At 39.0% G+C, this 72,089-nt stretch overlaps 1 protein-coding gene, 1 long non-coding RNA gene, 1 other non-coding gene and 1 pseudogene across 3 annotated transcripts; 2 read left to right on the forward strand and 2 right to left on the reverse strand.

The window, feature by feature from the left end:
* Window positions 1-24,499: 24,499 nt before the first annotated feature.
* On the reverse strand, window positions 24,500-60,404 carry LOC133789511 (uncharacterized). Its single transcript, XR_009873589.1, has 3 exons — window positions 60,095-60,404; window positions 56,490-56,561; window positions 24,500-25,408 (listed from the first exon to the last, which is right to left on the reverse strand). It is a non-coding gene; the product is annotated as an uncharacterized LOC133789511 (long non-coding RNA).
* LOC133790999 (putative F-box/LRR-repeat/kelch-repeat protein At1g11620) lies at window positions 48,077-50,370 on the forward strand. The gene is made up of 2 exons (XM_062228876.1): window positions 48,077-48,184; window positions 48,523-50,370. Exon 2 carries the CDS (start codon window positions 48,524-48,526, stop codon window positions 49,670-49,672), a length of 1,149 nt encoding a protein of 382 aa, XP_062084860.1. The 5' UTR covers window positions 48,077-48,184; window position 48,523; the 3' UTR covers window positions 49,673-50,370.
* LOC133793167 (small nucleolar RNA R71) lies at window positions 50,908-51,014 on the reverse strand. Its single transcript, XR_009874625.1, has one exon. It is a non-coding gene; the product is annotated as a small nucleolar RNA R71 (small nucleolar RNA).
* A 1,039-nt stretch (window positions 60,405-61,443) lies between the features above and the next one.
* LOC133791520 (F-box/kelch-repeat protein At3g06240-like) lies at window positions 61,444-62,691 on the forward strand (annotated as a pseudogene).
* The last annotated feature ends 9,398 nt before the right edge of the window (window positions 62,692-72,089 follow it).

Raw genomic sequence — 72,089 nt, forward strand, 5'->3', positions numbered from 1 at the left:
TTAGGTACTTGAGTACCTGGGAAACACGCCCACGATCGTCCGTCTGAAAACTCTTCGGCGCCTTCTTCTGGACAGATGGTCTGTCCCTGTCTCGACATTATTCGTTCAGGCGGATTCGTAAGTATTCTCGTTACTTTTATTCCTGAGCTCGAGACTTTAGTTCTTAAATCCACATTTAGTTGAAATGTGTTTCATTTTTCAGCTAACTTTCAGCGTCCCACCCCTAATGAAGCGATGAAGAGGCACAGAGAGGCCTTACTCCAACTTCCTTATGGCAGGAGGTCTCTCTCGTACCTATTACATGAGGGCAAGCTCCGAGCTTGTGGGCTGTTGGGAGAGGGCCAGTCAACCTCTGACTGGTCCAGTAAAAAATATGAACACTGGGAGGAGGTGTCACTGCCCACAGGCGCCCTTCCTCCGAGGAGAGAAAGGAGGCCATCACTCCCAGTTCGTCTGAGGAGTCCGCGGTCTGGGAATGAGGCCAATGATGAAGCCTCGAGCTCGGATTCAGATGAAGGTAAAGTCCTCCCTACTTCGAAGATGTGGTCCCCCACATTACTAAAACACAGGCCCAATAGGTTAGTCTCGTGCCCACAGGATAGATACCACTTCTACATATGGAGTTGGGTAGATGACTGTGTCCATAGGTTCGATAGTGGGCTCGGGAAATACGATACCATGTACACCACGGACGAGGTGTGGAATGGGATAGCTGTGCAGTATGGGACCAATGATTATAGGGAACTTTCGAGGTTATCACCTACTTATAAGGCAGGCACTCCCCCCGCCTCCTTTGAAGACGGGGGAATTTCATGGTCCCCAAGCTCAAGCTCGGGGGAGAGTTCCAGTTAGGTTTCTTCTATCATCACTCTGTGTCTGTGATACTGAAATAACTTGTATGCTTCTCTTTTATTTATTTGCGCTGTGTTGTGACTTGTGCGGGCAAGATGGATTCCGACCTTGACAGCATCATTGAAGGCGTCGGCGCCAAGAGGAGCAAACGCCCCAGGGCGGGGGCACAGAAGGCTGACCAACTGGGCAAAGGCCCCAAGAGGTCCAAGAAAACACCTCCCCTTGTTCTGCCGGTTTCGAGCTCCGTTGCTGCGTCGACTGCTCAAGCCAGCGCTTCCACGATGGCACCGTCTTCACAGGTCGTCGCCTCGGCAGTGGCGTCGACCTCACTGGTCGACCCCTCCGTTATGGCTGAGGCCCAACCTCTTGTGGTGGGTCAACCATCTTCTGCTCCGCTTTCCAAAAGGCCTTCTGCTTCCCGAGTCCAGAAGCTGTTAATCTCCACCCATATGGACGCATATGCGGTGGACAATGCTGCTGGATCCCACGGATCCACGTTGATCTCGGATGTCATGTCCCGGATCGGCCAGAGCTATGGGAGTTTCGAAGCTCCCCAGTGGCAGTTCTTAACTGGTACCCGAGATTGCACTGCTCTTTATGAGAAGAGTATCGAGCACACCGCCGTGGTAAGTATTCTTCTATACTCCTTCCTTTTCCACTTGTAATCATACTGACTTGGAGCTAATGGTAGTTTATTTCTTTTTCAGGCTCTTGCCTTCACTGCTCAGCTCAATTACCAGTTAAACCACGAGATCCATTCGAGCAAGATTCATGCTCAAGAGGCGAAGGATTTTCACCTCAAGGTGAGCGATGATCTGAAGGCGGCGAACGTGAAGCTCGGGGCGGGAGTTAAAGAGCGTGAGGGGATGGCCACTGAGCTCGGAAAACTAAGAGCTGAGCTCGAGGAGCAAAAGAAAGAGAATACCCAGCTTCGGGAGACCAATAAGAAGCTTGAAGAGGACAAGGCCTCCACTTTCGAGATCATGGAGGATGAAAAAACTCGCCTCCTTGCTGAATACAAAGAGAAGAAAGAACAAGCAGTTGATTCTGCTATGTACCGGATGTGGGCCTACAATGAGGATCTGGACACCAGCTTCTTAGGTCCTCACGAGGCACCGCTTCTCGAACGGTGGAATGCTCGGCTCGAGAAGGAAGAGGCTGAACAGCTGGAGAAGGAGAAGGCTGCTCCGGACACCGTTTCGGAGGGAGCTCAGGAGGATAGTCATGCTATTTGTCCTGAGGGGTCCGGAGCTACTGATGCTGAGAAGACCAAGGAGACTCCTCTTCCTTGAATCTGATCTCGGGGAGATCATTTATTGGGGCTGCGTCCCCCTATTTTGTAATTATTTTAACTTATGCCCACGGGGCTGATACAATTTCTCTAACTATTCTTTTACATGCTTTACATTTCTTGGCTCGAAATATTTTGCACATTTTATGTTGATGAATCAGTTATGTTTATTTATTCGTACATAGTTTGGATTTTAAGCTCGAAACTCGATGCATTCATGCATAGTTTGTTTAATTTATCCGCTTTCGATCTCGTTATTTATCAAGGTCGGATGTTACTTTAACCATGAACCTGGAAGTACTTATGGTATGTAACGTAAATGATTTGGTTATATCTTTTTTGTTTAGTCACTTTTACTCATCCTCAGCTTTTGCTTCGAGGTTAAGAGTTTGAAACTATTTTTCTCTAAGATATTCCAGCCTCGATCTCGACTTGTCTCGAAATAGGTTTAGGTTCCTACTCATCATCGATTAGTTTTTTAGCTGGTTTGTTGCAAACCTGTTAAGTTTGCACATCTGGTTAACTCCAAACTTTTTAGGTTTTTCGGTTTTGTCCGAACTATCTAAGCTCGCACATTTGGTTATATCCAAATACTTTATATGTTTTTGATAACTCGGTTATGTCTGAACTATCTAAGCTCGCGTACTTGGTTATATCCAAATACTTTATATGTTTTTGATAACTCGGTTATGTCCGAACTATCTAAGCTCGCGTACTTGGTTATATCCAAATACTTTATATGTTTTTGATAACTCGGTTATGTCCGAACTATCTAAGCTCGCGTACTTGGTTATATCCAAATATTTTATATATATATATTTTATTTTTTAATTTTCAAGCTAATGGTATATATACCAATGATGCCCCCTTAATATCCTATGAGTTTGACCATAGGTTATTAAATTAAGAGAGATTGCAAAAATAAAAAACAAAAAGAGATTACATATTGAACAAAATAGATCTTTTATTTGATGGAATCCAAAAACAGACAAGCTAATACAGATAGAAAATCATGGTTACAGGCAACACACTTTCCACACTACTGATAGTAAGGTCTAAGGTGTTCGCCATTCCATGCTCGGGGTACTAGGCTTCCGTCCAATCTCGCAAGTTTGTATAGGCCAGGTCGGATGACTGACTCTATCTGGTATGGTCCTTCCCAGTTCGACCCGAGCACTCCAGCTGCTGGATCTCGGGTTGCCAAGAATACACATCTCAAGACCAGATCTCCCATTCCAAACTTTCGATCTCGAACCCTCTTATTGAAATATCTTGTAGTTCGTTGCTGGTAAGCAGCATTCCTCAGCTGAGCCTCTTCTCTTTTTTCTTCAATCAAGTCTAGGGTTTCTTCGAGATGAGTGTGATTGGAACTTTGGTCGTAAATTTGAGTTTGAATCGTTGGGATTTCGACCTCGATGGGCAACATTGCCTCGCAGCCGTATGCTAGAGAGAACGGGGTATGCCCTGTTGAGGTCCGAACTGTGGTCCTATACCCCCAAAGGACTTGAGGTAATTCCTCAAGCCATCGTCCCTTTGCTTCTTCCAACTTTTTCTTCAGAGAACTCTTGAGAGTTTTGTTAACGGCCTCGACCTAACCATTCACTTGAGGGTGAGCCACAGATGAAAAACTCTTTATTATGCCGTTCTTTTCGCAAAAGCTGGTGAACAAGTCGCAATCGAACTGGGTTCCGTTATCGGATACGATTTTTCTCGGCACTCCGTATCGACATACGGTGTTCTTTACCACGAAATCAAGGATCTTTTTCGAAGTTATGGTCGCCAATGGTTCAGCCTCCGTCCATTTCGTGAAGTAATCAACAGCGACTACAGCATATTTTACTCCGCCTTTGCCAGTCGGGAGAGAGCCTATGAGGTCGATGCCCCCATACTGCGAAAGGCCATGGGGATGTCAACATGGTCAGTTCGAATGGTGGAGCTCGGGGTATCGTGGCGAATCTCTGGCATTTGTCGCACTTCTTCACATACTCGAAAGAATCTGTTTTAATGGTTGGCCAGAAATATCCTTGTCATATGATCTTCTTGGACAGGCTATGCCCCCCGGTGTGATCTCCGCAGAACCCTTCATGAATTTCTTCAATGATCTTCTTTGCTTCGGGAGGGGTTACACACCTGAGCAGCGGCATGGAATATCCTCTTCTGTATAGCTTTTCGTCCAAAATGGTGTAACGAGGAAGTTGATACATCAACTTTCGAGCATGATTTCGATCTTTTGGAAGAATTCCATTTTCGAGATAGTCAACTATCGGACTCTACTAGGTCGGCTCCGTCTCGATCATACACACATCTTCCTCGTCTAGCTCAGTAATGCTGGGTGTTGACAGGTGTTCTATGGGTACAACATTCAGCTCTTCATTTTCGACGGAGGTGGCGAGTCGAGCTAAGGCATCTGCATTTGAGTTTCGTTCTCGGGGAACCTGTTCGATTGCATAAAATTCGAAATACTCCAATGCAGATTTTGCCTTCTCCAGATAAGCTGCCATTCTTGTGCCACGAGCCTGGTATTCTCCCAAGATTTGATTAACCACGAGCTGGGAGTCACTGTAGCAATGAATGGCTTTATCCTTGAGCTCCTTTGCTATTCGTAATCCCGCGAGTAGAGCCTCGTACTCGGCCTCATTATTCGATGCTTTAAAGCCGAATCTCAAAGCGGAGTGAAATTTGCTCCCTGCGGGGGTGATCAGAATAACCCCTGCCCCCGCTCCATTTTCATTTGACGAGCCATCGACGTAAAGTTTCCACAGCTCGTGGGCCGTGGTTATTACTTCGTCGTCGGCTATACCAGTACATTCCACTATAAAGTCCGCCAATGCTTGTGCCTTAATGGTTGTTCTTGGATGGTAGGTGATCTCTAACTTTCCGAGCTCAACAGCCCATTTAAGAAGTCGTCCTGAAGCCTCTGGTTTAGACAGGATCTGCCTAAGTGGTTGATCTGTCAGTACATGGATGGGATGTGCCTGAAAATAGGGGCGGAGCTTACGAGATGAATGAATTAGACTGAGGGCGAGTTTCTCCATCAATGGATACCTTGACTCTGCCCCCAGTAATCTTTTACTGATGTAGTAGACGGGTTTTTGCACTTTTTCTTCTTCTCGAACGAGCACCGCGCTTATCGCGTGTTCGGTGGTTGAGAGGTATAGGTAGAATACTTCTCCCGTCTCAGGTTTTGATAGGATGGGTGGTTCAGCTAGGTGCTTTTTGAGCTCCTGAAAGGCCAGCTCGCACTCCTCTGTCCATTCAAACTTCTTACTTCCTCTCAATAAATTGAAGAATGGATGGCCACGATCCGTTGACTTCGAGATGAATCTGCTTAGGGCTGCCATCCTGCCGGTTAAGCTTTGAACATCTTTGTGCTTCTGAGGTGAAGGCATGTCAATCAGGGCCTTGATCTTGTCGGGGTTAGCCTCGATTCCACGAGAGTTTACAATAAAACCCAGAAATTTTCCCGAAGATACCCCAAAAGTGCACTTCTGAGGATTTAGCTTCATGTTGTATTTCCTGAGCACGCCAAAGCACTCTTCGAGGTCATCAACATGGTTCTTGTTAAGTTGAGATTTAACAAGCATGTCATCAACATAAACATCCATGTTGTTCCCTATCTGCTATGAAAACATCATGTTTACGAGCCGCTGGTACGTGGCTCCAGCATTCTTAAGTCCGAATGGCATGACATTATAGCAGTAGAGCCCTTTATCTATGATGAAGCTCGTATGTTCTTGGTTGGGGGCATGCATGGGAATCTGGTTATATCCAGAATAGGTATCCATGAATGACATCAGGCCATGCCCCGTTGTGGCGTCCACGAGCTGGTCAATCCTTGGCAGCGGAAAACAATCTTTTGGGCAAGCTTTGTTGAGATCTGAGTAGTCAATACAGGTTCTCCACGTCCCATTAAGCTTTGGGACCAACACTGGATTGGCTACCCAGTCAGGGTAAAAGGCATCCCTAATGAAATGGTTTGCTTTTAACCTGTCAACTTCCTCCTTTAATGCTTTCTTTCTATCTTCGTCCAGCTGTCTTCGCTTTTGTCGCTTCGGGGGAAAGCTTTTGTCTATGTTCAATGCGTGGCTCGCTACATTCGGGCTTATCCCCACCATGTCTGAGTGTGACCATGCGAAGACATCCTGGTTTTTCTTCAGAAAGCAAATTAATTGCTATTTTGCCTCGTCTTGGAGGTGTTTTCCGACCTTCACCTTCTTCGATGGATTAGCTTCCTCGAGCTGAATTTCTTCGAGCTCCTCTAAAGGTTCGAGGTCAACTTTCTCCTCAATCCTCAGATCGATCTCCTCGTCAATTTCTAAGACTGTTCCGTCTTTATTTTGTATGATAACGAGTGTTTGAGTGCTCGTTTGTTTCTTTCCCCTCAAAGAAATGATATAGCACTCCCTTCCTGCCAATTGATCTCCTTTTAATGTCTCGACCCCGCTTGAGGTTGGGAACTTAAGGGCCAGATGCCTCACAGATGAAACTGCCCCCAGCCCAACCAGGGCGGGTCTCCCGAGCAGTACATTGTATGCAGATGGTAAATCTACTACCACGAACTCCATTATCTTGGTCACCGAGACTGGATAATCTCCCAAGGTCATAGGGAGTTCAATGGATCCCATACAGGCAGTTCCTTCTCCTGAAAAGCCATACAAAGTAGTTGCACATGCCTTCAGGTCACGAAGGGAGAGTCCCATTTTCTCGAGGGTCGCTTTATAAAGAATGTTGACTGAGCTCCCATTATCTATGAGAACTCGGCGCACTCTTTTGTTGGCAAGCTGAAGAGTAATAACCAACGGATCATGATGAGGGAACTGAACATGGGAGGCGTCCTCCTCAGTGAATGTTATTGGTTGTGCTTCAATCCTCTGGCTTTTCGGTGCCCTAGGTTCGGGTTCATAAGGGGACCCGTCCTCTGTCTTCAGCTCGTTAACATATCTCTTTTGAGTATTTCTGCCCCCTCCTGCGAGATGAGGCCCTCCCGAGATGGTTATCACGTCCTCTCCATCTATCGGCGGGGGCCTGTCTTCCTCCCGAGATCCGGAGTTATTATTTTGTGTTGTTGAAGGCGCGGCTACTCTCTGGCTCGCAGTAGTTTGTCTAGTACTCTGGTTTTTGACGTACTGCCGGAAGTAACCTCTTGAGATCAACCCTTCGATCTCGTCCTTCAGCTGTCGACATTCATCAGTTGTGTGTCTGGTGTCTCTGTGGAACCAGCAATACTTACTGGAATCCCTCTTGGATTTTAGATTTCTCATTGGGTCCGGACGCCTGAAGCGGACCTGGTTTTCATTAGCCAGGTATATGTTTTCCCGAGACTCGTTGAGCTCGGTGTGTACTTTATACAAGGAGAAATACCTCTCTCCTTTCTTTTTCTTTCCTCCCTCAGCTTCGGGGTTATTTCCCTCGCTCTTTTTCCTCTTGGAGGGATTCTCCGAGGTAGGCTGTGGAGCTACTGGGTCAGCCGAGGTTGAGGCGGAGTTAATGTTTATCGTTGTAGTTTCGGCCTGCGAGGTCGCCTTGAGCGTTGACCTCGCCTCCTCTACATTGACAAACCTCTACGCTCGTCTGTTAAACTCGGTTATTGACCTCACCGGTTTCCCTTGCATGTCATCCCAAAGGGCACTTCCGGGTAAAACACCAGCTCGAATAGCCATAAGGTGCCCACTGTCATCCACATCTCGAGCTCGGGCGACCTCCAGATTAAATCTTGTCAGGTAGCTTTTCAATGTTTCGCCTGGCTGTTGTCAGACGTTAGTCAAAGTGGATGCCTCTGGCCTGACTCCCACCATAGCTCGGAACTGCTTCTTGAAGTCTCTTGACAACTGTTCCCATGAAGTTATTGAGTGTTTCTTGTACTTTTCGAACCAACTTTTGGCAGGTTCTGCCAATGATGTTGGAAACAACATGCATCTGAGCTCGTAACCCACGTTACTAGCTCTCATAATAGTGTTGAATGTACTCAGGTGACTACATGGGTTGGTTTTTCCTTCAAACGCTGGGACGTGAGGAATCTGGAATCCTTGAGGAAATTGAGTGTTGGAAATATGTGGAGCAAACAGCTCGAGCTCCTCATCAGAGTCCTCATATCGACCATTTCCTCGTTCATTCTTTAAAAGACTAAAGGCTTTTTCGAGCTGATCGATCCTTGCTTGGACTGGGTCAGTAGGAGGTGTTGCCTGGAATTGACTGTCATTGATCATGATTCCAGGCTCGCATCTCCGTGAGGGATCTCTTCGCCTATTCAAGCGATCCCTCAGGTCCGGATTAGTCTGATCTTCCTTCCCCCTACTCTGATTTAGATGACTTCGCAGGTCAGGACGATTCTTGCGACTTCCAGTATTTTTACGACCTCGGTCGTGTTTACTGACGGACCTGGTCTCTCCGGACTCGTCACTGGTGAAACTCATTGATCGGTTATTTCGTGATGGATTCTTTCCATGTCGCCTCGTCTCTGCAGTGCGAGACCAAGACGTCTGACTTTTCTCAGATGGTGCGCCTCTCCGCTCCTGGCATGTCTCCCTGTTTCCTTGTCTTTCCCTTGTACGCCCTTGATCCTGATCTCGAATAGGTTGAGCGTTTCTGCGGGGGAGGTGAAGGATATCTTATGGGAGACGGAGGGAACCGTATAGGCGACGGTGGCTGTCGCCCTTGTCGCGGCCTAGAGGGGCCAGAATTTGCCCGAGATGGGTCAGTTGCATTCGGTGCACTCCCAGGTACCTGAGTCCGAGCCTCTGCAGGGGTTCGGTTATTCTTAGTTCCTGTAGGCACTTCCACAGGTGGGTTAGGCGGAACCCGAGCTCGGGTACTCCTCTGGGGCCTAGGAGGAGCAGATGGCTCTGCTGGCACCGAAGGTTGAGTCGGCCTCCTTGTGGCAGCATCCTTTCGTGGACGCCCACGGGGCCTCCGGGGAGGAACATGCACGTCCCTTGGAGGAGGGACTTGGTTTTCGCGCGGAGGCGGGGGTTGAGCCACCTGCACCTCTGCGGCCTCTGCCAACAGCTGTTTCAACTGCCGGTTTTTCAGTTCTACAATAGGAACGTAACGCTCAGGATTGTAGTACATGTCCTCATCCCTTGGTGGAGGCGGTGGTCCCCGGGAATCAGAGGACCCACTTCTCTCCTCAGCATCCGGGTTCTCCATTGGTTGTTCTCCAGGACACCTTGGGTAACTTTTATCAGGCGTGTTCTGATTATTCGTGGCCATGAATCTCTCAGGGATGAATGCTTAAGGCTCTCAATGAAAGCACCAAACTGTTGACGTCGTTTTTCGTCAAACAGTGAAAGAAGAGCACATAAACAAGAATTGATAATGGCCAAATACAATAAAACAAATCAAACACACGATTTTTACGTGGTTCAGCAGTTAAATCTACCTAGTCCACGAGTCTCTGTTATTAATCTCAAGATTATCTCTGAAAATTCTTAAGCATGAATTCTTCAGAGTTTTCTCTCAAGCCTCAGAATTTCGGTCCTTTACAATGGTGCATGGCCTCTCTATTTATAGAGAAGGATGCAGAATACTATCCCACATATTTTGGGTAGTTACTCTTTTTGTGTAAATAAAATAAATGGCTTTAAATGCCTATAATCAGATATAAAAGGAAACGTCCCTGAAGACCAGGAGACGCATAACTGATCAAATAATATCCCACGATTCCAGGGGATTTACATTAATAAATGAGGATTACATCTCATATTTATAATACTTGTAGATATTCAAGATGGTTATCGCGTATCTCTAAGGCTTTAGCTTCCCAGGTTTCCCGTCATCTGTCGAGCTGAAGATATCTCTCGAGTTCACGTGGCTTTCGAGATCGCACGTTCATCGAGCTCGCGACCCCTGATCCGAAGTCGTCCCTGAAGATGAGGGTGTTCTCGGAGCTACCTTTCGATATCGCGATCGTTTCGAGGTCACCATATTCGAGGTCATATATCGTACTTTGCAGGCTCGATATACAATCCTGGAGCGTACTCTAATCCTTACAAGACCATTTGTTGCGAATCCAACTTTCGAGGTCACATTTACCATGGCTCGAAATCTGGGTATAACACATATGTATCATGAAAGATAGTAGGCCAATAAAAACCACATTGTAAAACTTTAGCAGTTGTTTTCTTACCACTAAAACGTCCTCCACATGCATGATCGTGACAAAAAGATATGATTTTAGATTGGTCACAATTTGGAATGCATCTTCTAATTATTTGATCAGGGCAGTATTTAAACAAGTAAGGATCATCCCAAATAAAAATTTTCACCTCAAAATAAAATTTAGATTTATCATGCTTAGACCAATGAGATGGTATTTCTTTAGTGACCAAATAATTAACAATATCAGCATACCAAGGCAATGAAGAAACATGCATCAATTGTTCATCAGGAAAAGTTTCAGTGATAGGAGTGGAATCATGTATAGTTTCAACAACTAGTCTAGATAAATGATCAGCAACAACATTGTCATATCACTTTTTATCACGTATTTCTAAGTCGAATTCTTGTAAAAGCAGGATCCAACAGATCAAACGAGACTTAGCATCTTTTTTTTTATAAGAGATATTTTAATGCAGCATGATCAGAATAAACAATAATTTTAGACCCTAACAAATAAGATCTAAATTTCTCTAATTCAAAAACAACAGCAAGCAATTCTTTTTCGGTTGTGGAATAATTTAATTGAGCATCATTTAAAGTTTTGCTAGCATAGTAAATTACATGAGGTATTTTTTCAAGTCTTTGTCCTAAGACAACACCTATAGCATAATCAGAAGCATCACACATTATTTCAAAAGGTATTTTCCAATCAGGGGGTCGAATAATGGGTGTAGTAGTCAACAAATTTTTCAAATTTTCAAAGGCAACATGGCAATCATTATTAAAGACAAAAGGATTTTCTTTTCCAAGTAAATGGCATAAAGGCTAATAAATTTTGCTAAAGTCTTTTATAAATCTTCTATAGAAACCGGCATGACCTAAGAATGATCTAATTTCTTTCACAGTTTTAGGTGGGGGGAAGTTTTGAAATAAAATCAACTTTAGCTTTATCAACTTCTATTCCCTCAGATGAGATTACATGACCTAAAATAATTCCTTTTTTAACCATAAAATGACATTTTTCTCAGTTAAGCACAATGTTTTTCTCTTTGCAACGAATCAAAACTAGTGAAAGATGGTGCAAACATTCATCAAAGGAGGAACCGAACATAGAAAAATCATCCATAAACACTTCAAGAAATCTTTCAACCATGTCAGAAAAAATTGAAATCACACACCTTTGAAAAGTCGCAGGTGCATTGCATAATCCAAAAGGCATGCGTTGATATTCAAAAGTTCCAAAAGGGCATGTAAATGTAGTCTTTTCTTGATCTTCTGGGCCAATGGGGATTTGGTTATATCCTGAATACCCGTCAAGAAAGCAATAATATGCATGGCCAGCTAAACGTTCAAGCATTTAATCAATAAAGGGTAATGGAAAATGGTCTTTTCTAGTAACATTATTCAGCTTTCTATAGTCTATGCACATTCTCCACCCCGTTTGTACTCTAGTAGGGATTAATTCATTTTTCTCATTTTTAACAACTGTGATTCCAGACTTCTTAGGCACAACTTGAACTGGACTAACCCATTGACTATCAGAAATAGGGTAAATGATACCTACATCTAAAAAATTTATGACCTCTTCTCTAACTACTTCTTTCTTATTTAGAATTAGCCTTCTTTGACATTCCCGATAGGTTTTAGCATTCTCTTCTAGATGGATTCTATGCATACATATGGATGGGCTAATTCCTTTAATGTCTCCAATGGTCCAACCTATGGCTTCTTTATGTTTTCTAAGGACATCTAATGTAACGCCCTGGATAGCCAAGACCGTCATACTGTGTGTTTACAAATGTGCGAGACTTGATAATCAAGTCATTTAGTTGGAAACGTGTTATAATAACTAAAGTTGTACTAGGGTTAAAAGATTTCGGTCTCAAAAGTTTCATTTCTTATAATCAAACATTTTTACATGGGATCCCAAAAGTAGTAAAGTTAAAAGACAGTTTATAAAATTCAGAACAGATGTACAGCTACTAGACACTCTAAGGGCAAAATAGACATTTGGGTTCTCCCCGTCCTGTATCGCTCCTCGGCCGTGGCGGCCGATCAGCTGACTATGTACATTCAGCCTCAAAGCTCTCCAACTCAGGACTGGTCCACTTTGCTCTTGCCTTTACCTGCACCACGTAGCACCCGTGAGCTAAGGCCCAGCAAGAAAACACAATAATAGAGCATAATCATCAAATAAACAACCAGCCAACTCATACAGTATACCCATATACTCAACATTCCAGATATTCACATTAATCAAGTATTCAACATACTAACTACATCATTTCTTATCAATAATCACCAAATAGAATTTGAAAATCAATTATTGGTAATTGGTTAATAGTCTCTGTGGGACGATCTCTGTTTTTACAGAATTTATTACTTGACACGACCACGTATACTTGCGTGCAGATTTAACAGATCGAGAATTGATTTAAAGATGAAGAAGAAATGAATGATGTTTGCTTTATTTTGAATTTTGTGAGTTCGTTTTTTGGGTTTTATAATTTTTAGGAATAATATTGAGTATATGAATCTTATTTTCCTTCTTCCCTCCTGCACTTTGTCCTAATCGTTAACTTTTGAAAAAGAATTATATTTTTGGATTGATATAATAAGAACTATTGTTCTAAAGCTTTTATGGTAAAGCAATATTTTTTAAAATTTATCTCTTACACATATAAGCATTATTAATTATATGGAGAAATGATTTCTATATAATAAAATCAAAAAAAGATAAATTTGTTTATATTAGATGTAGAAGTGTTGATGGCTATAATATAAAAATATATGTATTTTGAGTATAGTTTGTTTTTTGAAATAGACCCACATAACACGGAAAAAAGAATCTTGTATTTATATCTTTATAATCATAGAAAGTAGAAATCTACTTCAAAATATCAAACTGGATATGAGGATTAATATATTTTTCAATTTTCTATATCACATTTTCTTTTATAAGATTTCACTACTCTTTTTATCACATAAAACTAGTACTCAGCGAAAACAAAGAAAAGATTTAGCCAAGAGATACAAGTTTTATTGAAATAATTTAATCATATCATTTTTAAGTATAGCACGATTATGGTTATTTTAATATTAGTTCAATATTGAGTAAATAAACAGTAAGAATTGGCTAAAAGTTTGGACAATGGGGTGTAATTAATACGGTAAATGAAACATACACATATATTATACATGAACAAACTAAAAAGGATTTTATGCCCATAAATGAATAAATAAATTATATAACATATAATTGAAATCCTTGATTTAAGCTTACAAATTGATGACAAACAATTAACTAGGATACCAAAATTATTCAAGTATCAATCTGAAATCTACTTTAGTAATACAAAACTTAATTATAACAACTTGATTAACGTACATTTAGCAATTTTTACAATATTAGATAGAGCTGTGAATAAATTTTAAAATATATAATTTGATTCTCATTTTTTAATTGAGAAGAAATAGTACAAGATAGGTATACTAAATATTATAAAATAAAATATTCATTAGTTATTTATACCGAGAACTAATAATATTTTCAAAAGAAAACATTAGCAATTATAAGATTCTTCCAATCCAAAAATATACAAAAAAATAAGTATCATATGGAAATTTTTTCATTAGATATAAGAACAGCCATTGGATAGGGACAAAGAATAGTGAAAGTAAAATTCAAGTTTAATAAAGATAATTATTTTGTCCAATAAATAAAATCTCACAGAATTTGAAAACCATTAAGTCTAATTCAAGAGTCAATACAAATGATATTAGTATGATATGAAAATAATTATTATAATAAATTGCATGGAAATTGAAGGAAATATTCGTTATTAATTATGATAAGAAAGAGAACACTATTAAAAATAATCTCTCTAGCCTCAACAATTATAAATAAAGTAGTACAAATCACAAGCTTGCTCCAAAGTTTCCATTAGTCTCATATTCTTTTCATCTCCAAATGGCTATTGTTAGTTGGAATGCTAGAGGACTCAATGGAGATGAAGCTATGAGGCAGTTTAGATTCCTCATCAAGAACAATAGACCGGAAGTAATATTTCTAATGGAAACAAAGCTTACTAATGATAAAGTGGCAACAATGTGTAAGCAACTCTCTTATGATAATAGTTTCGAGATTCCAAGGATTGGACTAGGTGGAGAGTTAATGCTGCAATGGAAAGAAAATGTAGTGATTTCAGTACAATCATCATCCTCGAATCACATAAGTTGCTTTATAAGTTTTGATAATCAACATTTGTCCTGACATTTCAGTGGCTTTTATGGTGACCCAGCAGTATCCAATAGACATATGACATGGGGATTGTTACAACATTTGCAAATAGTAGCAGATGGGCAATGGTTAGTGATGGGGGATTATAATGAAATTCTAAGTCAAGCTAATAAAAATGAAGGAAGGCTTCAAAACGAACAACAAATTGAAGTGTTTCGAAATACACTAAAGGTATGTGAATTACAACCCTTGGGTTATAGAGGTAATCAATTTATTTGACATAGATTTTGTGAGGATGACCTTTTACAAGAGAGGCTGGATTGGGCAATGATTAACGAATAGTGGAAAGAGAGGTTTACTTCAGCCTCTTTAATACATCTAGACTTCTACCATTCAGATCATAGAGCTCTTCTCTTAACCCTGCCAAATGAAACTGAGTCTGACTCATTAAAAAACAAAAAAAGATCTTGTTTTAAATTTGAAAATCTTTGGTCAAACGAGTCGGAATGCAAAGAAATTATAAAAAAGTGTTGGAAACCATTTTCTTCTTCCTCCTCCTTTCTCTCAACTATGAGTAATATTCAGGCGTGCACAACTAACCTATCCACATGACACAAGTCTAAATTTGGATCCTTATCCAAAGTCATCAAAGAAACCCATTCACATATTATCCGATTGCAGAATTCACAGAAACATATGGAAGATCCTAGTGAGTTACGACAAACAGAAAGAAAACTGGATGATTTGTTGCGCAAAGAGGAAGTCTTTTGGCATCAATGATCCAAAATATAATGGCTAAAAGCAGAAGACCAAAATACAAAATTCTTTCATCAAAAGGCAAGAAAGCGACAGAAGAACAATTCAATTAAAGGTACTTTTCTTTATTTTACTTTATATTTTTGTTGACCCTTGATTTGGTCAATGACACGGAGTCAAGTAAAACAATGAAAACGAGATGAAATCAAGACGAAAAGATAAATGACACCAAAGATTTATAGTGGTTCGGCCCCAGAAAATGGTAATAATCTACATCCACTTAGTGATCTTATTGATGTAGAATCCCAAACACTGTGATCAATGAACTAGGGTTCATGAGTTTCACAAGCCTCAGGTTGAATACTATTTTGGTGGATAAAAACACTATAATTCTCTCTCTGACTTCCAAGGTTCAAAAAGTCCCCTCTCTTGAGCCCTTTGATTCTTATTTATAGGCTCAAGGAGTTCTACATGGGTCGATGGGCCTTAATTACCTTTAATACAGGCGTATCTAAATAATAATGGAACTCACAATTATTACATAAATGCAAAATTACATATCTGAAATACTGCGACTAGACTGGTCGCCCATGAAATATGCCATTTTTTGAGTGAACTCTCTTCTAGTCGATGGTCGAATAGATCGTACTCACTTAAATGGTAACGTGTATCCTATGTGCTTATTAATTCTACCACATCATCAGGTAAATCTTTTTTGGGTAAACAATTTCCATTTTTAAATATCTTCCCTAATAAGCTTAATTAGTCAGTTGTGAAATATTGGCTAACAAAGTCTATATAACAATTGGGGAACCTCTCAAGGCACAAAAATAGATAGGAACCAAAGAAAGTCAAGGAATAGTTATAATATAAAGATACAAAACCAATAATAAACTAGTATTCCATTATCATATATAATAATCTCTATACCATTAAAAAAGACAAGCTGGGATGGGCAGTGTAGCACCCCAATTTGCTAATAGGGTGTAGGACCTTGATTAGCGTGCCTAGAGGGCAATAAATGAGTTAACATGTTTATATTTATGAATTTAAATGAATATGTGATTAGAATGCATGTTTAGGTGGTATAAATATGCATGTGGGCCCCGTTTGCATGATAGGGGTAAATTTGTAATTTTAACCCGTTGAGGGCATAAATGCGATAGTTGTGTTGTGTGAAATGTACCACGTGAGTGTGGTGATATCAGTGTGATGCACGTGCCGAGACGGTCCTAAGGAGCTAGTTAGTTTAAAAGTCACAACAGGACTAAATACCCGGCTCGGGAGGAGCCTAGGGTTATTTTGGGGATTTTGTAGTTGGGTTCTTGTGAGATAATGGTAACTGGTAATTTGGTAACTTGTGTAACCGTTAGTAACCACTGAGAGTAACAAGTTTGATTAAAAGAAATGGTAGAATTGTAAGGAAACAGGAATGACAAAAAGGGCCTTGAGGTTTAGTTGGAATGGGAAATAGATGGAAGGGTAAAGTGGTCATTAGGCAAGGATTTAGATTATCTCAGATGAAGGAAAAATGGGATACGTATTACATTTGGATATACTTTGGTTTTATGCTGAATTTGGAAGAAAGAACTAGAAAAAAAGGGGAAAGGAAGAAGGAAGCAGAATTTGAGCCCTAGGAGGAGAATTGAGAGGTTTGAAGTAATCAAGATCAAGCTTAGGCCAAAATTGTTATGAGGTAAGAACTTCTCTTGTTTTACTGAGTTTTAAGCTTGAATTTAGAAGGTAAGAATGGAAATTTAAGGATGGTTATGGCTGGTTTTGTGAGAATTCAGCTTGTGGAATTATAAGGCTTGGCTTGGAGCTGGAAGCAAGGGAGCTTAAGGTTGGGTTCTCCATTCAAGGTAAGGATTTTGTGCAACTATAAAGTTTATTTCTGTTATGAGTTAGGGAATTTGAAGTGTGGTTTGGGTTTGGGTTTGGGTTTGGGTTTGAGCTTTTAACTTTCTGGTTTGAATTATTGAGGCATGAAACTCAAGAGTGGATTTTTGGGTGTGATTGAGTGTTTGAGCTAGGTTATGATGTTTATAGGTTGTTGAAGGGTCTATTTGGGGTTTTGAATTGGTTTTGGGGCTTAGGTATGAGTTTGGGATGATTTGGAGTGGTTTTAGCTCGGGGAAAACGCAAGGAAAAACCCAGATTTCTGGGTTTGCGAAGGAGCGTCGCGGCCCTGTTCTTGGGCGCCGCGGCGCAAGGCTATTTATGGGCAGGGGAAGCTCTCTCACTTGCTGGGCGCCGCGGCACTAGGCCATTTTCAGAACATGGGATTTTGTAATTTTGAGCCTTTGCTCCGGGGGTTCGGGGGATGTCTTCGATGTATTGTTTTAGGGATTTGGGGGTTCCAAGAGTGTGGTATTAGCCCCAGAAAGTGGTTTTGGGTTGGTTAGCATTAAAGGGTGTTTTATATGTGTTGTGACTAGGTTTTCGGAGAGGCTCGGAATAGAGGACCGTGCTTGTGATCTTGGTGCATCGGGAGGCTCGGGGTACAGGTTAGAAAACTGTAACACCCGTAGAGCAGGGCGTGGACCCATAGTGTTGTTGCAGGGCATGGTCCTAGATTGTATTATTGCTAGGATATAGCTCTTAATGTACTATTATATGTTTGATTGTTAAATGCGAATGCTATATTTGGTTATAGCTGAATGAACGACGAAGGGCCGAGAACGGTGAAAGGCCGAGAACGGCAAGGGCCGGGAACGGCAGTGGGGCCAGAAATACCACTCAGCACATGGAGTGCCTGTGTTCAGGGTGAGACCCTAGTGGATACATGGGATATCCCTACGGTGAGGACCGAGATCCCGGGCTTTGGTAATGCCTCCGGGACGGCATGGCCGTACTTGTTAAGTCTGAGAGACTATCTGTTTTGTCTATGGATTGTCTAATGTGTTGATTATATAATATGCATATGTTAAGTGCTATATGAGTTTTCTTGCTGGGCTTCGGCTCACGGGTGCTCTGTGTTGCAGGTAAGGGCAAAGAGAAAGTCAACCAGCCATGAGTACGGAGAGCGTGGGAGCGGCGTGTACATGTTTGGCTTGCCCAATTGCTTGGTTGGGGTATTTTGAGAAACGGCTGTAAAAACCCTAATTTTGATAGTTAAACACTTGTAAACTTGTTTTGGAGTTGTAAATACTTTATAAACTGTGTTTTGGGATCCCAAATGTAAGACACTTGAGATTTTCAATGAATTAAGGGATTTTCAAAGATTACAGCCTTAACTTCAGTTTAATCACACTTTTATTCTAAAATCCTCGTTTAGCGAGTTATTAGCACATTTTAAACTCACTTAGTAACGGATCTAAGGTAGTAGGGCGTTACAGGCAGGATATAAAACTTTTATTTATGAAAAATAATCTTCCTAATATTATATGACAGGCCTTTTCAATGATGGAAACAAATGGTGCACAAGTGATAATGAGATCAGCGAGATCACGATGAAGTTCTACAATTCTCTCTTCACGTCTTTGTCTCCTTCAGAAGAAAAAATTAAGGAATTATTACAAGGAGTTCATACTTCTGTATCAGATGAGATAAACATGAGTTTAGAACCCCCATTTTCTCTAGAGGAAATAAAAGATGCAGTCTTCTCTATGCCTACGAATAAAAGCCCGGGTCCAAATGGTATGAGTGCACTGTTTTACCAAGAACATTGGGATATTGTTGGCCTGTTAGTATCAAGAACTATTTTAGAATGGTTAAATGGAAGTGAAGATTTGTCTACAATTAACTCAACATTGGTTACTCTAATTCCAAAGGTGAAAAATCCAGTTGATATTAGTGATTTTCGACCAATCCATCTTTTCAATGTCCTATACAAATGCATTTCCAAGGTATCAATTAATAGATTAAAACCTTCCTAGCTTCACTCATCAACTCTACACATAGTGCTTTTGTCCCAGGAAGACTCATTACAGATAATGCACTTATTGCCTATGAGTGTCTTCGCAATTTAAAATCTAAGAAGTCAGGGAAAAAAATCATTCGCAATAGTGAAATTAGATATGAGTAAGGCGTACAATAGAGTTGAATGGATTTTTGTGGAGAAAATACTACTTAAGATGGGATTTCGGCCTTACTGGGTTAAGAAATTAATGAAATGTTTATCTTCAGTCCGATATTCATTTCACATTAATGGATTAATCTATGGCGAAGTAACTCCATCAAGAGGGTTGAGGCAGGGGGACCCTCTATTACCTTATCTTTTCCTGGTTTTTGCAGAAGGATTTTCAGCTTTAATTCAACAAGAGGAAAGTATAAAGGATATAAAGGGACTAAGAATAACTAATAGAGCTCTTTTCATTACCCATTTATTCTTTGCGGATGATAGCCTCATTATCGTTCAGGCATTTGAGAGATCTCTACAAGCTATACAAAACATATTTTCTCTATACTCAACATGTTCAGGACAAGTAAAGTTTTAAACCACTGCAATCAAATTCTGAAGACATAATTAAGGTATTCGCTAATAACTAGCTCTAATTAGAGATATCAATTCATAAGTTTCCAATTTTTCAAATATATCCAAAATCAATGTATTTCTTTCTATGCAGATGATCAAATTTACAAAGTCTTTATTATACTTTTCTCCAAATACTTCAGAAGAGATTGCCACTTTGTATACATCCTCTCTAAATATGCAAAGGACTGATTCCATAGAAACATATCTGGGTCTACCCATGTTAGGAGGTAGAAATAAGAGAATTTTGTTTAATTCAATAAAAGACAAAGTTTGGGTGAAGTTACACTTATGGAAATCAAAGCTTTTTTCTCAAGCTGATAAAGAAATCTTACTAAAAGTTATTATCCAAGCTATGCCAACTTATCTAATGTCATGCTTCTGTATACTAGAAGGATTGTGCCAAGAAATTGAAAGACTACAAGCCCAGTATTGGTGGGGATCTACTATTGCACAAAAGAAAATTCATTGGCGTGCATGGCATAAAATGTGTACACCAAAGTGTGAGGGAGGATTAGGATTCCGGGGTTTTATTCAGTATAATCAAGCACTACTAGCAAAATAGGCTTGAGGATTATTAATAAATCCTACCTCCCTTCTTGCAAAAGTGTTCAAGGCAAGATACTATCAACATACAAGGATAATGGAGGCTAGAGAAGGTCATTATCCTTCGATAACATGGAGAAGTATCATCTGGGGTAGGGGCCTTTTACGTACAGGATTGCGAAGACGTATAGGCAATGGAAAAAATACATTGGCTTTTAGTGATCCATGAATCCTAAGACTTCCATCTTTTCTCCCGAGTACAATTGATATATCTGATCCCCTTAAAGTACATGATCTCATAGAAACTCCTGGTTCATGAAACATGATACGAGTCCAACAATTTTTTAATGTTGCTGACGCCAAAAACATCTTAACCATACCTTTAACTCCTTTTGATCATCCAGATTTATGGCTTTAGCACTATACAAATCATGGGAACTATTATGCAAAAGTGGGTATAATCTAGCCTCGACTATGGACATTGCACTGCCCTCTTCATCTAGTACAATATTAGCAATGTGGTGGAAGTCCTTTTGAGGAATCAAAATACCACGTAAAATTTTACATTTTGCATGGAGAGGATACCATGAAATTTTTCCCAATCTTAAAGGTTTAAATCGACGCAATATCTCTTCACACAGTGTTTGTCCACTATGTGGTTTTGGAGAGGATTCTAATGCACATGATGTCTTTTGGTGTCCTTTCTCTAAAGAAATATGGGATCGGTGGGATTATCCATTCATGTCACATAGGAAAGAAGATATTTCCTTTAAGGAAATTCTACTTTATGCCTCTAAAATTCTGGAAAAAGAATCCTTTCAAAAAATGCTCATCATAGCTTGGGTAGTTTGGTTTGAAAGGAATAAAAGAACCCCTGAACATCCAGCAAGACAAGGATACCAAGTGTTTGAATGGGTAACCCAATACTAGGAATCAATAAGAGGCACATAGAGAATGACAGAACTCAGCCACTAAAAGATAGAGGTATTCCCATAAGTGAGCAAAAAAGGTAAATGGTTATATCGATTTTAGGAACCTTAACCAAAGGGATTCATCATCCCTTTTGTTAAGGTTATTTGGTTGCTTTAGATGGATGTTTTGTTTTTATTTTTCAATTCCTATGACATACCTTTGTTTTGTTCTTACCTAAACTCCCTTATGGATTGTAATGTAGGAATGTTGTCAGCCTTTCAAGCAGAAGTTATTGCACTGTTGGTCGTACTCATTTGGGCTCAAAGGCTTGGACTTCAGCTAGTTGTTGTTTTTTATGACTCCCTTTCTCTTGTTTTGGCTATGAATAATAACATAGCCTATCAAAATGAACTAGGGATTATTTTTTCAGATATTAAAACCTTATTGTCTACTTTTCTGAGGGCATCTCTACCACATGTTGGTCGTAAGTTTAATAATGCGGCCCATGGTTTGGCGAAGCATGCCCTTAGGCTAGACGATGAGTTTTGCTGGTTGGAGGAAATCCCCCCTCCAATTCGTACTCTTTTTCTGATACAATCTGAATATTATTAAACTCTATTCCCGACTTATGGCTTTGACAAATTCAAATCAAAATGTGTAACATCAAATCTACATATTATTGGGTAATATTTGGGAGTTACAAATATGTAACTACTTTTGTAATCCCAAATATGCTACACATTTGGATATTCACACTATCCAAAAATGTAACTCCTATATATATATTATGTTACAATATGTGAAACACTTTGTCACAATTATTTAATCTAAACACCATATTATAAATAATATAACATCCCCCACTAGATTAAATAGTTCACTATTGTAACACTTATTTAATTGATCAAAATTATAGTTAAAATATAATATTCCCCTACTTGATTAAATAATAACTCTCTCATGTAGGCGTCATTGCATTGGTGCATAAAGTAAATTGTTCTTCAAGTTGAACTTTGCTATAGTGTAATTATCACAAAGTTTGTTGAAAATTTGGTTGCACTAGGAATTGAACCAACCTTCCCTAATAACAAACCGATGATAACATACACACATTTTCCATGTTCACTTGAGACCTCTTTGTCTCGATTTTCACCACTAATGGCCATGTGCACTTGCCATTCATGGACATTCTTGAGAATATTCTCAATTCTCATAGAGGCGACACCACCCCTAGGTCCATATAGGTAGAACTGTTATAGTATTTTGTTACCAAAAATACTTGTCTTCACAAGACTGAATTCTATTAAAAAACCTCTCGGTTTTAACCCTCAATTTGGTAACTCATAAGTACTTAACATCTCAGATGAGAATGTTTTGAGTACAACTAATATTCACTTGATTGACTTGTTATTATCTATTGAACCCAACACTAGTTAAGTAACTAGTGTTAAGATAGGTTACCACCAATCGTGAATCTCTTTAGGGAGTTTAAGTCTCATCCCTCGAGATGATGTAGCCACTAAATCTCTCGTTAATGGCTTAGTGAAATGATCTGCCAAGTTTTCACTTGTTCTCACATAGGATATTGAGATGACTTCTCTTTGAATTAATTCTCTTACATATCCATGTCTTAGAATAATGTGTCTAGACTTCCCATTACACATTCTGTTGTATGCTCTAGCCAATGTTGCTTGGCTATCACAATGTATCGATATAGTGGATACATTCTCTTTGATTAGGGGTATCTCCATCAAAAGATCCCTTAACCATTCAACCTCTTTGTTGGTAGCAACTAGAGATATGAACTCTGCTTCCATAGTAGAATGAGCTATACATGTTTGTTTCTTGGAACTCCAAGAAATTGCACCCCCACCAAGTGTAAAATACCCAACCAGTGGTGGACAAGTTGTCCCCTAGGTTGGATATCCAACTTGCATCTGTATACCTTTCTAATATTGAAGGAAATTTGGAGTAGTGAAGGCTTAGTCCTTTGGTTTTCTTAAGATAACCTATGACTCTTCCAATAGCCTTCTAGTGATCCACACTTGACTTACTTGTAAACCTACTAAGTTTACTCACCGCAAATGTTATATTAGGTCTAGTACACTGAGCGGCATACATAAGACTCCCTATGATGGGCCCAAAATGAGTACATTTTAAATATTTATAACTTACAAGCGCACGAATCGTATATGGAGTATAATGTTCGTATAAGCACGAGTCGAACCCAAAGGAATTGACTAAAATAAAAAAGAAACTATTTTAAACCAAAATTAAATAAATTATAACTTAGCTCCAAAGATTGTTAAGATTTAATGTCAAGAAAATAAAGTAAAATATTGAAAATAAAGATATTTAAGAGGAGAAAAATAAACAAGATAGAATTGTAAACAAGTTGTAAAAAAAATATTATTAAGATATTAGAATCCACAAAGTGTAAGTTTAATAATATTTATTAGTATATTGATTCACAAGTTTTTAGTGATAGTTAAAATAAATCAAACTATCATTTTCCAAAAAGATTTATAATTTTAAGCACAATTTTTTTCTAAAATGACAGGATTTTTCTTCACTTTTTAAAAAAATATAATTCAAAAGTATTTAATGTGAATTAACCTAATGAAACAACAAAAAATCAAATATCATTATTTATAAGGCAAAACATAATATATTTGTTCTAAGCATTGGATGTGTATAATTTAATGACACATTTCAATAAAAGAATATTATGTTTTGCAAAATGAAGAACAAAGTGTAATATTATCTAACAATAAAAAATACAAGATATTAAAGATGAAAGACATATATGAAGAAGAAAAATTCATAAACTTGTTGCATTACAAGGGAAATCAACATGCAACAATAAATAATATCTAGTTACAAGTTGTTTCATCATGATCTATTAAATCTTATAAAAAAGATTAGAAGTACATAACTAGAATCCAAAATATATTACAAAAGAAATACATACTTGGCACAAAATGGTCTTCCAAAAAGAAGAGAGAAAGTGTAGAAAATATGATAGTAACAAAAAATTAAGCACCCCCCAAAAATGGTATTGAAATTACACATTTATAGTCAAAATGAGAGTATTAAAATAATCAACTTAAATTTATTAAATTGATTAAATTAATTAAATAAAGTAAATATGACATGTAGAGGTAAATTCTAAGGTGTAATCATAATTTGTGGTGAAATATGTAGGAAAGTGTTATAAATAATGTAGTGGAGAAGAACAAAATATATATTAATATATTTAATTGAAGAACAGAAATGAAAATCAATACAATAGAAAGAATAAACCAAAGCCGAGACACGCGAAACACGCTTTCCTTAAAGCAGATTTGCTCCCTCTACCTGAACGGTGCTAGAGAATTCGTGAGCAACCACTTCCCAGGATACAACAGCTATCAAGCAGGACGAATGCACCACTGCGTTTGCTTAGGCGAACTCAAAACAAACATTCCCTCTATCACTAAAAAATACTACAGAGACTGAAGAGAGAAAAATACTAAGTGTGTGATATTCTGTATCAGTGTGCCTAGAATGAAAGGAGAAGCCTTTTTTTATAGGCTTTATGGAGAGTTGAAAAATGTGTGAATCAAATGCATTAATGCCCAAAAATCCAACAAATCTGGTATCTTAATATCTGAAAATCAATCAGAATTAAATACCATTATATTGGTAATATCAGCAATTACCCAAAGTGGTTTTCTTATACTCAATCAGAATTAATCACACAATATTCTGATATCTTAATTTTGACCAAAGTGATTTGCCAAAATCAATCAGAATAAATCACATAATATTCATATAATATCATCTTTAATCAAGGTGATTTGCCGAATCATTTCCATTTTAGGCATCAATTTCTCATTAACTCAATTTTTTCCAACAGAAAGTTGGGTAAAAAATGTGGCATTTTTGGACATTGGGACAATGGGACAATTGTGGGCTCAAGAAAAAAAAAGGAGGCAGCTGGGTGGCTGGGTTGTGGCAGGCAACTGGGCCATGGGGGCTGGGCCGAAGGGGAGCGCGGGCTTGGGCGGGTGCGGGTTAGACGCTTGGGGCCGGCTGAGGCAGGCGGGCTGGCGGCTTGGGCTGGCTGAGGCAGATGGGGCATGGACCTGAAAGCTAGCTAGGTCGTGGGCCTTTGAATATCATCTTATCTTTTTCTTTCTTCAACAATGCCAATGTCAACTTTATTTTTTTCCTTTCTTTTCAAAAATGCAACATATCCCTACAAATAAACATAAATTAAATTAAAACTAAATATTTTCAATAATAAATATACAACATAAGTTCCATGAAAATACTAATTAAAACTTAATTTACTTTAACATTTAAACTCAATAAAAGTGCAATATTTTTACTTCTAACTTAACAATATTAATTTCAAACAATTAAACTACAACATATTACAATAAAATATCTATAAAAACGTATAAAAATCTAAAAAATTATAATAAGACTAATAAATTCAAAATTACTTAAAAATTTAATAAATTACTTAACAATCTTAAGAACTAAGCAACAATTAGCATAAAAAATATGGTAAAATAACTCTATTTTGTAGAGTTATCACACCCCCAAACTTAAAGTTTTGCTAGTCCTCAAGCTAAAGTTTTGCTAGTCCTCAAGCAAAAGAAAATTAACATACACACACACATATATATATATATATTTTATTGGTGATATCTTGAGTATTTTCTTAAAAATTGCACAATGATAATAGCTCTAAAAAACTTATGAATATAGATTAAGCTTATGTATTTAATAAAATAGTCAATCTTACTTTCTAAATTATATTTTTAAGAATAATTATTTTTCATTTAAACTTATAAAAATTAGAAGTGTTATATTACGAAAAATATATATATATAATTTAAGCAAAATTGACCCAATAATTAGTGTCGACGCGGTTTTTCGCTAATAGATAATTATACGAATAAATATGATGGATTAGTACTGATTGATAAACCGTAATATGAAAATGATAGTAATCTAGAATGTGGAAATTAATGCAAGGAAAAGATGGTCACTCCTCTTTTAGGTGGTTCGGAGGTTAAAATCTCCCTAGTCCACCAGTCGATATTATTGATATCTCTTTACTATTTCTTAAAAAATATTTGCTTTACAAGAAGAAGCCAACCCCTTGCACTACCCAGGGTTTCGGTATTTATAGGAGATTGATCTCTGGGTAAGTATTGGGGTCATCCCGTGATCTCTTCATCCATCATGTCATTTATGTGACACCGATGATTAATTCCTAAACCTTACAATGAAGTGTGGTCTAATCAATAGGTAAATGTGGGTAATGGGCCGCATGGCCCAAATCAGTTGTGGGATGTCTGAACATACACGTTTATATTGCGTATCCGAGAATTCAGGAATAGAACAGACATGTGATGTCTGGTATATGCACGTTTATATTGCATGATTGATTTTATAAGGATTCGGGGGTGTCAGACCTCTGATGCACCACGAGCTTAACGTGGCGCTAGCTCGTGGCTTCTATTATGTCGACACAATGGCTCCACGCATGGAGCTGCTAAATGATCCCTCAGCTCGAGCTGGTTGTTTAGGGGTCCGTAACACTTAGCTCCGGGTAGACAGTTGACACGTGGCAGATCGATTTAGGCCCTTTCTAGCTCGCCAAGGTTTGTGCGGATATTCAGGGCGTACAATTAGAAATAAAGCTTAAGAGATATTCATATTTTTAAGAGAACTACAATCACACTCAATCAAGGTTCTTATCATTGGAATTGAAAGATATCACCAAAGTTTTTTTTAAAATAATTTTTCTTTTTTAAAACAATACGAAACACAATAAAATATATTTTTTTCAAAACAAACTTAACACAATTCTACCCTCATGTTCAACATAACGAATAGTAAACAACCATTAAACTCACTACCCCCAAATTTAATTTAAGTGTTTTCCTCAATGTATCAAAATATAAATATAAATTAAATTTTACAAGAGGTTAGAGTTTAGAATGTTTGTACCTCATCATGGTGCATCGTCAAGAGAGTAAGAAACACTTAATAAAAAGTATAACACAAAAGTAAACACGAAAACAAGCACACAAAATAAATCATGGTTGACTTTATAAGGATTCGGGGGTGTCAGACCTCTGATGCACCAAGAGCTTAACGTGGCGCTAGCTCGTGGCTTCTATTATGTCGACACAATGGCTCCACGCATGGAGCAGCTAAATGATCCCTTAGCTCGGGCTAGTTGTTTAGGGGTCTGTAACACTCAGCTCCGGGTAGACGGTTGACACGTGGCAGATAAATTTAGGCCCTTTCTAGCTCGCCAAAGTGTGTGCGGATATTCAGGGCGTACATTTGCCCCCCAAGCCCCTGCTCGTGACCTATGATGTTATCTTTGATCTTCACAGCGAAGGCTTTTAAACTTTCCTTTCAACTCTTCATGTCCCGCCCACTACATGGGTATCGGACACGTGGGACACTGTGGTTGGCGACTATTCGGATTCCGAGAATTGCATTAAATGGCCTAGCCACCTTTCTATCGTCGTTTCGTCTCTTGAGTTATGACCCTCGTATCTCGCATTAATTTGATCGAACGGTCCTCATTTCCTTATGCCTCTTACATATATATAAGGTTGGCAATCTTCAGTACTAGTCACCCTTCATTTGAAATTTTTCCTTATTCTCTCTCTTTTGAGTTTTAGAAGCTCTTCTTCTTCTGGTCATAATCCCATAAATCCCCACATTCTCGCCACAAGAGCTTTTCAAAAGTCCAGTCTTAAGGATTCCACCAGGTCTCCTATTTCTACGCTGCCTGCCACTTTCGTTCAGAAGATACCCTGTAAGTTCCCTATCTGTTGTGTGTTTTGATTTCCCTATTTCTTTGTTAGGCAAACCTATTCTCAGTTGTAAACAATAGGTTGTTTTTGGCTGGTTTTTGGCGCATAGGTTTCGATTCTAGGCATATTGATTATATTTAAAAAAAAAAACATGTCTAGAAATGCGATGCTCATAACTAGGTAATTTCTGGGTAACTTTCTGGGTAAATTTCTAGATAAATTTAGGAGATGCCTATTCGAAATATGGAAGGTGAGAGGTTTTAAGGGTGTAAAACCAGGTAGCTTAGGGGTCACGCTTCCTAGGTGGTTTTCCTCTCGAAACTTCCCCTCCAAGGCTAGTAATAATCTGACCTTCCTGACACAAAGATCCCTGGAGATCAGGGATCTGTTGGAAACGTGGGCGCTTGACTATGACAGCGCGTGGCTTCACACACCGCGGGCTGAGATTACCTTAGCCCGTGTATGAAAGTCACTTCTTCTCGCGCTGCTTATCTTTTCTTAGCTTTTAGGTCGCCCACTAAGTTTTCTTTTTCTCGTTCTTGTTCGCTAGGTGATCAGATAGTGCCCAAGAAGAATGTGCCCAAGAAAAACGCGGCCAGCTCGTCATCCCAGTAATCCAGCAAGGGAAAAGAGGTCACAGTGGAGTCTCCCTTCCCCCAGTTTGGTCCCACGGTGGAGAAGAAGGTCGAGGTGGGACCTGATGCTTTCTTCGAGGCGGAGAGGATAGTCTCGAAGATCATGACCCAAGGGAGGGTCAACAAGATACTGCTGTCCCATAACATCGAGGTTGGGACAGGCGCCCTTATAGCCCTCCCTCCCCTCGAGGGTGAGAAGAGTTGCGCGCCTCTTGACAAGCAGTTCGCGGCCTGGAGCGACAAACATCTCAAGGTCGGGGCCTTCCTCCCCCTGGACCAGTACTTTGCCGACTTCCTTAATTATGTGAAGCTGGCCCCTTTTCAACTGCCTCCTAATTCCTATCGTCTGTTGGCGGAGCTGAGGTACCTCTTCTTGAAACACGAGTGGGAAGTCCTTACTCCCGCAGACATCCTCTATTTTTTCTGCCTCAAAGCCAGCCCAGATCAACGGGGACGAGGCGATGGGTTCTACTACCTGACCCACTTCTCGAACTCTCCTACAGTCATCGATTTGCCCATCCATCCCAACGACTTCAAGGACCAATTCTTCATGTCGACTGGGTTTCGCAACTGCGAGTACCATTACTTCAACCGTCCTCATAAGCGTTCCATCCTTAGCCCGCGTTTAAAAAAAACTTTTCTTTTTCATTCTTTCGCGTGTATACTAACTGGAACATCGTCGTGCAGCTATCTTTGCAAGGACGGCCAAATCCGTGACCCTTGGAGGTCAGTACGATACTTTGGCGGGGCTTCTGTCTAGTGAGAAAGACTACCGCTAGCTCGTGTCTGATGAGACGATGCTGGCGTGTAAGTTAATTTATGCGAGCCAGACTCTGGCCTTGAGGAGGACGCGGGCTAACTACCCAGTAGCTCGCAACCTGGTGCCTATCCTCAAGGGGGATGCCACAGACGGTGATGGCGACGAGCAGGACGAAGAAGATGAGGTGTCGCTCGTGCGACGAAAGCGAGTTCCTAAGGCTGCTCGGGGCCCCGATGTGGATTGGGCTCAGTTGGGGGCAGCAACCTGCCCCTCCAGCCAAGGTAACCCATACCCGTTTAGAAATCTAGACAAGGCTGCCACAGACCTTAGGCTTGTTAGGTTTAACCCAAACCAACTCGTACACCATCATCAAGATGACCCGGACCGTAATGTAACCCTACTCCAATGTGTAGACTAACTAGTATTATTCCATGATATGGGCCGTCCTAGGGGCACCGTAGTGGTAGACAACACCTTGTCTTTTAGGTCGGTCTTTTTTGAGGAGTATGGGACCAACCTTAGGTTGTGGCCCTCCCTTCTAGAGGGTGTAGTCGCTCCAGGACTTAGACAATACGTAGAAGTGTCCAGCCCTGAGGTAGATCTGGACCCAGAATCCTCTCTAGTTCGTGAAGTAATAAACTTAGACTCCCCTATAGAAGTTCCGAGGTCGGAGGTCGTGGCAATAGATTCCTCCTCTATCTCGGAGGGTAGGACTTTTTCAATACACCTTTAGATTTCTCTTGTAATAAAACAACCTTACATGCATACTAACGTCCTTTTCCTTTTGTTTCAGGCGAGGAGATGGCACAACCTAGAGATAGTGCCCTGCGATCAATCTTCCAGGGGGGGAACCTTTCCTCCGGACCATCCGGGCCATTGGTCAAGAGACCCCGGCTGACCAAGAAGACTCCTGCCTCTTGGACAACTTCCAAGCCCCCCGCCAAGGGGAAAAGTCAGATCCCCGCATCCACAGAGAATATGCCTCCACCTCCCCCGCGACCTCCAGTCCCTACTCAGGAACAGGAGGCACCAGCTGGAACTCTGTCAGTCCCCGCTCCCACCGTGCGATCCCGGTTAATGCCCAAGACCTGGAGAAAATCCTAGACACCTTCCGAGGGACGGTCTATGAGACCGCAAGCTACACGGTGGATCATTATTATAAGGCCAACCCGAGGGACTTGAGGGAGATCAAGGCGAGGAGCCTCGAGAATGTCATAGAGTCCGCACTGGGGATGAACCTCACAGTAAGCTTACTTAGTTAAATTCCTTTTCTTTCTTCCCAGCAGGTGCCTTACTCTCTTTATTTCTTTACAAGCGGCTTTGGCTCTACACCGCAGCATAGCTCGGACCAGGGCTAGGACTGACGAGCTCAAGGGTGAGCTCCAGACTTCTCAGGCCACCCTCGCATCTGCTAAACAACAAGAGAAAAGTGCCAAGGTTGCCTTGACGGCTGCTAAAGAAGGCGAAAAGGCTGCGCAGGCCGCCTTGGCCGCTGCGAAGGCCGAGCTCAAGGAAGCCAGGGCTAAGCAGCTAGAGGCCAAGACCGCCACCGTGGTAGAGAGGACGTCCTCCAGCTCCTCCATGGAGGCCATGCTCTACCACTGTTGGGCCTTCAACCAGGACGATGACTTCTCTTTTCTGGCCCCTGAGGTGTAGGAGCCATTCCTCGAGAAGTTCAAGGCTTGTCTTCAACAGGAGCCGCCTTTTGAGACTGGGGAGATTTCCGCTGTCGGCGAGCAAGAAACCGAGGGGGTGACCTCTTCGGAGCAACCTGGGGGGGCTTAGAATTTTTTGTATTTTCATTTTTATTTACCTCTGTAACTATCCACCACGAGGTTTTTTCTCCTCGAGACAATTGATTTCAGTTACCCCGGGTTTTATTTCAATCTATTTTGTTTTTTATGATGTGTTTGGTAAAAACTTAGTTCGTGTTAGTTTATTGACCGTTTTTCTTTGAGACTGCAAAGTACTGCTAGTCAATTTTAACCAACTTCTAAGTTTTAGGACCTAGTTGTGTCCAGGATATTTAATTTTAAAAACTTAGTTCGCGTTATTTTTATCGACACCTCGTGCTTTTTAGAAAAAACACGGGTTAATCAATTTAACCAACTTCTAAGTTTTAGGACATGGTTGTGTCTAGGGTTTTAATTTTAAAAACTTAGTTCGCGTTAGTTTTATCGACACCTCATGCTTTTTAGAAAAAACATTGGTTAATCAATTTAACTAACTTCTAAGTTTTAGGACATGGTTGTCTCCAGGGTTTTAATTTTAAAAACCTCGTTCGCATTAGTTTTATCGACACCTCGTGCTTTTTAGAAAAAACACTGGTTAATCAATTTAACTAACTTCTAAGTTTTAGGACCTGGTTGTGTCCAGGATATTAATTTTAAAAACTTAGTTTGCGTTAGTTTTATCGACACCTCGTGCTTTTTAGAAAAAACACTGGTTAATCAATTTAACTAACTTCTAAGTTTTAGGACCTGGTTGCGTCGAGGATATTAATTTTAAAAACTTAGTTCGCGTTAGTTTTAAAGACACCTCATGCTTTTTAGAAAAAACACTGGTTAATCAATTTAACTAACTTCTAAGTTTTAGGACCTAGTTGCGTCCATTTCGCATTAGTTTTATCGACACCTCGTGCTTTTTAGAAAAAAACACTGGTTAATCAATTTAACTAACTTCTAAGTTTTAGGATCTGGTTGCATCTAGGATATTAATTTTAAAAACTTAGTTCGCGTTAGTTTTATCGACACCTCGTGCTTTTTAGAAAAAACACTGGTTAATCAATTTAACCAACTTCTAAGTTTTAGGACCTGGTTGTGTCTAGAATATTAATTTTAAAAACTTAGTTCGCATTAGTTTTATTGACACCTCGTGCTTTTTAGAAAAAATACTGGTTAATCAATTTAACCAACTTCTAAGTTTTAGGACTTTCTTCTCGGGGTATACGCCCCCAAGTAATCAGAAAGAGATCTTTCTCGGTTACTTTGGACATGCTCTTTCAAGCCTATACGCACATGGAAACATACAACGATACAAGAAATATACTTCATTTTTTAATAAAAAGGGGTGCATTTATACTTAAGCCTTACAAAAGTACGACTATTGATAATATTTCTTTAGGTGCACAGCGTTCCATGTCCGTGGGACTGTTTCTCCATTAAGCTGAGCTAGTTTAAAGGTTCCTTCCTTCACAACCTCTATTATTTGATAGGGTCCTTCCCAGTTTGGTCCCAAAACTCCGCCCTTGGGATCCTTACCAGCTAAAAAGAGCCTTCGGAGCACCAAGTCGCCTAAGTTAAAGATGTGTCTCTTGACCCTTGAGTTGAAAAAACGAGTGATTTTTTGTTGATAGTGCGCAAGCTGCAACTGTGAAGCTTCTAGTTTTTCGTCAATTAGGTTGAGGGACGTGCTAAGCAATTTATCGTTCTGTTCTTGGCTGAACGACCGGACTCTGTGCGAGGCTATCTTTGTTTCAACAGGAAGGACGGCTTCACTTCTGAAATTCAGGGAGAAAGGAGTATGCCCCGTCAAAGTTCGGTGTGAGGTCCGGTTATGCCCATAGCACCTGAGGGAGCTGTTCAGGCCAAACTCCCTTGGCTTCGTCCAGCCTCTTCTTAAGGCTCGCCTTGAGCGTCTTGTTCATAGCCTCGACCTGCCCATTAGCCTGGGGGTAGGCCACGGAGGAAAAACTTTTAATTATGCCATGCCTTCCACAGAATTCGGTGAAGAGGTCGCTATTGAACTAGGTTCCATTATCCGACACGACCTTCTTCGGCAGCCCTAACCTGCACACAATATTCTTAACCACAAAATCGAGGACTCACTTTGATGTTATTGTCACCAGGGGCTCCACTTCTGCCCACTTCATGAAGTAGTCAATAGCTACTACCGCATTGCGAACTCCTCCTTTTCTCGTGGGTAGGGCACCGACTAAGTCAATCCCCCAGACCGCGAACGGCCACGGGGACGAGATCATCTTCAGCTCGACTGGTGGAGCTCGGGCGATTGTGGCGAACTGCTGGCACTTGTCACACTTTTGGACGTAAGAAATCGAGTCCTTTGATAGAGTGGGCCAATAATATCCTTGCCTCAATATCTTCAAGGCCAGGCTTTGCCCCCCAACGTGATCCCCACAAAAGCCTTCATGCACCTCCTGCAGAATAGTCTTGGCCTCATCTGGCAGAACAGATCGCATAAGAGGCAAAGAAAGACCACGTCGGTACAACATCCCGTCTATGATTGTATACCTCGGAGGTTGGTAAAGTATCATCCTCGCATCATTTCGCTCTTCAGGTAACTTTCCTGTTGTAAGGTATTCGACTATGGGAGTCATCTAGGTTGCCCTAGCGTCGATCATCTTGACCTCTCTTGCAGTCTCTTCTACGCTTGGCCTTTTCGAGAATTCCATCGGTATCAAGCCCAAGGTTTCGGCCTCCCTGGAGGTGGCGAGCTTTGCTAAGGCATCAGCATTGGCGTTCTGCTCCCAAGGGATCTGTTCAACTAGGTTGTACTCAAATGCGGACAACTCCTTCTTTACCTTGGCTAGGTAGGCCGCCATCTTGGTTCCCCGCGCCTGGTATTCCCCTGACACCTGGTTTACCATGAGCTAGGAATCGCTATAGCACTGGATGGCCCTAGCCTTCAGCTCTTGAGCCACCCTTAGCCCCGCCAACAAAGCTTCGTATTCGGCCTCGTTGTTGGACGCTTTGAATCTGAATCGTAACGCGGAGTGGAAATGATGTCCCTCTAGGGATATCAAAATGATTCCAGCTCCGGACCCGTTCTCATTAGACGAACCATCCACAGGCCTGCACCAGTTCTTTCATCGGTTCCTCTTGGAATCCAGTGCACTCTGCCGCAAAATCAGCCAGAGCTTGACGTTTGATCGCAATTCGCGGTACGTATAGTATCTCGAATTGACTAAGCTCGATAGCCCACTTCAAAAGACGTCTCAATGCCTTAGTTTCTGCAGTACCTGCCTTAAAGGTTGATCAGTGATGATGTGGATTGAATGGGACTGGAAATACGGCCTAAGCTTTCTGGAGGCCGTGATAAGGCAGAACGCCATTTTTCCCATCAACGGATACCGAGATTCAGCTCTGATGAGCCTTTTGCTAATGTAATAGATTGGCTTCTGAGACCGGTCCTCTCCCCGGACTAGCACGGCGCTAGCTGCATCTTCCGTGACAACTAGGTAAAGAAAAAGAGGCTCTCCTGCTGTTGGTTTAGACAACACGGGCGGCTCAACTAAATGTGCTTTTAGGTCGAGGAAGGCACGCTCGCACTCATTGGTCCACTCAAACTTTTTATTTCCCCGGAGCAGGTTATAGAATGGCAAACACTTGTCGGTTGATTTGGAAATGAACCGATTAAGGGCTGCCACCCCTCCTGACAGACTTTGGACGTCTTTTCGCGACCGGGGTGATGCATTTCGAGTAGTGATCTGATTTTATCAGGGTTCGCCTCTATTCCTCTAGTGTTGACTATGAAACCCAAAAATTTTCCCAACGCAACCCCAAAGGTATATTTTTGGGGATTAGTCTCATACCATACTTCCTCAAGATCTTAAAACATTCCTTCAAATCGGGAACATGATTATCGACAGTTTTTTACTTGACCAACATGTCGTCAACATACACTTCCATGTTTTTCTCGATCTGATCAGCGAACATTCTGTTGACCAATCTTTGATATGTAGCTCCTGAATTCTTCAACCCGAAGGGCATGACCTTATAACAATAAATGTTGGTTGGGGTCATGAAGCTAGTATGTTCCTGGTCCGCAGGATTCATAGCGATCTGGTTATAACCCGAGTATGCATCCATGAAGGGCATGAGCTCGTGCCCCGCAGTGGCATCCACCAATTGGTCAATTCTCAGCAAGGGGAAGTAATCTTTGGGGCATGCTTTATTCAGATCAGAAAAGTCGATGCAGGTCCGCCACTTCCCGTTGGGATTTGGGACCAAAATAGGATTGGCGACCCAGATCGGGTATTTTGCCTCGCGAATAAAGCCGCATTTTAAAAAGTTGAGCTACTTCCTCTTCTAGGTCCTTAGCTCGGGTCGTGCCCAGGCGCCTATGTTTTTGGGACTTCGCAGGCATGTTTTTGTCCAAGTTAAGGGTATGCATGATGACGCTTGGGCTGATTCCTATCATGTCTTCATGAGACCAAGCGAATACATCTAGATTTTCTTGTAGAAATTTCAGCAGCTCAGCCTTTCTCTCATTACTAAGGTTTTTCCCGAGCCTAACCACCCTCGAAGGGTCTCTAGGATCGATGTTCACCTCTTCGAGCTCTTCGATGGCCTGGAGCTTGGATCTATCTTTGCCTATTCTTGGGTCGATATCATCACTCAAGGTGGTACCTACGCCATCAGCTTTCTGAGGTTTTTCTATCCCAGGATCAGATCTTACTTCCTGAGATTCCTCACTTCCACCCTGAATGGTCATCGTCTGCTGCCCGGGTTTTGATTTTCCCTTCATGGAAATGCTATAACATTCCCTGGTAGCGAGCTGGTCACCTCGGACCGTACGTACCCCCGTAGAGGAGGGGAATTTAACTGCGAGGTGGTGGATAGAAGTTATGGCTTCAAATGCCATCAATGTAGGCCGGCCCAGAATTGTGTTGTACGCGGTGGGACAGTCGATAACCACGAACTCGAGGAGTTTGGAGACAGTTCGAGGTCCCTCTCCCAAGGTTATTACCAACTCAATTGTTCCTATCGCTGCCGACCCTTCGCTGGAAAACCCATACAACATCATGGAGGTGGCCATCAGCTCGGCTACAGACAACCCCATTTTTTCCAGCGTGGACCTGAACACCAGGTTCACCGAACTCCAATTATCAATTAGTATTCTCCTAACTCTCTGATTGGTGAGCTGGGCAGTTATGACTAGATGATTGTTATGTGGGAACTAGACATGACTAGTGTCCTCTTCGGTAAAACTCATTGGTTGCCTCTCCAATCGCCGCTGTTTGGGTAGATGCTGCTCCTAGATAAACTCAACTCCATTATGAGACCTCAGCTCATTGACATATCTCTTATGGGCACCTCTGCTCGTGCCTGCCAGATGAGGGCCTCCAGAGATGGTGGTTATCTCTCCTCCTATTATGGGAGGAAGGGTATCCTGATTCACACGGACCTCGGGCTGGTTTATGGGAGCCTCCGGAGCTTGCTGAGTGGTAGGGAATCGATTTCGCACATACTAAGCCAAAGGTCTAGCTCTGATGAGCGTCTCTATCTCGTCCTTCAAATGCCTACAATCATCTGAGTTATGGCCGATGTCATTGTGGAATCGACAGAATTTGGAAGGGTTTCTCTTGGCCTTCTGATTCTTCAAGGGCTCTGGTTTTTTCCAAGGGAGGCGGGCAGAATTTGCTAGGAAAATGTGATCCCTAGTGTTTGTGAGCACTGTATAAACCGCGTAGACTGGCTTGAACTTTTCCATGGGCTTGTTCTTCTTTGGACCATCCTGGCTGCCCTCGCTGTTCCCCTTTCTCTTGCCTCCAACCCCTTGATTATTCTGGGCAACGGTTTGAGTCGTTTTCACGACGTCCATTTCCACTCCACCGGGTCGGTCAACGGTGTTGACCACATTATTGGCCAATGACGTGTAGACGTCAAAAACGACAAAAACCTTCAAGAGAAATAAACTACACAGACGATTTTTATAGTGGTTCAGCCCCAATGTGTTGGTAATAGTCTAATCCACTTAGAGTTGTGATTATATATCTGCACTCAAGATCAGATGAACCTGAGTCAACTGAGTTTCTTCAGTGCAGATTACAAGAATACAAGAATTCTCTCAAATACAAGTACTCTCTCTCTAGAAAATTAGAATTCGAATCAAAAGTTCAAAAAAGTCCCCTTTATGATGCCATAAGCCTTATATTTATAGGCTTAGGATCGTACAAATGATGTCCCTCCTAATCGGGATATTTTGTTATTCTCATTATATTTAATTTACAATAATATTCAAAATATAACAATATACTATATTCGTGGGATAAACTGAGAGATTCCCGCGCAAGCCAAGACCGATTCTTGTTGAAGCCGTTTTGGGATCTCTTGCGTAACCCTGCTCTATCTGGTCGATCCATATCACACTCAGGCTGGTCAGCCAATCCTTCACTGGGCAGACATGCACCTGAATGGGCAGACATGCACTTGGCTGGGCAGACATGCACTTGACTGGGCAGACATGCACTTGGCTGGTCGGACATGGTCATGACCGGTCGGCCAAGGTCATGCCTAGTCGGCCAAGGCCATGCCTGGGCAGACAAACATGTGACTGGTTGGATAAGATCATGTCTGGGCAGACAAACATGTGACTGGTCGGACAAGGTCATGCCTGGTCGGTCATGACACTTGACTGGCCAGTCAACATTCTTCACTGGTCTACCAAGTCACTCCTAAGCAGATCACCCATCCATTCCTTGCCATCTGTCATTTTTATTGCCACGTCATCATTTTCAAATTTTGGGGATAACAAAGGGTTTGGCTGGTTCCCGCGACCGATGCTCGCGCTTCTTCCAAGTTTATCCATTCCTGGGCCTTGTTCAAGAATTCATCCACAGTGCTGACACCTCTCCTCTGGATTTCTTTCCACAGCCCGCCCCCAATAAGGATTCCAGTCCTCATTGCCATGAGCATGGAACTATCGTTCGCGTCCCTAGCTCGGGTCGCAACGTTTGCGAACCTGCTCAGATAAGCTTTTAGGGGTTCCCCGGGATGTTCCTTCACGTTCGCCAAGGTGTCCGCTTTGACGTGAGCCGCTTGATAGGCTCAGAATGCCCTCTTGAAATCAGCAGAGAAATTCTTCCACGATCTGATCGACTGTTTCTTACACTGCTTGAACCACTGCCTAGCTGGCCCGATCAAAGTCGAAGGGAATATCAAGCATCTTAGCTCGGGGCTGATATTATGGGCCATCATCAGGGTATTGAACATCCCCAAGTGATCTGACGGGTCCCGTCCCCATCGAATTTGGATAGATGGGGCATCCGGAAACCAGGCAAGTATGCCGTGGCTGCTATGTTGCGGGAAAAAAGCTCGAGCTCGTCTCCCGAGTCATATTCGTCTTTGCCTTTTTCTGATAAGAGTTTCTTCATTAGCTCCTCCATCTGAGCTAGCCTTTCGAGGGTCTGATTCTTGATCCCGTGGTTTTTTAGGGGTTGTTCAACAGCTCCCGTTCCATTGTACGCGTTAGGCGGGTTATTATCCCTCCAAGCTTAAGCTTGGTTTGGTGGGATATTCCCATTGTCACGTATTTCAGAAGGACCAACCTCTCGACGAGTATGACTTTCATTTCTGGTCGTATCCCCCCTTTGCGAGTTGAGGCGATCTCGAAGGTCGGTTCTCAAGGCGGCCCGAGGGCTTTGCACCGAACTTAGATGATTGCGCAGGTCTCCACTGGATCTGCCACTTCGGTGGCTCTCAATCCAATAGCTCCCATTGGAAAAGCTTAGAGCCTGCTACCGGGGGTATGGATCCGGGACATTTTCGTGCGCTCACGGGTGATGGGTAGGAACAGTAGGAGGAGGATTCCTTCCGCTGCTCCCGTGCACAGGAATATCTCGAGCAGGACGAGGAGGAGATGGGTATTTTATCGGCGAAGGGGGATGCCTAACTAGTGAAGCGATCCTACTCTACCGCCTCCAGCTTCCTGCACCCGGCGGTCTGACTGCGGCACGGGAGGGCTGGCCGGAGCAGGTGGTCTGCGCGAGCTTTCCCCGGACCTCCTCCGCGAACTGCCATGAGCCCTTCTGGGTGCATTCGATGATGGGGCCGAACTTGGAGTTGAAGTTTTGACTGATCGGCTGACTTGCTGATTGGCCCTGGGAAACTCCTCAAACATAGTTTCTTGGTGATGCTGCGACATGGGCGCAGAACTCGGGGTTGAGGTTCTGACCGACCAACTGGGTCTGGGCCGACTATCCCTACGGGACTTGTGAGTCATGCTTTGCCTCTTTTCGACGTTAACGTCGGTTGCAAGAGGGGGAAGTCGGGCTAAGACCTCCTCAATTTGCTTATTTACTTTGGATAGATGACTCCTCAACTGCATGTTCTGCATTTCTACCGTCGTCAAGTAATCCGGGTTCGGATTTGGCGGTAGGGGCGCCGAACTTCCGGTGTCGTCATGGCCCATCGGTTGCTTTCCCGATCCCTGTTGGACCTCTGGGCTTGGTTCGTTGAATATGGTGGCATGGTGAGCCTCCTGCCCACCATGTTGATCCGCCTCGTTACCATGCCTCGAGCGAGTAACCACCATGATCAAGTTTTTACGATAGCACTAATCTAAACCCTCTCAATGAAAGCACCAAACTGTTGACGCGGTTTTTCGCCAACAGATAATTATACGAATAAATAGGATGGATTAGTGCTGATTGATAAACTGTAATATGAAAATGATAGTAATCTAGAATGTGGAAATTAATTGCAAGGAAAAGATGTTCACTCCTCTTTTAGGTGGTTCGGATGTTAAAATCCCCTTAGTCCACCAGTCAATATTATTGATATCTCCTTACTATTTCTTAAAAAATATTTGCTTTACAAGAAGAAGCCAACCCCTTGCACTACCTAGGGTTTCTGTATTTATAGGAGATTGATCTCTAGGTAGGTATTGGGGTCATCCCGTGATCTCTTCATCCATCATGTCATTTATGTGACACCGATGATTAATTCCTAAACCTTACAGTGAAGTGTGATCTAATCAATAGGTAAAGGTGGGTAATGGGTCGCATGGCCCAAATCAGGTGTGGGATGTCTAAACATGCACGTTTATACTGCGTATCCGAGAATTCAGGAATAGAACAGACACGTGATGTCTGGTATATGCACGTTTATATTGCATGGTTGACTTTATAAGGATTCGGGGGTGTCAGACCTCTGATGCACCACGAGCTTAACGTGGCGCTAGCTCGTGGCTTCTATTATGTCGACACAATGGCTCCACGCATGGAGCTAAATGATCCCTCAGCTCGGGCTAGTTGTTTAGGGGTCCGTAACACTTAGCTCCGGATAGACGGTTGACACGTGGCAGATCAATTTAGGCCCTTTCTAGCTTGCCAACGTGTGTGCGGATATTCAGGGCATACAATTAGAAATAAAGCTTAAGAGATATTCATATTTTTAAGAGAACTACAATCACACTCAATCAAGGTTCTTATCATTGGAATTAAAAGATATCACCAAAGTTTTTTTTTAAATAATTTTTCTTTTTCAACATAACGAATAGTAAACAACAATTAAACTCACTACCCCCAAATTTAATTTAAGTGTTGTCCTCAATGTATCAAAATATAAATATAAATTAAATTTTACAAGTGGTTAGAGTTTAGAATGATCGTACCTCATAATGGTGCATCGTCAAAAGAGCAAGAAACACTTAATAAAAAGTATAACACGAAAACAAGCACACAAAATAAACACACAAAACAAATAAAACACAAGTTACCAAGAGTAATTGCAAGCAATCAAATAACTTGGTAAATAAGATCCTCAAGGAGGAGTTCATCAATTTCATCGGTTTTTAATTCTAAAAATGGTTTTAGTTTTTGTCCATTAACTTTAAAAATATCACCATTGTTAGGATTTTCAATTTCGATAGCTCCATATAGAAAAACGACTCGAACAATATAGGGACCGGTCCACCTAGAACGTCATTTTCGTGGAAATAAATGCAAATGACTTTCTGACCTGGAGAAAAATCTTTTCTCAAAATATTTTTATCATGGTAAAATTTCATACGATCCTTATACTTTTTTGAATAGTTATATGCATCACTCCTAATTTCTTCTAGTTCATTTAGTTGAAGCTTTCTTTTCTTACTTGCCTTATCTAAAGAAAAATTTAACTACTTAATAGCCCAAAAGACTCTATATTCTAACTCAACAGGTAAGTGGCACGCCTTCCCATACATAAGTCTGTAGGGTGACATGCCAATGGACGTTTTGTACGTGGTACGATATGTCCATAATGCATTAGTGAGTCTTAAGGACCAATCTTTCCTAGTTGGATTAACAGTTTTCTCTAAAATGTGCTTAACTTCCATATTAGACACTTCAACTTGACCACTAGTTTGTGGATGATATGGTATTGAGACTTTATGTGTAATGTCATATTGTTTCATCAAATGTTCAAATGACTTATTACAAAAGTGTGTACCATTATCACTAATGATAGCACGTGGTGAACCAAAACGGGAAAATATATTTTATTTCAAAAACCGAAGCACAACTTTGTGGTCATTAGTGTGGCATGCAATAACTTCAACCCGTTTAGACACATAATCAACTTCAACAAGAATATAAAGATTACCAAAAGAGTTAGGAAATAGTCCCATAAAATCAACGCCTCAAACATCAAATATATCAATAATAAGAATAGGATTCAAAGACATCATGTTTCTTTTAGTCACACTTCCTAACTTCTGACAACGCTCACAAGCTTTACAATAAATATATGTATCACGAAAGATAGTATGCCAATAGAAATCACATTGTAAAACTTTAGGAGTTGTTTTCTTATCACTAAAATGTCATCCACATACATCTCCAAATGCCTCTAAACTTTTTTGGAACTCTTATATACTCCAAAGAAACACTTTGAACCAAAAAATATAATTTTTAGATGGCTACACCAAAAATTAACCTGCTCATGTGTTACTTTAGTGAAATCATTATTGTTTTGCACATCTTTGTGTTTAACCAAATTCACTATGTATTTAACCAATCCTAATATTAATGTAACTATCATTAGATTAACACATGAAAATATTCTCTAAACCCTTTCATGATTCAATTTACCCTTAAAACATGTTTACAGTACCCTTAACACCCCAAAACTTAGAAATCAAAATCAATCGTTTTCCCTAAAATACCCCATTCTTTGTGAAAGGCCAGTTGATCGGGTCATGCAGGGCGGTCGACTGTGTGTGCTTAAAAAAAAGCCTACGAAATAATCACAAGTTGGTCAACTGGGTAAAGAAGGTCGGTCGATCGGTGTAACCTAGTCACGACAATACTTCAAAATTGTATATATGATTAGCATGCATCATTTATTGTTGATTTTTTTAAAGTAAAGATTATATATTTATATATTCTGAAGAGCTTCAACGAATGCTCCAAAGTAAAACTTTTGGAAAATAGTGTTTGATAATTTTCAGCTCAAAGGACTCAGAGCTGGGCATTTCATTTATATAGAAAAGCAAAAGAAACAGTACACCCTCTTACATTGAGCCATCTGGCATTACACAGAAAACAATAAAACAGATTCTAACAAATTCGTACACCACTATCATTACACAGCAAATATTCCAAAGCACCAATAACAAACCGATAACAACCCAGAAAACAACAAACGAGGCTAAGAAAGTTATTCTCTGTATGGCAGAGTACTGTAGCGTGTATGAGGGAGCTAAGCAATATGTAGGTTCTTAACACCACCCCTCAAATGAAAGGGTGACATTCTCACACCGAGTTTGTCAATTAGAACCTGGAATCTTGACTGAGAAATACTTTTTGTCAAACAATCTGCAACTTGATCTGAGCTTGGAATATACTTGATTTTGAGCTCTCCTTTCAGCACCTTATCTCTCACAAAATGAATGTCAATCTCAATGTGTTTAGTCCTGGCATGGTACACAGGATTAGAGGCAAGTGCACTAGCACTAACATTGTCACACCAAGTCACTGGTTTTTCTGGCAAATGAAACTTAAATTCCTTCAGCAATGATTCAACCCAGGCAATTTCTGAAGCAACATGAGCCAAAGCTCTATACTCGGACTCAGTGCTCGATTTTGACACCACGGCCTGTTTCTTGGAGGACCATGAAATAAGAGAATCACCTAGATAAACACAATATCCAGCAATTGAGCGTCTGTCATTGGGGCAACAAGCCCAGTCGGCGTCCGAGTATCCCACAAGACTTAGTCTTTCACTATAGCCGATATGCAAGCCATGATGAAGTGTACCTTTAAGGTATCTTAGCACTCTTTTCACTCCACTCCAGTGACTAGTGGTCGGATTTTGTAAGAACTGACTTAGCTTATTTATTGAATAGGCAATGTCCGGCCGAGTATTGCATAAGTATTGTAGAGCTCCAATTGCGCTTCTATAAACTGTGGGATTTGGAAGTGGCTCACCATCATCTTTTGACAATATTCTTCCCGTGATCATAGGGGTTGGACATGGTTTGACATTTAGCATATCATATTTCTCCAGAATTTCGGTGATGAACTTTATTTGAGTCAAATAAAGGCCCGTATCATCTCGGTGAGCCTCAATACCCAGGAAGTAGTGGAGTGAGCCCAGATCTTTCAGTGAGAAAAGCTTGTTCAACTTGACAATAAACCTGTTTAATTCATCCTCATCATTGCCAGTGATTATTATATCGTCTACATAGATTAGAACAAAGACAATATTTGTCTCTGTCATGTGAAAGAAGAGGGATGTATCTGCCTTGGAGTTTCTGAAATTCCATTGTTGCAGAGTATTTTTCAATCTCTCAAACCAATCCCGGGGGGCTTGTTTCAACCCATAGAGTGAACGGTGAAGCTTGCAAACATGTTCTGGTTTCTGAGAATCTTCAAAACCTGGTGGCTGAATCATGTATACATCCTCCTTTAAATATCCATTCAAGAAGGCATTGTTAATGTCCAATTGCCTTATACTCCAATTTCGTGAAACAACAATTGTTAGGATCATTCTCATCGTTGGAGCCTTTATCACTGGGCTGTATGTCTTGCTGAAATCAAGACCTGGTCATTGATGAAATCCCTTCGCGACCAGTCTTGCTTTTAGTCTTTCCACTGTGCCATCTGCCTTCAACTTGGTTTTGTAAACCCATCTGCAACCCACTACATTGAACTCAGGTGAGAAAGGAACTAAGCTCCAAGTTTTGTTCCTCTGTAGTGCATTAATTTCTTCATTCATCGCCGCAGTCCACTCTTTTGATTGTAAGGCTTCTGCAACATTTCTTGGTTCTTCTAAAAGGGCATTCCACTTCGCTTTGCTTAAATACACCTTGGGTTTAAAAATACCCGCTTTGCCTCTTGTTATCATCGAGTGCGTAGGTAATTTTTGGACTGGTTCTGGCTGTTCAACCTCTGTTTCCACGCACTCTGCATCACTATTAGTCAAGCTAGCAAACTCAGATTGCTCATTAGGTGCGATTTCTTGATTACTAACCTCAAAATTGTCTCGATGATTAGGACTGTTGGACAGAGATGGTACTGCTTCAGGGGACGATGAACTGGCCGAGTCTTGGGTTGTATCAACTGGAAGCTGCGTTATGGCTGCTGGAGTGACCTGAGACACGGGCTGAAAAGGCAGATGAGACCAAGCATTTGTTTGAAATACAACCTCTTTTTCGGGAGCATAGTTGTTTAGAAATCCCTTCTTAAAAGGAAATTCTAATTCATTGAAGGTCACATTTCTTGAGATATAAACTCTACCTGTTGAACTCAAGCATTTATATCCCTTGTGAGAGGAACTATAACCCAAATTTACACATTTTAGAGAATGAAATTGGAACTTATGTGTTTGATAGGGTCTAATGCAGGGAAAACAGGCTGAACCAAACACCTTTAGGAAGGAGTAGTCTGGCTTTTTGTGAAATAGCATTTCGAAAGGGGATTTTAATTTCAAAAGTGGTGTTGGCAGTCTATTGATCAAATACACGGCTGTTTGGAAAGCATCTACCCAGAATTTTAAAGGCATTTCTTCTTGTGCTAAAAGTGTCAAACCCATTTCTACAATGTGCCTATGTTTTCTCTCTGCTCTTCCATTTTGGGATGATGTGTGTGGGCATGAGTGTTGAAAGTTAATTCCATTTGTCTTAACAATGTTGGTAAAGGCTTGAAATTCACCACCCCAGTCAGTCCTAAGGGTTTTAATTTTCCTCTCAAATTGATTTTCTACAAGTGCTTTAAACTGAATAAAAATTTCTAATGCTTGGTCTTTTGTTTTGAGAGGGTATATCCATGTATATCTACTGAAATCATCCAGAAAATGGATGTAATATTTAAAGTTTGTATTTGATGCAATAGGGGCTGGTCCCCATAAATCTGTATGTATAAGTTCAAGCACTTGGTTGGCTCTATTTGAGGACAGTTTGAATGGAAGAGCATGGGATTTTCCAAATTGGCAAGCATCATAAAAGTGTAGATTTTCATTCACTGGAAAGGGTATATGTGAGACTTCTAAAGCATGCTTTAAAATTTTTTTGGAAGGATGTCCTAATCTCATGTGCCAGATATCAGTTTTAGAAAACAAAGATTCATTGCGAAGAGGATGTATTACATCAGCTTTAGGAAAATTCGAAACAGTAGCATTGTTTGAGAAAACATTTTGACAACTTCAAGTATGGCTATGACTTGAGGTAGGAAACGACTTTGTTGATGTAGTGTCCAGTTGATACAGCCCATCTCTAAGAATCCCTTGGAGCAGCACCATCCTTGTTTTCTTGTCCTTCACAAAGCAACAATCAGAGTGAAACTCCACAATAACATCATTGTCAGCAGTCAATTTTGATACACTAACCAGATTTTTTGCAATCTTAGGAACATGCAACAGCTCATTAAGATTTAAACATGCATCAGTTTTTGTAGGCAAAGAGCTTGAACCAATTAGAGAGATTCCAAGTTGAGTACCATCACCCACAGTAAGTTTTTCCTTACCACCATAGTCTGACTTCTGGGTTAAGTTGTTTGCATCAGACGTGACATGGTTGTTGGCTCCAGAATCTGCATACCAAATGTCACTATCAACAACTTCGGGTGAGGCTATGAATGCCGAATGACCTCCTCCTTGTGTACTTCGGCTTGCTGTTGGTTCCTGCCCCATGTACGACTCATTGTACCTGTTGTAACAATATGCAGCTATATGCCCATATTTACCGCATACTTGACAGGTTGGTTTTGTGTTTGGAATTCTGCCTCTGCCTCGGCTTCTTTGACCACCTCCTCTGTCAGATGTATGTCCAAAGAAACCTCTGCCTCGATTAGGAGCAGCACCACCCCTGCCTCTCATGGATCCATGATTTGGCTTTGAAACAAAGTTGGCCGAGGGACCTTGAATGTGACCCACCATGCTTCCTGTCTTTGGTATTTCTCCAAGTACCTGTAGCCTCTCAAGCTTACTGTCAAAGGTGAGTAAAATATCTTGTACTTCCTGCTAGGACAACCGTGACCTCTCAATTTGAACAATAATGGGTAAATATTCAGCACCCAGACCAGAAATTACATTTGATATCAAGTGGGTTTCAGGATATGGGTCCCCAGCTAAAGCCAAACTATCAGACCACATTTTCTTTTGTCTAAGATACTCAACCATAGAGGTGTTACCTTTCCTTGTAGTTTGAATGAGTGTTCTGGTTTCATCCAACTTTGCTCTAGAATGGGCTCCATACAAGTTCTCCAAAGCACTCCACAGAGAAGCCGATGAGCTGCATCCCATCACTTCGATAGCTATAGATTCAGACATTGAGCTATAAATCCACCCCATCAGCAACTGGTCACTAACGATCCACTGTTCGTATTCTGGATTCAACCGCATTCCAAATCCAGGTTGGCCGTCAGAGGTAACTTCTGCTGGTAGAAACTCAGGCGGACAAATCCTGCTACCATTAACGAAACCGTCTAGCCGATGACCTCTTATGATTGTGGAAACCATCGTCTTCCACAGGATGTAATTGTTCCTGTCCAGTTTGAGAGAAAAAGGTTGATTGAGGGTAGTGAAAGGTTGAGTATAGTTCTGGGTTTGAAGTTGAGTTGAACCGCCATTTGTTGTAATCATGCCGCCTGCACTTGAACCTGGAACTGCTGGAATCGATGGCGGAGCATTCGCTGCTGGAGTTTGAGAATTTGCTGTCGACATGGGCAGGTCGTAACCTGACTCTAATACCAAGTAAAACTTTTGGAAAATAGTGTTTGATAATTCTCAGCTCAAAGGATTCAAAGCTGGGCATTTCATTTATATAGAAAACCAAAAGAAACAGTACACCCTCTTACATTGAGCCATCTGGCATTACACAGAAAACAATAAAACAGATTCTAACAAATTCGTACACCACTATCATTACACAACAAATATTCCAAAGCACCAATAACAAACCGATAACAACCCAGAAAACAACAAACGAGGCTAAGAAAGTTATTCTCAGTATGGCAGAGTACTGTAGCATGTATGGGGGAGCTAAGCAATATGTAGATTCTTAACATCCAAGATTAATGTGACAAATGTTAATTCATCCAAATTCAAATGCTTACCAAGCTTTAAGTAATTTTTTTCCACATTATAAAATACTGTTAGTATATTGCCCCTGCATTTTCATAACAAAATAATTGTTCACTTCAATTTCTCCATTTATCCCAAACTAATCTTAACATATCTTAGTATTAAGGTCCATGAAAATGGAACAAAGTAATTCTGCATTTACTAACTAAACCAAGAAATTTTATATATATCATGTATATACTGATTAATTTTGCTAAAATTTTACATGAAAAAAATATATTCTTAATATAAACTTTTTCTTTTTTTTAAGAAGAAGAAATTCTTAACATAAACGTGAAATTGGGTCTTTTGTCCCTTTATGAGAGCCCAATAATTTCTTCCGGCCCAACCCAAAAGATTTTAACAGCACACTCACTCCTCAGTCATCACCAACCTTTACTCATTTCACACCAGTCTCACTGACTGATCAAAGAAGGTTGAAAAGAAAGAGCTTCTTCACAAGAAAATTTTACGGAGACCCGAAATTCAATTCTCGTACGGGTTAAGGTCAGCCTCTTCTTTCAGCTCTATCTCTGTAATTATTATTATTTTTAATTTTTATTACTTTATACTAACAGTTGGGGCTACAGACTGATTCCATTTTCAACTTACCACCATAGACAATTTGTATGTGAAGTTTTGATTTTTCTTTCAGATTGATTTTTGTTTGTTTCTTTTTAAAATGTGAATCTTTTACTGTAATGACAACATGATTTGGATGTTGGGTTCTTGAGATTTTAGTATGTTTTCTCCTAGAAACAAACAAGTTTTTGTTAGTAGTCCTGTTTATGTGATGCCATGTTTAAGTAATTAGTTTTGATAGAAAGCTTAACTGATCATGGCAGAATGACGAGCTTCTGTGATTTGCCAAAGGAGATAGTGGAGAAAATCATATTATCGGTACCTGCCGATTCTCTGGTGCAGTTGAAATTTGTAAACAAGTTTTGCTATTCCCTTATCTCGGCTTTCATCAACGACCCGGAATTTGTTGCCAAGCACCTCCTCCTTACCAAAAACCAGTCCTCTGCATCCTTACTTTTCAGATTGCCTTCTCCCCATGTAGATCATCGCTTAATCACATTCCCATTGTTGACTATATTCTATGTTGATGTTAAGAACGATCATTTTATATCGGTCACAGAAGCTCTCAGTATACCACTTATTCGAAATGAAAGGTATGAGGATATGGACAAATGGGAGGAGGCTTACCACTGTGATGGGCTCATTTTGCTGATAAATAATTTTGGAACGATGGTATTATGTAATCCTGCTTTGAAAGAATCCATGATTCTCCCAGAACCAAATAATGCTATAGCTGAAGGGTCTCCTTCCGCTATGGGATTTGGACTTGATCCTGAAAACAACTATTACAAATGTGTAGCCATTTGGTGCCATGACAATTGCAAAGTAGAGGTATACACACTGGGTTCTGATTCATGGAGAGAAATCAACATGTCTGAAGACATAATGGAGACTATAATGTTTTCTCATCTATTCAATGGTTTATGTTGGAAGGGCGTTTGTTATTGGTTGGTGCATAATCCAGATGCTTTTGACTTTGACAGGGTCCTTAGTTTCAATATGAGTAATGAAGAATTCCATCTCATACATTTGCCAAATCTTGAAGATTTGACTCTTGATTATTATGGATTCCACCTTTCAGTGTGGAATGATTCAGTTGTGATGTATTTGAGCTCCGACGGGGATAACTCTCGTGAGTATCATTTATTCCCAATGGATGGTGCTGAAGCAGGTGCTTTTTCTTGGACCAAATATTTGCATGTTGGTCCACTAGAAAATGTTAGCAGTGAGTTATCATTTTGGAAGAATGATGAGATTCTAATGGAAATCTGGAAAGATGGACGTGAACAGTTGGCGTCGTGTAACATTCGTACCCAAAAGTTTAGAGATGTTGTTTGTGATCTAGATAGAATCAGATTTAATTACTGGGCTTGTTTCTATGTGAAGAGTCTGATTTCTATTAGGAGGAGGTGAAGTTTGATCCAATTAGAGATTTCAGCAGAAAGGAGGAGTCTCAAAGTTGGGGAAGCAATTGAAAAATACTATGGTTGTTACTACCGTATCTTTCATGGTCTTAGATGCTTAAACATTTGTTGTCTTGGAGAGTGATTTCAATATGTCGAAGACTTTATCTCAATATATATTAGGAACCTATATGTATGTGTGTGTGTGCGAGGAATATGATGATTCAATTATTAAGTTTACAGTGTGGTTTAGCAGCTGTGATGTGGAGTTGCGTGATTGGTAAAGCAATTATTGGTAAGGTGGTTGTTATGATGAAACCATTTATGTCAAATGATTGGCTGAGCTGTAAGGGGCTTGTACGACACTGGAGTGGCAAGGACAAGTTTGTTGAAGATTTTATTCCTTTTGCGTATGACACCAAGTTTGCACGGGAGGGTATTGTAACAGAGAGAAAAATAGAGAGAGAATTTCCTGTATGGTGAGAAAGAGCTGAGAAAAGAAAAGAAAATCAAAAACCCCTGTAAAAGTTGTGAGCTGATTTTCTTGTATTGCAGCTGTTGCCATCAGCCTCTTGCATTTGTATTCTCTGGTTTATAGTGGATTTTGCATGGTCAAGCCAGCAAGCTGGATGTAGGAAACACGTTGTCTCTGAACCAGGGTAAAAACTCTTGGTGTTCTTCACATTTCTGCACTATATTTTCTTGCTATCTTGTTTGGCTGATAACTTGGTATCCTGATGTATTGATTTGCTCCTTGTGTGGCTGTCTTGTGATGTATGAGTTATTGGTTGTTGCATAACCATATACATATATATTTATAAATATATATATATATATATATCAGTCAGCAGCTTTTTGTGTATGGAATAATTCGTTTAATCAACTTATATCTTCTAAATGAGAGGAGTCATGGGAGTTTCGATTCTGTGTGTTCTCGTTCCATTGACTCGATTAATGACGCACCTATTTTCCATTATGTATCTTATCATCGGATCATGTGAGTTTCGATCATGTGGCTTGTCTAATGAGGACCCAAACATGCGCATCACTAATTTTCTGAAGCTGTGTGCAACTTTTAAAATGAATGGGGTGAGTAACGATACCATAAGGTTGAGGCTATTCTCATTTTCACTGAGGGAAAGAGCCAAGAACTGGTTAAATTTACTACAGGCCAACTCTATTAGCACTTGGGTGGATTTAGCACAAAAATTTATCGCCAAGTTCTTTCCTCCATCGAAATCTGCAAGATTGAGGGGAGAGATTAATAATTTCTTCCAGACTGATTGGGAATCATTGTACGAAGCATGGGAGAGGTTTAAGAAATTACTGAGAAAATGTCCTCATCACGGCATTGTAAATAGGATGTTGGTTCACAATTTTTATAACGGGTTGTGCGGTACTACTCAGACCATAATTGATGACGCAACAAGAGGGGCATTTATGAGAAAAAATGCTAATGAGGCCTACAATTTATTATAGGAAATGACTATGAATAATCACCAGTGGTCTAATGAGCGAGCATCTCATACCAGAAAAGTAGCAGGGGCTAAGCAATTGCAGTAGAACTCTATCTTAGCTCAAGCAAGACAGATGCAGACGGCTTGTGAGATGTGTAGGGGCATCCTTTTGACCAATGTACAAATGTAGACCCACATAATAATATTCTCAGGTAGCTATTGGGAACTTTCAGAGGCCATACAACAACCCATTCTCTAACTCCTATAACCACGGGTGGAGAAATCATCCAAATTTCTCCTGGAGAAATAATCAAGGCCAACAACCTTAGTTCCAAAATCATTATAAGCAACTTCTGTCTCAAATGTCGCCTCAAGCATTGTCATCTCAACAGCCTAGGCGACCAGTTTCTCAAGACAAACCCAATGCAAGCTTCTCTTTTAACACTTACCAACACTTAGATTGCCCAATGAATTGTTAAAGATGCTCGTTGTTGGATAGAATATTTCTATGTTGGACCACTGGAAAATGGTAAGGATGTGCTTTCATTGTGGAAGAATTGAGATTCGAAGCTAGAAAAGATGGGCATGTACAGTTGATGTCTTGCAACATTCATACCCAGAATTTGAAAGATGTTGTTTGTAATTTAGATAGAATTAGATGGTATGATTGGTATTGTTTCTATGTAAGAAATCTTATTTCGATTAGAAGGAGTTGAAATCCATCACTTTTAAATTGGTTGGAGACTTATCCCAATGTAATGCAAGAACATATATAGTACTTCTTTGTGTTTGGTGTGAAATGATGATTGTAACTCAAGTACAAAAATTAATAATAATTGGTGACTACTTTTTAAGGCTTGTTGAGATGGAGACATTCATTATAGGCGCCTGATTCCATATCATTCAGTACGGTAGCGGAATGACTCTCGCTCCAATATTAAATTATATAAAATGAATATGCAAATCCATGTGAACTTTTTTAATCTAAAAGTTCGGCTAACAAGGTACACATTTGTGTACTATTTTGAAATTGAGTTATAGGGTATTGGCCCACTTTGTATTTTAATATACAAGATCAACTATTTATAGCCGATTTTGGTTACCGGCTGGAATTTTTTAGTATTAAAAAATTTGATTGAATATGGGATATAAATGTCTTTCCATATATAACTACTTATTTAATTTTATGTTGAATGGATTAGTATGCATGCAATGTAATAGGTAACTACACATTACTTACAAAAATTAACACAGAGACTTAATAAATTTTAAACAGTTGTTGCACTAGAATTCACATTTATTTTTTAATTTTTTGTTGTTTCTAGAACTCATGGCCTTAAACATTTATATTAATTTTTTTTACTTGAAAGATAACTATCAACTATTTGTTTAGATTTTTATAATTTTTGGAAATATATGGATAAATTATTTTCCTAATAATGAGATTTTGATTGTAAATTAATTGTTAAAAATGTAATTGTTTAATACATGATTAAAAATGACATTTTGTTTGTAAATTAATTATTTAAAAATTAAAAATCTAGTTATTTAATACATGGTTAAAAATCATATGGGAATTGGAGTTATTTTTAAAAAAAAAATAGTTTATAGTGAATGCAATATATTTATGAAACATGGAGTGCTTGAAATTTGACAAAGATATATAATAGAAATGTATTATATTAAATAATTGAGTAAGTAACACAACATCTAACAAGTTCAACAAATAGGTAGTAGCTATCTAGAACATACGATACCCAAAATTAACTAAGGCATTATACCAAGTGGTATGCTAGTATTTTACATGGATGGTAGAGACAATGAATTTGTTGAGTGAATTTAGCTACCGAACCAAAATGGTCGATCTATGGCTGACGTGACAACAATTTCATGGTCGCTTGATGTAAGGTTCAGACAGCATATGTAACGACACGAATTTGCTAATCGAGCTTAGGGCCTTGATTAGTGTGCCTAGAGGACAATAAATGATTTAATATGCTAATATGTGGATTTATGTGAATATATGATAATGATGCATGTTTAGTTGAGTTAAATGTGCATGTGGGCCCCGTCTGAATATTAGGGGTATAAATGTGATAAATGTTATATATATGCGATATGTCTGTGCAGCACGATCCGAGACAGTCCTGGTGAGCGGTTAGCCAGAAGGTCACAACAGGGTTGAGATCCCGACTCGGGGCGAGGCAAGGGGTAGTTCGGGTTTTAGATGTGTTATGGGGTTACCGGGTTAAGAAAATAAATATCTGGAGATATATTTGAGGATAGAATGTCTAGGAGGGGACGTAGGGGAAATTTACCATTTTTCCCTCAGGGACGTTTTGGTACCCCGAGCCTTGAGGTAACCACATAGACTAAGTTAAATAAAACAAAGGAAGGAAACATTTAGAAACTTAGGAAACCGACATTAGCTTTTTCTCCCAGTTGAGACAATTCTTATCTCTTTCTCTCTTTCATTCTCTAAGAAAAACTCAAGGAAAACTTTGGGAAAAATCAACTTGAAGCTAAGGGATTGCAGCTGGGGATTTAGGGGAGCTTGCAGTTTGGAGCATAGGGAGTTGGTTCAGAGGCTTAATTCAGCAAGGAATTGGGCTGAGAAAACTTAAGAGCTAAAAGCTTGAGGATTAAGGATCAAACTCAGGGACTAAGCTCTGCAAAGGTAAGCTTTAATTATAAAGATTATGTTTAGAATTTCTGCTGGTTATTGGAGATTGCATGCTAGTTAAGCTTGATCTGTTTTTGGGTATTCTAGCTAAGTTTTGGAGCAGATTTTGATGGGTTTTGATGTTGATACTGAGCTGGATGTTTGTGTTGTATATCTGGGTCTGTTAGATAAGCTTTGGGTGAGTTAGTTTGAGGAAAAATGTAGGGAAAATGATGAAAATTCTGGGTTTGGAGGTGAGGGTCGCGGCCCATGTGCGCGCGCGGCCATGGGAGGCCGAGAAGTTCATGCGCGTCGCGGCCCATGTGGGGGTCAGTGAGGTGCTAGCCTATGTTTCGAGGCTAGCCGCGGTGCTTGTGGGTAGGGTCGCGACTCTTGGTGCTAGTCTGTGTGTTTTAAGGGTGTTTAGGCTTGGGAACTCAATGGTTAAGGCTCGGGATGGATTTTATCACCCGGATTGATAGAATTCAAGGTCCCGGAGGTTAGGGTTTTGGCTCAAAGTTATTCATTGGATTAGAACTTGATGGATGGATATTGTTAATGTGTTGTGACTAGGGTTTCGACGAGGCTCAAGTTAGAGGACTGTGCTCGGGACATCGGTGCTCGGAGAGCTCGGGACTCAGGTAAGAAAACCCTCGTTCCCATAGAGCTTGTATGTAGGGCTGAGCCCAATGTGTTTGAATAGAACTGGTATGCAGGGTTGAGCCCAATGTGTTTGAACTGCGGGGCGTTGCCCTTTAACTGAATTTTCTAGAATTCTGTACTTGCTTGCTATGCTATGAATGCTATTATGTGAATGTTCGACAAGAGCCGGGAACGGTGTAGGCCGAGGACGGCAGGGGCTGGGAACGGCAAAGGGCCGGGAACGACGTTAGGCACGTTGAGTGCAAGGCCGAGTACGGCAAGGGGTCGAGAGCAGCGGTGAGCATGTGGAGTGCGAGTTGCCAGGGCGAGTCCCTAAAGGATACCTAGGATATCCTCACGGTGCGGACCGTGAACCCAGGACTTGGTAAACGCCTGGGACGGCTAGGCCGAATGTGTTTAGCCCATTGGTGGCCTGTTTATATGCTTGATATATGTGTTGCATGCATTTATCTATTTGTGGGTTTTCTTGTTGGGCTTTAGCTCACAGATGCTCTGTGGTGCAGGTGAGGGTAAGGAGAAAGCCAACCGACCATGAGTGTAGCAGGCGTGAGGTGGCGTGTACATGTTTGGCCAGCGTGGCTGCCACAGGTAGTTGATTTTGGGAGATGTTTGTAAATAAACCTAGATTTTGTCGTTTAGTCGACTTGGTTCAATTTATATGTTGTAAATGTTTCTAAACTGTCTTTTGGGATCCCAAGTGTAAAACTTTTATGATTTTCTATGGAAATTATTATTTCTAAAGTTTTTCCTCTATTTATGGCTTAATTACACTATTTGACCTAAAACCTCGATTAGCGAGTTGAAAGCACGTTTTTAAACTCACTTAGTAACGGCTCTAAGGAAGTAGGGCGTTACAGCATATGTAACGCCCTTCTACCCAGAGACTGTTACGCTGTGTATTTTAAACAGTGTTAAACTCGCTAACCAAGTCATTTGGCCATAATCGTGTAACTAAATGTGATTAACGATTTAGGGTTAAAAATTTTGGTAAAAAATACAACGTTTCACTAAAACGTTTACTGCATACATTGGGATCCCAAAATATATTTTAAAGATTTACAACTAGCCGACCTAAGAGGCGGCAAAATAGGGTTTAACCCTAGTTCCTCTTTAAACCCTTGGTCATGGTGGTCGAGCAGCCGCATATGTACACATCGTCACCTAAGCTCTCCAACTCAAGGATGATCCAACTTTCTTTTACCTTTACTTGCACCACATAGCACCCGTGGGCCGAGGCTCAGCAAGAAAACTCAAACACATGCTCATAATCAGTTAATAATACATCAAATCATAATAAGCATGTGTAGCAGTAATAACCCCATTCATGCATGCATGCAAGTACAAATAAATGATTATGGGATCCTACGCCCTGAGTAGATGACTATCAAGTTAATCTAGGGTCCTACGCCCTGAATAGATGACTTATTAAGTCAATCTGGGATCCTGCGCCCTAAATAGATGACTTATTAAGTCTCTCTGGAGTCCTACGCCCTGAATAGTTGAATGTCGAGTCAATCTGGGGCCCTGCGCCCTAAGCCATGTGACGTTCCAGTCACCTGAGCCTTTTAGCCCAGGCTTTGAGTAACTAGCCTTAGACTAGCCAAGCGCTTTAGTTTCTTCGACCAATAGGCCAGTCAAGCATTTAATTCTCATGTTGTTTAGATCTAATCATTTCAGCTTGTGTTGAATACGCTAATGCCGCTCTTGACTCGTAAGTCAATTTCATATGACCAATGCTCAGTACTATTACCGATCATGATTGATAAGTCAGAGCTTCACGACCAGTACTAAACACCATTGTCGTTTCTTAACTAATAAGTCAGTGCTTTCTCAATGAGGTAATGCAAATAGACATATATCATATGTCAAATATCCAGATATAAGACATTTAGCATGCTTAATCAATAATCGCAAGCATAATCATAATCATGTACAATTACAGAGACCCAAGCTCTGATCAATTCCATATTCAACATTCATGCCATGCCATAACTACATGTATCACATGCTTCACATGCATCTCATACTGGGTGCAGTTTTCTTACCTTTGGTCCAAGCATAGGTTACCAATAAACGACCCTCAAGCACGATCTTGTTTCCAATCCCCTAGCGACAACCTAGTCACAACCATAATATAAAATCTCATCAAAAAACGCGTAAATAAATACTTTCGGACCGAGTCCTAGCCTTCGGGACGTCGAATCCTACCCAACTAGGTAGTAGGATCGATCCCGAGCCTTTAGAGTTATGTTCCCACAACTAAAAACCAAATCTGGCCAAAAATGAACAGGCAGGTCGCGACTTGGCCCTGAGGGTCGCGACTTGCCTCCCTGACAAAGAGCCCTCTGCCTGGGCTTCAGGGTGTGGGCCACGACTTGGCCCTCTAGAGTCGCGGCACGCCCCCCAGGCAGAGCCCTCCTGGTTCTGGGTTCACCCAGGTCGCCACTTACTAGAACAAGGTCGCAACCCAACCTCAAACTCAGCCATTTCCTACGTTTTCTCCCATTTAAAATCCTCCAAAAACCTATCCAAACATATCCAAATTCCAAAAACAAAGTTCCCAAACATCCTAATTTCCCAAAACCATGAAAACCCAAGTTTCAATCAAATCAAAAACTCCTCAAAACGTAAAATCCAATTCAAGCTTAAAAGCTCTAAAACTTAAAACTTGGATTACCTCTGATTGAGTCGTTTCCCAAATAAATCATTCATCTAATAAGCTTCTAATCTTCCCTAGAATTTTTATGCCTCGATCCTTGCTTGAAACCGAGTCCTAAAACTTGAGTTTCCTTCGAAAATGTGAACGGTGTCAAAAAGGGAACGGGAGAGAGAGAGATAGAAAGAGAACGTTCTGAACGTTATTTTATATTTCTGACAGATTACTTCGAGCTTAACTAACCTCAAACAAATCCTAATGCTCGGGGTCCCAAAAGCGCCCCCGGGGTAAAATAGTCAAAATTCCCAGAATTCCCTCATGATCTCACTAACTTTCAATATATCCTCAAATAGTCATTCCTATTACCCAATATCCTGGTAATGTGCTAAATACCCAATACACCCCTTGACTCACTCCGAGTCAAGTATGGGTCCCGATATGACTTTCCCACTAGCTTGCTCCCTAGGATCGTCTCGTGCCGAGTAACCCAAACATATCCATATAATAATGAAGTACCACACACATATCACATATATGCCAAATATACCCATAACGGGCCAAATTAAGAAAATTGTCCAATTAAACAGAAATGGGCCCACATGCATATTTAATACACCTAAACATGCATATCAGGTCATATTATAATATTACTCACATAATCACATAATAATACCCATAAATATCATATAATCACATAATTCCATAATTTTTCATCCTGGCCCCCTAATCAAGGTCCTAAGCCTTATTAGGAAATTTGGGACGTTACAACTATCCCCTCCTTATAGAAATTTTGTCCTCAAAATTTTACTTGAGTAGCCCGGAATATCAATCCCGCATATCTGATTCTAGTTTCCAGGTCGCTCCCCCTCAACCTTACTGTTTCTGTATAATACCTTAACCAAAGGTACAACTTTGTTTCTCAGAACCTTGTTCTTTCTGTCTCATATTTGGACTGGTTATTCCTTACAGGATAACTTAGCCTCTAATCTCAGATCCTCATAACTCAACTCATGAGTCTCATCTAACACATGTTTCCTCAACATGGAAATATGAAATACACTGTATATGCCCGGTAGTTCCAAAGGTAAGGCTAATCCATAGGCAACCTGACCGATCCTATCCAGGATTTCCAATGGTCCTACTAATCTAGGGCTCAACTTGCCCTTTTCTCCTCACGCCTTTCCATGGTGAGACTGTAAGGAAGATACAGTCATCCACTTGGAACTCCACATTCCTTCACTTCAAATTAACATAACTTTTCAGTCTATTATAAGAAGCGAGCATCCGAGCTCTAATCTTTTCAATAGCCTCAATGATCCTCTAAACTACCTCAGGATCCAAATATAACATCTCACCTATCTCATCCAAGTGAACGAACGATAAACATTTCCTACCATACAACATCTCATAAGGTGTCCTTCCAATAACTAGATAACTCCATCTGATTTACCATCAATCTGAGGATAATAAATTGTACTAAACTCCAACTGTATACTCATCGCCTTCTGCAATCTTCCCCTAGACTTGGAAGTAAAAGCAGGATCCTCATCTAATAAGATAGACCTCGAATTCCATGAAGGCATATTATCTCTCTCACATAGAGATCTGTATACTGGTCAACTGTATTACTCGTCCTTACTGATAAAAGTGAGTTGACTTTGTATACTTGAATGGAAGTTCAAGTATCGGTAGTAATCGATATCCTCTCACGTCTCAAAATATTTTTCAATGGCACCTTCTCCTCCTTATATAACTTCAATACATCTCTAGCAACAGTCATTCAAGAAGGGATCTCAAACCTAGGTTGGAGTGTTTTCACAAATCTTTTGAACCCTTCACCATCAACATGTCTAAATGACAACTCATCCAACACAATATATTATGGGAGGGTTACCCTACAAGCTTCTTTGTTATAAGCTATCGCTACTAAGCTTGTTTCCGCCTCTTTCCCTCCCTTTACATGGTGAAAGCTTAAAGTCTTTTTTTTCTGCTCATCAATCTTAAACGGACTTAGCTCGCATACTTTCTTAAAATGGTTCCATAAATGACTAGTCTCATGTTTTCTAGTGTCACACAAGAAGTCAGACCCACAATAATTACATATACACTTGGGGGGAGGAGACTCTTCGTTAGGATCTGTCGAGGGTGAAGAAGGATCTTCCTTAGTAAAATGATCCCAAACAGATGCCCTTTTCCCTTTGTTTTCCCAATACTAGCACTAGGGATGGGAGGTCTAACCCTCTTTCTAGCCCTAGTTTTTCTACCATTTTCATTAGGAGTAGGAGGAGTAGGGTTTTTAGTCTGAGTGAGAGGTGGTTGATCTTGATCATCTATCAGGGGAAGAGTTTCATCTACCTCATCAATATCCATTACCTAAAACAACATATTTAAGAAGAAACTAATCAACAGAGTAGCACACAAGCCTATAATCTACTACAACAGAGTAGCACACAAACCTATAATCCACTACAACAGAGCAGCACACACAAACCTAATCTCCACTACAACAGGGAGCACACATTCATACAAGCTTATATATTTATATTATAATCCAATATAACAAAGATAATAGATTTACCTCAAGTTTCAAAGTGGAAACACTGACTTTACTTTATACCAGTATGATTTCGCTCCAATTTGTAAGTAAAAAAAATTATCAATTTATGATAAAATCGATTGAAACCACATTTTAGTCTAAGCAAAACACACAACAATAAAATAAATCGATTTATGATAAATTGAAAATGTATGAAAAGTAATTATCCATAATAAGTAATAGTAATCATATTACAATTAACTATCATAATAAGTTCATAACTGATTAAATTTAATTATAATATATAGTATAATATATATAAACTTATATATTATATAATAACTTATTAAATTTAACAATAGTATAATATATAGTATAATATATATAAATTTATATATTATATAATATATAATTATATATTAATAAACAGAGAAAAGGAAAACAAAAAACTCACTCACTGTCACTAACGAAGGGGTCGTCGGGGTCGAGGACGGGGACTCGTGGCTGAGACCTGAGAGGGGTCGGGGACTCGTGGCTGTCGGCGAGGTTGGGGCGAAGCCAACTGGCTCGCTGACGGGTTGTGGAGTCTGAGAGTCGAGACTCGAGAGGGGTCGGGGGAGGAGGGTTTGGGCGAGGGAGGGCTTGCGTGTGGTGGTGGTCGGTCGGTGGGCTTCAGCTGTGGAAGTGCGGCGGCAGTCTCGGGGGGCAGGCAGGCCGAGAGAGAGAGAAATGGGAGGATCTCAGGGGTTTACACTTAGGGTTCAACTTCAACAAAAGAAAAAACAGTGTAAAAAAAGTTTTTAAAAAATATCAGTTTTTAATTTTTTGGGTTTCGGGTCTGAACCCGAACCCGAGTTTAACAATTTTCAAAACCCGAACCCGACAGAAGTCGAGTCGGGTTCGGGTCAAATTTAACCCGAATCCGACAAGTTTTCCCAAAAAACAGGTTTTCGAGTTGCGGGTCAGGTGAGTTTGCAGGTTTTTTTGGTAAAATGTTCACCCTTAGTGAGAAATGGTTTGATAGAGAAAATTTATTAATGAGAGGGTCACTACGGTGACAATTTTACAAAAAGACCTACTTTTGTAATGGCTAATAATTTTGTCATAGCTATATTATAATGCATAAAACATGAAATTTCTCAATTCTAATCTTCCTCAAACAAATTTTAACAGAAAATATTTCAACTTTTATGAAAATCCTTGATTGAAATTCGAATAATGCAAAATATCTTATAACTAACAAATATAGGATTTTTTTACCACTCACATTAAAAAATACTCTGCATCTCACGGAGACAACCTCAGGTACTCACTCTCCACCTTTCTATTTCAATTGAAAAGCATAGCCCATTTCTCTATACTCATTTTGGGTCTAAATATATGATGATCTTAATAACATTGATTGGAAAGTCTAATATTTATCCTTTTTTTTCATCTCCTTCCTAATACTGCCATCAGGAACAAAATTTTAAGTTTTGCAAAGGTACCTAAATAGTTTTTAGTTAAATTGGTAAAAAAAAATTGGTAATATGTTTGGTACCTAAAAAAAACGGTACCTGAATAGTTTTTAGTTAAATTGGTAAAATCAATGTTTGGGATTTTTTTTCTTTTCAATTTTTAATATAAAAATCTAAAATCCTCTAAAAGAAATATTAGGAACATAAATCATAATACATTTTAAGAATACCTTTCAAATGTTTGATGCAATTTGTTTCATATTCCATCCATTTTTCATATTGCCCATCACATGTTTGATTTGTATAATTTTTTGGAGCAGGCCTTGTTTTGATAAGAAGAAGAAACCAACATGGCGATGATGCTGTTATCTGATATACTACCAGAAGATATCATGAGGTACATCCTGTTAATGTTGCCTCTGAAGTTTGTAAAGTGATTCAAATCCGTTTCTAAATCTTGGCATGCTCTCATCTCTAGCCCATCCTTTACAAACGATCACTTAATTCACCATAAAAAAGATACAGTCATGTCTTCCACATCACTACTTTTTAGTTGGGTCAGCTATGATTTACCATGGGAAAAGAAAACCATGTCAATACGATCTTTGGTCACTATCTCTGAGGATAATTATCGTGAAGGCAGCAATGAACACATTCATTGTGTTGCTGAAGATTTAGACCATCCCATTATTCAAATTAGAGGGAGTAAGAATTTCTCTCGTACCTATTATTGCAATGGCATCATTTGTCTAATTCAAAACTCCATTTTTCAAGGCATAACTGTTCTAACCAATCCAGCAACCGGAGAAGCTAGGATTCTTCCTAATACATGCCTTGGTCCTTCTACCTTCTTCATTACCTCACTTTATTCGCTTCATGGGGAGGGATTTGGATACGACTTGAATACTAATGATTTTAAGTTGGTCAAGATTTTGAATAACATCTTTACTTGTGACTGCTTAGCTGAGGTGTACATCATGGCTTCTAATTCTTGGAAACAAATTAACATTGATGTAAAACTTGATAGATGTACTTTTTTCCATGGGAGAGGAGTGTTCTGCAAAGGAGTTTTTTATTGGTTGATGGTATTATCATCTAGTTCTGAAATAATACTTTCGTTTGACATGACTAGTGAGGAGTTTCACACCATGCCACTACCGGTTCCAGACAATAGAAAACGAGTTGATGCGGCGTATAAGTGGATTGAAAAGAGCCTTGCAATATGGAATGAATCAGTTGCCTTGCTTGTGCTAGAGTGGTGTCCTTGTTCCATTGAAATGTGGGTGATGGATGACTACATTGGTGGTTAATCTTCTTGGACCAAACATCCAACGATTGGGCCCCTAGTAAGCTTTTACTCCCCACTAATATTTTGGAAGAGAGATGAGCTTCTCATGCTAAATTTAGATAGGAAGGTAGTGTCTTACAACCTCAACACGCAGAAAATTACAAGCCTTCCCCTTCCTGAGTTTGATGTAACAACTTGTCTAGCTGACTTCTATGTGAAGAGTTGGGTTTCTCTCAAAAGGAAAGGAACTAGTCCAACTGGCAAAGACACAAATCAGAATCAGATGGAATTTAGGTATAGTTTAGTTTAGTTTGGTTTTCATGTTTATGTTTATGTTGTGTTTCGGTAATGTTGTTTGGAGTTACAGAACTATGGTTTCAAACTTCTTTTGCTGTCAGTTGCTGATCTCTATTATAATAACTCTTGTTGGAACGTGGAATGTTAGTGGTGATTGATCTCTATTAACTGTGGTTTAAAACTTCATGTTTGTTGAAGAAAGCTTAAATAACTTAGAGATATAGCTTGGTGGCCACAACTGGGGCACCTCGCATATTGAAATAGGACCACACACACCAGTAGCAAAAACCCATTTTTCCCAGAGTGGGCAGCAGTGTCCTGTTCCCCACTAATCCAAATAACAGATGCAAAAGTTGAAAACCTGAGCTCAAAATTCAAATTAACAAAAGCATTGGAAAGTTCTCTAGAATCAGTGAAGCATTTGACTTGAGACCATCCTTTTGAGGCACACATCTTGAATCCTGCTTGTAAGCAAGCTCTTGCTTCAGTTTCCAGTGGAGAAGAGGCATTAGAGCTCTCTAAGTTATTTGCACAAATAAGTCCATTTCCATCTTTGACAATCATCGCTGCTAACCTCTTACCTTAGACAACAGTTGAAAAGTACCTGGTACTGGCTGTAATTCAACAGTTGATAAGCATGCATCAATTATTGTTGATTTTTTCTTTTTTAAAGTAAGATTATATATTCTGAAGAGCTTCAACTAATGGTCCAAGACTAATGTGACAAATTTTAATTCATCCAAATTCAATTGCTTACCAAGCTTTTAGTCATTTTTTTCCACATTATAAAATATTGATACTATATTGCCTCTGCATTAACAAAGAATTGTACACTTCAGTTTCACCATTTATGTCAAACTAATCTTAACATGTCTTACTATTAAGGTACATGAAAATGGAACAAGGTAATTGTGCATTTACTAACTAAACCAAGAAATTGGAATAAGGTAAAATTGTCTTGATTAAAAGGAAAAACTTTAGGGAAAAAAAGCATAAAAAACCCTCAATAATGAGCTAAATCTGACCAAACATCTCAATGGCGTCTTTTTTTTTATTTGCACTTTAATTTAATGTATGCTTCTTTTTTTTATTTTTCTATTAGGGATAGTTTTAAAATTTCACTTTTGATATTTGGTACAATCTATAAATAATACCTTTTTAATAGTTATAATTTTGATATCCACCTAGTATATTTAATTTTACAAAGTCAAAGTAACATGCAATGTACGTTCATTTAATTTTATTTAGAAAATTTATTATTTTATTTTTATTAAATTTTTATGATTATCATATAAATTTTAAAATGACATAAATATATTAAAAAAATTAAACTAAAACAATGTTTATGGTTTTTTTTATAAAAAAAATAAAAATAGCATTTTGGCCCCTGTGTTTTTCCTGATTACGTGATTGACGACCCTTGTGTTTTACAAAATAGATCAAAATAGTACCCTAGACCCGATTTCGGTCAAAATATTTTCAATTATAAGATCAATTATTGGGTCGTTAGCGATGCGATGGTTTTAGAGAAGCGGAAAAAGTGGTCAAGGAGTTGAGAATGAACGATTATATTTGACATTTTTTTTACCGAAATTGGGTAAGAGGTACTATTTTGATCTATTTTGTAAAATACATGTGTTTTACAAAACAGATCAAAATAGTACCCTAGACTCGATTTCGGTCAAAATATTTTCAATTATAAGATCAATTCTTTGGTCGTTAGCGATGCAATGATTTTAGAGAAGCGGAAAAAGTGGTCAAAGAGTTGAGAATGACCGATTATATTTGACATTTTTTTTACCAAAATTGGGTAAGAGGTAATATTTTGATCTATTTTGTAAAACACATGGTCTGAATTATCATTTCACAAACACACAGGGGCCAATAGCGTATTCGAAAAAAATACAGGGACCAAACTGGTATTTTCCCATAATATGATAACTTTTTAAATTACAAACTATCTTATTTAACGTATAAAACATCCATGATATTATTCAAATCACAACTCAATAATTGAAGAATAAGCTTGTTTATTATTGATTGAAAAGAAATGTTATTCTAATTTATAATGTAGCTACACAGTCATACTATAATATATTTAAAATGTTTGTTATTATTTAATATAAATATATATTTATAAAAATTAGATTAAGTAATTTATATGACATGTTTTCTTTTTAAATATAAATGGTAAAATTTTTAATAAAAATTAAGATGATGTATTATATATTATTAGAATAATAATATTTTATAATGTTTGAATTTATATTAAATATAATTGTTAAATATCTAGTTTTGTATTATTATAATAATGATATTTTATAACATTTTGTAACGCCCTAATTTCTCATAAATTATCGAGAACACGGCGTTGGGTCATAATCATAACTATAGGTCATAGTTCATAATAACAAGTCAAATATAATAAAAAGATAAGTGTTTATACAGGGGTGGCAATTAAGCCCCGGACATAAGTCCGTCATACACTGGACATCACTTAGGTCCGTCATAAAGTTTTGGCAACCGAGCCTACCGAACATAAGTTTGTCATACATCATTGGACACCTTAAGTCCAGACACACTTACCCATTTATTGTACCTGAAATGTTAGATCATACAAACATAAACTATATCATAAACTACATAAACTAGGTCATAATAATAAACTACCTAATTTTCCTTACAAAAAAACTGGAATATTGGAGACAAGAGCGGGATTGAAACTCCTAAAACCAAACATAAAGAAACCATAAGTTTCCTAAAGAAAAATAAGATGAAGAGAAGATCTAAACCATCGGGATAAGAACTTACCGAAAACTTTATGTTTCAAATAAATTTAACACCTAACCAAAAGTCTCTATCACAAGTTAGGATTTGAAGAAAAATGAAAGAATAATAGAAACTATAATGAACTAAACCTGAAGATTAACGGTACCTTAGATAGCTTAGAGCTTCGATCTATACCTCAAACACTGAAATCACACAAAAACTTTCTTCCCAAGTGTTTATAAAAGCTTAGATTGAAAAGCTTTAAAACCCAAAATCCTAGTGTTTCTCTCTAGAATGAACTTAGCAGCTTGGAGGCTCTGAACTTTGCTTGAATGATGAATATAATGGCTGAGTGAAGGATCATATTTATAGAGTTCAAGAAGTGAAACTAACTTCTTTTAAAATGAATAAATAAATGATTGAAAATTGAATAAATTTAAATTATCTGTTCAACAGATGCCTAGAACTAGGTCAAAAACGTCCAGGAACAAGTCAAAGTTGTTGAGGGTGGTTTCTTGTAACAACCTCCATTCTTAATATATATATATAGTGTAAAAACAAAGTTTAACCTAAATACGATAATGCTGAAATTCTGAATTACATAAACTAATGTTCATAACTTCAAACCATACAATACCCACAAACTAAATAAAAACTTTATCTTACATACAAATCTTAATACTTGTATAAATAATTTTTCGTGGCGTTACTATACCTTAACGTAGAATTAGAGATGTATCCAACCAATAAATTTAAAAGCTTTATGTAAATTATAACGTTCATGAAATATTTTTAAAGCTTTGTGTAATTTATAAAGTTCACAAAATACTTTTTATGAAATATAAGATCAAGTTTCTTGTTTATTTATAAAATAGCATAGCAGAACTCCACTCCCTTCAGGTCAGCCCCATATGTACAGTCATGTTGGCTCCACGTATACTCATCAACGATTTATATTTAGGGCATATTACCTACAATACAAAATATTATCTGATGAGCTAAGGCTCAGTAAGCAGAATAACTACCTCATATGCATTAAAATAAACGTGCAACATGTTATGTATTTTCTTTCTTTCACTTTCCTTTCTTTTGGGTCCTAGAGGATACTGTTGCCGGCATTACATAGGGAATCTCATTCCCACCTGAACATAAACATGATAATAGGGAATTTCTCCCTCATAAACATTCATTATATAGGGAAGTACATCTCCCTCCTTACATTTTTGGGACTTAGGTCTCCCAAGCAGCACCTCTACTTTAACGCTTCCAATAACTTGTTTGTGAACATTAAGCGTGCTTTTGCATAATAAATATAGCATTCTTGAAAATAACTTATGCATAAGAACAATATGGCAGATTAACATATAAAGCATATAAATGCACATAAGACACATAAAAAACTTGGATTGTAGATGAGGATTCTACTTACCTTGTGTCTTGACAAAACAACCGAAATTGTTAGCTTCCTGATAAAAACACAAACTATTAACTTACATAAAATCTACATGATGTAACTTTAGTTTATAATTGTTGTTGTTCTATTTTTCTTATTTTATTGTTTATTTTATGTCCAGGCATATGGTCATACTATAATTGTCCATGGCAAGATCACGGTCTAAAAGTCGTGGTCATGGTCATAGTCATACGGAAATGTCCAGGTTAGAGCTGTAAATACGGGCCGGGCTTTTGAGCACAGCACGAAACCAGCACGAGCCCGGGAGGCATGAGCACGACACAGCACGAAAAATATATGGGCTTGGGCCAGGCACGGCACGAAAAAATATGGGCTTGGGCCAGGCACGGCACGGCACGACACGCGCTTAGCATGGCACGACACGACAAGCCCGAAGGCACGACAGGAAAGCACGAACAAACTAGCCCGAAAGCACGACACGATAAAAAACCCGATATTTTGACATTAATAATCATAATAAATTTTTATTTGTCAATAATTAATAAATTAAAATGATAATATATGTCTTATTTTTTTCAATGTTTATATTTTTATAATTATATTAATTTATTTTAAGATTTGTTAGTTAAATTTTTAGCATTTATTAGTAGGTATTAAAATTCTAATAATTATCTTTGATATAATTTTGTGTAAAATATTGTTAAAAAGTATATAAAAATATCTAAAATTATAATTTAAACAAAGAAATGTATTTGGTGTGGTGGTAAGTCCATTGATGGTTAAAGAGGAGGTGGAGGGTTCAATTCTCCATCCTCACATTTTTTTAGCAAAAAAAAAGTGGGCCTAAAAGTGGGCCCGAATAAGGAAAGTGGGCCGGGCCGACTTGGGCACGACATGGGCCGGGCCCATGGGCCGTGTTGGGCCTACTCTTTCAAAAATGGGCCGGCACGAATTGAATGTGGGCCGGGCCCGGCCCAAATTTACCGGAGGCACGAAAAATGTGGGCCGGGCCGGGCGGCCCACATTTACAGCTCTAGTCCAGGTCATAGTATCAGTCCATAATAATAAAGAATAAGGTCTTATAATAAAAGTCCATAATAATAGTGAATAAGGTCATATAATAAAAGTCCATAATAGTCAAACGTGTGACCATAGCCTATAAGTTTAGTATTATAAAGATACAAAAAAAAATAGTTTATATTTCAATTTTGGCATTGAAAGTTATGACGACATGGTAAAATAATTTATATATAAATTTTGGCATTTTAACGGCATGGTAACATAATCTATATATATATATGAATTTTGGCATTATAACGACATAGTAAAATAATCTATATATAAATTTTGGCATTATAACAGCATAGTAAAATAATCTATATATTATAAATTATAGAATAAGGAAAGTGGGCCGGGCTGACTTGGGCCCAACACGGCACCAGCACGAAATGGGCCGGGCCCATGGGCCGTGCTGGGCCTACTCTTTCAAAAATGGGCCGGGCACGGCACGAATTGAATGTGGGCCCGGCCCGGCCCGAATTTACCGGAGGCACGAAAAATGTGGGCTGGGCCGGGCGGCCCACATTTACAGCTCTAGTCCAGGTCATAGTATCAGTCCATAATAATAAGGAATAAGGTCATATAATAAAAGTCCATAATAATAGGGAATAAGGTCATATAATAAAAGTCTATTTTGGCATTGTAAGTTATGACGACATGGTAAAATAATTTATATATAAATTTTGGCATTTTAACGGCATGGTAACATAATCTATATATATATGAATTTTGGCATTATAACGACATAGTAAAATAATATATATATAAATTTTGGCATTATAACGGCATAGTAAAAAAATCTATATATAAATTTTGGCATTATAATGGCATAGTAAAATAATCTGTATATATATAATAACTAAATAGCTGAAATGAAAGGCTCGGGAAAGAGCTTACCTAAAAGGTTTTCGTAGGCTAGCGTTACGGACAGAACTTCGCTTAGATCTTCGAGGTTTAGAACTTTAGAAGGGTGTTAAGAAGATTTTTGGGTAGAGTGAGAGAAGGAAAGTGAGGTTTTGTTATTCAAAATGAGTTTTGGAATGGCTATTTATAGGAAAAACTTGAGATATTATTCTAATAAAATATTAAAAATATCAAGCATAGTAGAATAATAAAATATTCAAAATATTAAGCATGGTGGTTTGCTAAAGTCATCATTGTATCACTACTGCATCATCATGTGGGAACCATGGGGTGGACCCCGCTGTGGAACCCATGTGGACCCTATTGTGGGACCCACTATGAATAGTACCCGGTGAATAGTAAAAAATGAAAATCTCACAATCTTCTTATATTACTTAGTCCAACATTTTTTACTCACAAACTTTTCTGAAAAAGTTTCTCTAACACCCATAAATTAATTATTCTCACCTATTGGTTACTTCAACAACTTAGAATTGTTAAAATCTCATAATAGAATACAACTATATTCCCAACGGTCAGGTTATTGTTTCCAACAGTCGGATCACTATTCACCAACGGTCATAACGGCTAGTTTTTGTCCTATAAATACTTGTTCCTTCAACCATTTACTTACACAACTTCTTCATCTCTTAACCTTCTAGATAAAATTCATCATCAAATCATGATTTTCTCTTTATTGTTCATAACTTTAGTGATTGTTTTCTTGTATTTAGCATCATTCTATGGGTATTATACTAATGAAATGCCCATGAATGTTATAGTTACATATTCATTAGTTATTCTTCTGCTTTACTTAATAGCTCTAGCATTCGATTAACATTGTAATGCACTCAAAAGTATGAATAAAAACATCTTCTCTTATTTTTCATAATTGTTATAATGTATTTGTAGAAAGAAGTGGGAGTTACATTTCTAGTTTAGAATTTACAAAAATTCTAAAATGGCCACTGGAGCCGATATATCGCCTAGGGTAGGCGATATATCGCCCCTACCTATGCTCTGAGGGTCCGTGGTTTCGTTCGTGCGAAGTCGACGTGTTTTCCGTATCAATCATAGGCGACATATCGGCCCCTATAGCTGTGATATATCGGCATACACTAATATTTTAAACACGTTTTTGCACACTTTCAACATACTTGAATTTGTTTAAACCACTTTGACTAAGTAAAACGTGATCCTAACAAATGAGGGAATGTTTTAGACTTTCTAGATTTATCCTTTAATAAATTTATTCATCTAAAATCCTTAGTTCCTTAATAAACATACATGCGACAAGTGTCACGTTCTTAATTATTCTATTTAAATCTTAGGTTATAATAAATAATATTTCTAGGACTAGCTATATTAATCAAACCTTATGTTAAAATTAATATTTATAAACTATAAGCTAAACTTATAAAATCCATAACTATTTCTACGAGTTTCCAACTAAATCCCGGCTTTGACCAATATCCACGAAAATTAAAATTCTACAGCTACTACTACTACTACTACTACTATCTAGCTAAGTAAAATTCTGGGACGCTATACATTTGAATTCTATATTAATAATATTTAGTTTTGTAATAAATATTATTATAATAATAATATTTTATAATATTTAAAATTATATTAATATAATTAATCAATTTTACAAGTATTTTCCGTTAAAAATTTAAAATATTCTATTAAACACTACAACAAAATAGGCATTTAATGGCTATATGGGGGAGACATTGTAGACATTTGATGTCTCCCCCTAGGGGAGACGTTGTTGCAGGGGCCATCTAAAGTGGCCCTATGACGTCTCCCATGGGGAGACTTTGTAGACATCCAACGTCTCCCCTTGGGAGACGTCATAGGGTGTACGTGTACAACCTATGACGTCTCACAGGGGGAGACGTTGGATGTCTACAAAGTCTCCCCATGGGAGACGTCATAAGTTTTTGTATTTTTAAAAAAAAAATTAAATAATTATTTTCAGTATATTAATTAATAGAATTAAATATATTAATTTTTTTTGAAATAGAATTAAATATATTAATAAAAAAATCTAAATTATATACAAATTTAAATTTTGAATTTTCATTAATAAAACCGAAATGTGTATATCTAATATGTTTTTGCTAGCTAAATATACAAAATTGTAATATTTGTTGTTAAACATACAAAATTAACAAATATTACACTAGCTAGCTAAACACATAGTAAGAAAGAAAAAGTAAAAGTAAATGACAAAAACCTAATATGTGGGACGATGACTTTGAATTATCGGTAGCATATGGTTCGCCCAGTGTTGTCGCATTTCATTAATCTGTGCTTGTGTATATGGCGTAGTGTTTAGCTACAAAAAATACAAAGTAAAATATATTAGTTAATCAATTATTTGATTATATATACTTTTATAATAAATAAATTATTAACTTTGTATAAATTTATATACATACCTCTTTCTTCAAGTAACGTCCAGGTCGTGAATGTTCAATGTAATCCTTGAACATTCTCATCACATAATATCTACATGCCACATTGTCTGGTTGATGCGGACACTAATATTTAAATAAAATATCAAGCAATTAATATAAAAAAATATCAGTAAAATTCAAATATAATAATAGAATACATAATTCTAGACAAAATCGGACAGCATTTCCCCTATAATATTGATCTAACCATCTGTTAACAACAAGTCAAACAATTCAAACAGCACACAATAAGTTTCTTCCTTATAGCTCCACAGCACACAAACAAATTTTCCAGAACCTACTTCACTAAAACACACAGTTCTCAACCTTCTATTATCACCACAACACACAATTTTAATCTCAGAACCTACTTCACTATGTATGAATATTTAAGATATTCAAACTCCTCTAACAAAAATTTAATAATACTAAAACGAGAGATAAGATAATGTACGTACCTCTTGCAATTAATAGTCCTAGCTAGAAAATTTACTTCACTTTGCAATGCACTTTGCTATTAAATTCACAACCAACAAAATTGAATTAATTAATAAATAAATAAAACATAATATATATAATCAACCTACTTTAATGTTAATAAAATAATTAAAATATAAATACAAATACATAATTTTTGAATAATATAATAATATAAATAAAAAAAAATCATAAACATATATACTTGAATTACTTATTTCTATACATGCAATTTAGTATGTAAATTAAAATTAAATTATTTTCCTTATTTTAGACACATATATATACTTAATCAACCTAAAAATTTAATTAAAAAAAATCTAC

Source organism: Humulus lupulus, chromosome 7 (genome assembly GCF_963169125.1).
Source record: "Humulus lupulus chromosome 7, drHumLupu1.1, whole genome shotgun sequence".
Taxonomy (NCBI): Eukaryota; Viridiplantae; Streptophyta; class Magnoliopsida; order Rosales; family Cannabaceae; genus Humulus; species Humulus lupulus.

What these genes read in the sequence shown, in the direction of transcription:
- LOC133790999 (XM_062228876.1), top strand. Translation starts at nt 48,524, where the DNA reads ATGACGAGCTTCTGTGATTTGCCAAAGGAGATAGTGGAGAAAATCATA.